Below are 54,422 nucleotides of genomic sequence, written 5' to 3' on the forward strand. Positions count from 1 at the left end.
GTCTTTACGTAGGGTAATAATATGTTATTTTTTTTACTTCTTTAAAGTAATCTAAGCCATGAATCACTTGTGTTATTTTTTCTTTACATGGCACCCTCTCGATTGTAGAAAAAGCACTACAAGGAGCTATAGCAAAATCACATTACAAAAGATATAATTATGAAAATCTTTCACACTTCATCCCGGAAATAAAAGCCACTTTCTTTCCTCTAAAATATGCAAAAGATGTTGATACCGTCCAACCTTTTTTTTTCTCATATCTTAACGAATATAGTTGTTCGATAAGTGAAATCCTTTACATTTCAATAGTTGGTCTGGCCACAATAACTCTTTATCTTCCGAGTATAGCTTGCAAAAGGGATTGGTCCTAATCCATAAACCCAAATAGGGATCACTAGAATGGGAAATCGATTTAAAATGTCAAAGTCAAATACAAATTACTATACAAGGAAAATGAAGATCGGCTAAAGAAGTAGTTATCTCTGGAAAATGCTCCCTAGCCAAAGACCTTTTCATTTGCTTCGCTAAACCAATTATCATTCACCTTCGGGTAAAGTTTTTTGGATTTGAATCAAGTAAGGTGTCCCGTTTCTATAAAATATAAGTGGTATCTACATGGACATTGGGTTGCTAACCGAGTTTTTTTATGTATTGCACACATCCCAATGTATTTAATTTCCAATTAAAACGTGCAATGTAGACATCGTTTGTTGCTATAGAAACATGGCATTGATCACTACTCAAGTTTTTTACCCTCATATTCAACCTTAAGTTTCTACCTCCCTCAACTTTCAAACCTTAAGAACATGATAAGATTTTTGGAGAGATTGAAGGATTTTTGGGTTGAAAATTTAAATACATTAAGGGTATGTTTGATTGCATGGAAAGTCACTTTCCATGGAAAATTAGTAGTGGAAAATAGGTAGGGTTGGAAAATCAAATTTCATTGTTTGATTTCACTTGGATAAAATCATGGAAAAAATATGAGAAAAAAGAAGAAAAGGAGAAGGAGGAAGAAGATGAGAGGAGGGGGAGAGGAAGAAGAAGATGACGAGGAAGAGGAAAAGGGGAGGATGTGGCGACGGTGACGGCGAAGGTGACGGTAGCGGCGGCGACGACGACGGTAGTGACGGCGACAACGGAGGTAAGTGAGGAAGATGGGGGGAAAACGTGGTGGTGGCAGAGGAGGTGAGGGATGGAGAATAAGAAGAAGAAGATAGAGAAAGAAGGTGGTCGGAGACGGAGCCGACGGCGACGGTGACGATGACGGCGACGACGATGAAGACGACGACGAGGTTATTGTAATGGTGGTGGTGGTGGTGATAGTGGTGATGGTAGGGAAGAATTGAGAATGAAAAATATGGGTGGATTTCATTTTCCCACCCATATAGGTGGGAAAGTGAAATCCATGATTTAGTGAACTTTTTGAATGGGGGTGGAAAATGATTTTCATTTCCATGTGCAATCAAACACTTGAAAAATGTCATTTTCCATGGAAATTGATTTTCCATCCTATTTTCCATGTGCAATCAAACATACCCTAAGATTCTCTTCCTTTCAATCTTCAAACCTCAAGAATAAAATAACATTTGTGATGTGACAATTGGTTTGACACATTGCAAAACTACTTTGAAATTGTGGGTTGATCATCAATTTACTTATAAAAAAAAGTATGATAAAAGAACATCCTCTATTTTTTTTTTTTTTTTTTTAATTTCTATAGTAAAGGGAAAATACAATAGTGAAACTCTATAGGAATAACCTAGATAAGGAATTTCCAATTTCGCTGAATGTGACCAGAAAAACTTGAAGAGTACAGAGAAGATTTTTGTAGTGCAGCTCCAGAGAAATTTTATCTGTTTTACAATTATTATTAAAATAAATAAATAAACCTAGTAAGCAATGACGCGATGCGGCGTCGACCTAACGCTTTCCATTTAAGTACGACCCTCTAGGTAGATCTTATAGCTTAGTGTCCTCCAATGGAAGAAACTGTTTCAGTACGTCCCTACGTCGGTAAGCCCTGAGAGTGAGAGACCTAGCTAGGGATGTTATTACTACACAGTGTACTCCCTATCGTTTTCAAAGATGTTAATTTACTTTACTTAGTAGTGCAGCATAACTTAGTGAAATGACCAGAATGCCCTCACATGTCTTAGTCAAATCTCAACAGTGAGAAAAACCATCCACTAGGGCTGTGGTTGATGATGATGATGGGGACGAATTGGTTCCTACAACATGCAAAGAATGAACACTGCATCGTTGACTTTCGTATCTTAATTAAAGAATATATATAAGTGGAATAAAGCCAAAATTATCCTCCTCTTCACCATTCTCAAAGTAAAAAAATTAGGAAAAGAAAATCATCATGAGCCTTTAAGTTATAAATGAAGAATGTAAACCATTTGAACCATACTTGGAATTTCACTAATTAAGTGTGCCTAATAAACCCTCAGCTTGGATGTAATAATGAAATTTTAAAAATTAAATATTTAGTCCGCATGAGAAAATAAAAGTTAAAAGTGAAGAAGGTGCCAACTTAGTTAAGTCGGTAAACCTCACGAACTAAGTTTAAATCTTGTTGAACTAAGTTTAAATCTTGTTGAACCCACTTTCACGTTGACTATTAATCTGCATGTTGGCCCAACAAAATAATAATAATAATAATAATAATAATAATAATAATCTTTAATATAATTATTCGTTAATTATCATCGACATGATACTAGTTGGTACAGGGTTGGAGCCACAATTTTGTTTAAGTGGGGGCAAGCAAGACACCTAAATTTTTTAAAATTTATTGTGGAGGTAATATCTACGAATTTAATTTTCATTGTTGTTGTCCATTACAAGAAGTTATAAAAATTATCATGGAAACTAGTGCCTCCAATGTAAATCCGCCCCTGAGTTGTTACTATTGTTATTACACATAATTGATCATTACATCGATTAGATGTCCATAATGCATTTTTGAATGAAGAAATTTATTTAAAATATCCCTCAATATGAAAATGGAACACACATGAGTATGTAAGCTTCAAAAGGCATTTTATGTTTAGAAACCAACCTCCAAAGTATGCTCTATCTTTCTCTTTCTATGCACTTTGATGCCCTCCAACATGCATATTGGATATCTTGAAACTTCTTTTGATGCATTTTTGTTTATATCACTCCTCAGTACACATAGTTAATCTAATTTTCACTAGAAATGATTAAGAGTTCTTAAAATGTATAAAATGTGATCAACGCCATATTGATATCTAAAATTAGGAAGAAGTTTATTTAAAAGTTCCCCTATATGAAAATTGAACGTGCAAACTTCAAAAGACCATTTATGTTTTGAAACCAATCCCCCAAAGTATGCTTCTCTATATATTTTGATACCTTTCAACATAATGGATACTCTCAATGTTGAGAAAAAAGAGGATCAATCGAATAAATAAACAAATTAAACAAACATAAATCACGCACAGAACATAGAGAATTTTACGTGGTTTCCTCAAGATTGAGGTATGTCTATAAATCACACCGATTCCACTATGAAGAGAAAACTCGCAATTACAGATTATACCCTTTACTAAAAATGAGAAATATAAATACCCTAAGAAACCTAACTAGTGTTGTGGTTTGTGACCTCCTCCTTGTTGACCAGTACTATCAGACTCCACAAACCACAACACTCAAACCTCTTTTGATACCTCTTTGGCTTTTCCCATATATGATATAAAAATTTATACCATTCCCTTATGGATGTAGTTGATCTAATTTTCTCTAGAAATGATTAGGTGTTCTTAAAAAAAATGACATTTATTTTTAAATTTAGTTATGTTCTTAAGCCCATTTAATGAGTTTCTACACACTTTGAGACATTAGGTCCTCTACCTCTCAATATAGCACTATATGCTCTCTTCCATTGTTGGACACATTTTTCTGGCCAAATCAAATATTGAAAATTAATATTTTCTATTTTTTTGATGACGGGATTGTCCAAGCTTACGTCTGACTAGGGGAGTCGAAAGAACCAGGGCTAGAGCCAAGACATATGGCCCCTCCCCGGGCACGTGCAATGCCTTGCACATCACACACACAAGGTAAGTGAGGGTGCGCCCTCGTAAATGGCCTCGAGGAAAATTTTCTTGTACTTAGCATCGGACTCACAACCTACAGACTCTCGCCATTTATTGAACCGAAATTGCCATTGAGCCACTCCCTTGGAGTTTAGTCGAATTTACTAAACTCACACTCATCCGGATATCTTCGTGTAGTTAGTATTAGGGGTGCAACTTAATTCGGTTCAAATCGAACCAATTCATGAATTTTGGATTGGGTTGGTTCGGTTTTAATTAAATACGGTTCGATTTCGGATTAAAAAAATAAAAACCGATGGGTTCAGTTCAGAATTTATAAATAACCGAACCGAACCAAGATATTTTATTTTAAAATAAAATGTAATTTTTTTTTCAAAACCCTTTCTCATCCACTCTATCTCTCTCTCTTCTTGCCTGTTGAGTTGTGGCTGCGACCTGCAACCTATAGTTTCTCTCTCTCTCTCTCTATGCAGTTGATCTGCGCCTGTGCCTGCAACCTCCAACTGCGACTGCGCCTGAACCTGTAACCTCCGATTGTGACTAAGCCTGGATCCTCTGACCTATGCCTGCAGTTGCGACCTCCGATTGTGCCTGCACCTGCAACGTCCGACTACGACTGCGCCTGAGCTTGCAACCTTCAACTGCGCTTGTGACTACAATCTTCGACCTACGCTTGCGGCTGCAACCTGCGATCGGTTCGTTCATCTCCCCCCCTCTCTCTCTCTACTCGTGTCATGTGGCCCTCAAATGGTTAATCCATAAATTGGACGGTTGGATTTCGATTGAAATAGGAAAAATTTTGCTCTTCGATCAAATGAGAAAATCTCTCAGCAACCCATGAAACTGAACCGAACCGAACCAAATTAAGGTCGATTTGGATTGGTTTAGTTCTAAACTAATTCGGTTCGGTTCTGATTCCCATATAATAGAACCGATCTTGGTCGATTCGGTTCGGATTTTACTCTAAATCGAACCAAGTTGCACCCTTAGTTAGTATGGTAGATTTCTTTTCAATAAAAATAAAATTTAATAAAATGATAACGAAAAAATAGATTTCCTAGTAAAGTATTTCTTGGTCTTAGATTGTGTCTATGAAAATATCAGAAAGAGACTTGGTTATCAATCTTAAGGAGATACGAGAGAATAATATTTAAAACATTTCAACTTAAATGAAAAAAAAAAAAAAAATCTTTCGGGGTTGAGTCGGAAAATATTACCCACCAAGATGGAAAAAAAAAAAACATTTTCCCAAATAATATTCTCTTATCATAAAATGCATTATCATATTCCTTCAAGTCGTGTTTTTCTATCTATTTTAACAAATTTTCTTGGGAGATGCAAAATGATCAGATTGTAAGGATAGCTTGTAATGTAATTAAAGCTTGTTGAATCTTAATATATCTCCATTCTCAACTACATTTCTTTGCAATGAATAGGAATTTGGTGTTAACATGATGATGATCGGGTTTGGCTTGAGTTTGGTTGTGAGTCCTAACATAAACCCTAAAGGGACCGATTTTACCTTAGACCAACCTTAAACCTCTATCGTTGGGTTTAAGTCAGATACGTTCGTCCAAGCCCGGTCCTAAAGGCTAAGGTCAGGAAAAATTATTTATTGGGCATTATAAAAATATTAAATTTGTAAAACTTTCAAAATTGTTTGTAATTGTTTGATTCTATTTTTTTTCCAAATAGATATCCACATTCCATCCTAGCTTTATTAGTCAGAAATATATGTAAATTTATTATTTCATGATCGACTTTAATTTGTTTTCTTATGAAAGTATACAATACTTAACTATACAATATAGAAGTGGATCTAATTAGGATTGGATTTATCTGTTTGAATTTATTGAATTAAATTTTTTTGAAGACGCGACGACACTAACTTTACTTAAGATCAAGACCTAAACTTTTTAGCTTAACCCACGCTTTGGCACGTTCTTCCCCGCTTTGACACATTTTTTTTTTTCTTTGAAGAGTCGTTCTAAACTGACTTTCTAGGATATTGTGCTGATGCGACAGTGTACAGATAATCATTCGAAAAAGAAAAATATCTATGGTGATATACACGCACCACGTCAACGCAGTGGCGCAGAAAGTCACTTTAGATTTTCCTTTTGTTTAATATGTATCAAACAATTTAAAATTTTTAAGGATACATGACTGTACATAACACTTAAAAGTAGCCAATTTGCTAACAGCAAATCCCTACCTTCTTGGCAATCATTTAGATCCAGTGAGATGCCAACGACATTCTGCACCTCTAACTAAACTTAGATACCTTACAAGTTACAATAATATCAGCTCAGCTTGCTTTTAAGATTATATGTAACTCTAAGAAGATGACACATCACTCACACCTTAAATTGTTGGGTGCGGCATGGTGGAGCTTTATGTTTGATAAATGATTGTTGGGTGCTACTGTAATAATGATAACGACGTCTTATCAAACTTAACTCCGCATCAGTACTATAGGATTTAGATTGTATCAGGTCAAAACTGACCCGTTAAGATCTAAATCAAATTATAAAGAACATATTTAATTTTATGTATTTTCTCATATGTTATTCCATCTGGACATGGTTAATGCAACATCGATTGGAAAATGTTGGACTGAATTTGTTGGTCGGTGCAAAATTAGTAATGTTGGGTTCAGTGATATAAAATCACCATTCTTTTATTTCTTAAGGTTAATGGATCTTGTCGAAGGGTATTTTAGGTAACTTTATTTCATTAGTTTATGAGAAATAAAAAAAATTCTTAAATAGTAATTGTTGTCCATAAAAGGGATTTATCTAAAAGGGAGTTTTCTCTTTCTTAGAGAGTAGGGAAACATTAAGTTTCTATGTATATATTTTTTCTTCTCTTATAAAATCTAGATAGTCAAGATTCTTGATGGTGATATTCACATGGTTGTTGCGGGTTTGCGATAAAAGGAGTGAGATCAATTTCTTATTTGGATTTTTACTAGCGTTGGGTGTAGAGATTTAATGGGTTTCATCGGAGAATTGAAGGTAAGTATAAACCTCCATACTTATAATTTCTTCTTTGAGTAGTGTATTTCTACTTATAGTCCCATTGTGGGTAAATCATATATATCTTTGTGTTGTGGTTGTGTTCATTTCTATACTTTTTTTATTTTTCTTATATTTGTTTTGCAACACATTTCTTGGGGTTTGGTTGTTGGAATTGATTACTTTGGTATTAGAAAAGATTAATTTTAATAATCAGGTTTCTATGTGTGGCTTAGGAACTTGGTGTTCCAAATTCGACATGATATTCAATATTTTTGGATGGGATATATGAGAACATTCTTTTTCCAAATTTTCATCATAATTCCCCAGTTTTCTTTTGTGAGTCATGCTGGAGTGACCTCAAGATTGTACCTTAATCACACTTTCATGATGTGAAAGTGTGTAAGAACCATAAATGTTTTTCATTGAGGTATGAGTGAAAAAGCATCCATCAGTGTTGCCACAGTCCATGGCGTTCGCCTTGAGAGGGAGGGGGAGATAAAAAGAAGTGCAGAGAAAGCAAGAAGCACTAAAAACTATTGCCAACAATTGCCACTACCACCACTACCTAACGCCACCAATTAACAGGAGAGAGAGAGAGAGAGAGAGACATCCCCCTTCCCCATCTCTCATTTTCTCTCTCCAAGTTCTTAAAAAACCTAACCGAATAATACAAAAAGAAGTAAGAAAAGTTGGTGTGAAAATTGAAGTTCTCTAAAATATAGATTTGAATCTTACATCCAAATAAAATATGTAATATAAGTATATAATTTATATATATTTTCTCACATTGTATGGGATGGGGTTCTTATTAGACTGGGTTGTGGTTGGTACAAAGGAAAATGCTGAAGTAACATTGAAATTGACATTGTTTCAGACATTGCTGATGTGGATGTGTCATATAACCATAGATGTTTTTATCTAGATACGGGCGAGAAGCATTTATGGGTTCTATGCACATCAATGTCCCAAACGATGTCAATTTCAATGTTTTACTCCAGCACGGCTCAATAGAAAACCTATTCGATGAGTTATAAAATTGATCCTTATGGAAACTAAAATCCTTCATCCATTCTTATAGGGTTTTGACTTGGAATGACATTGGATAACATGTCTAATTCATGTAACAGTCCTATACCAAATTATAATAATAAATATAAACTTGGTGTAGAGGCCTGATTTTTGGCCCAAGAGACTCTTGTTAGCTATTTGGAATACGGTAAAAATTCAATTCGTGAAAAATTCGAGCTCTATTCGATTTTGAATTGCAAAAATTCGATAAATGAAAAATATGTGGCATATGCTTCATACGTGTATCATCTGTTTCATTTCAAAAATTCAAAAATAAAAAATTCGGCCATATGATAGTGATGGTGGTGATGAAATTGGTGAAGTCAATGGTGACAATGAGGACACTAAAGTTATTGTTCCATTGATTTTTAAAAGAAGATTGAAGTCAAGGGAAAAATATCAATTTGAAAAATTAAGGTGTAAACAAATAAATGTAGAGGGCCATGTCATTATTTTTTAAAACATAAAAGGGACATTTGTCTCGTTAAAAGGTGAATTCCTCCAAAATTTTGAAGCACGGCTGCTTCAAAGTTGACTTGTGTTATACGTCACAACTTGCAAAGTTTACACTTTGCAACATAAAATAAGTTATAGTAGCATTTTTTTCCACCGAGTTTTATCAAAATTCATAAAAAACGTGTTTTATTCTTTTCAAACTTGAAATTTGTGAATTATTCAAAATAGTTTAATAATCCAAAGAATAATACTTTCATTGAAAAAACTAAAAAAATCGTGAAAATTTGAAGAATTAAATGGGAGATTGCTAACAAGGGCCCGACTACTATGTGATACGGAGTCAACATTTATCAAGTTAATCCATTATTAGTATGACGCTTCTTGACCATCAAACATTCAACTCCATAAAAGCATAATTGGTCTTATTATAAAAAAAATTATTTTTAATTTAATTTGTATCTATCTGTCACATAATACCCTAGAAGTGCACATCCACTTTAACTATCACGTTCCAATTCTATAGACAACATCTATTCTCATCTTCCCCATCTTCTTGTACGATGGGCCATCCATTTTTATTAGACGTTAATTCCTCTCCTTAAGTGTCATGACTACATTCGTATTCTAGGTATCTGGTCTTGTTTCTATTTATTCTAAACTTGTTAGATTTTGACTCATCTTTTCATAGATAATGAAGAAATTGAAGATGATTGATTTTGGGAAGAAAAACCTTAACCAATTTTGAGAAGAAAGCAAATTATTTCTTTTTTTTTTCCACATATTTAAGATCAAGTCATCAATGATAGTGGAAAATTGGAATTCAAATGCGGCAAACATGCATGTTTTCGCATAAATCCTGTTAAGCCTTCCCCATAAAGTTTTCAAGCTTAAAAACCAATCAAGCCAATTATCTACTTGCACAAGCTGCTTCGAAAATTGGTTGATTTTTTTAAGATTCAACCACCTTTTAAAATAATAATAATAATAATAATTTAAGGATATAATCTGAAAAAAAAAAATCAATATTTTTAATGAGTCATGATAATGACTCGCTAGGTGGCATACTCAATTGACTCCCTGATGTGAACAAGTTCGAGAACCATGGATCTGTACGCCTCAGGATACACGACTCCATGGGGATACACTTTTTATAGGGAAGTACAATTGTATATCCCAAGGCATACAGATCTATAGTTCCTGAACTTGTCACGTCAAGGAGTCGATAGAGTATGCCACCTGGCAAGTCATATTATCATGACTCTTTTATTATCAAACTTTTTTGCATGAAATTAGCAATGATACAAATTGAGTTAAATCTCAAGTTACAAGTCAATTCCATTTTATTTTCTTTTGACCATGTCAAGTTTCCTAGCTTGAAAACATTAGCACAAAACACTCCATTTGATTTTTTTAGCTTCTAACCTCATAAACTCGTTTTTTTTTTCTCTCTTAGTTTTGATTTTTGGTCCATTGGGCTCTGAATCTATCAAGGTCCAAAGAGAAAGTAAAAAGAATGTAAGACCTAGTGAACAAAAGCTAACTAAACAAATAGTTACCTATGACGACCATGATATGATTTTGATCGAATATGCCCACTTATCTAATTACCTCCCACAATAATTAGGCAAATTAGTAATGCCTCTTAAGTTAAAAAAAATAGTCACCTCGCTTGACCACTTACTCCTACCAAATTAAACCTAACAAAGAAATGGTGAGCACTTATACAATGATACCATTTATTTAACCAAACAAAAACAAAAACAAAAATAAATAAATAAATATGTTGTCTTGGGTGCATATTAGGGGTGGCAATCTTAACACGATCCACAAACACAACGAAATTAGTGGGTTTGGGTCATAATAGTGTCAACCCGTCTAAAACAATTATTAAATAGGTTGGATTTGGGTTAGCGGCATCAACCCACTTAACCCGTTTTAACATTCTTAGTTATTTTGTCATTAACATGTAATTTTAAATATATCAACAATTATTTAAGAATTTTTTAAGTTACTCATTTTTTACAAGAATTTCCTAAATTTTTTCATAATACATTTTATTTTTTTAATTCTATAAAATATAGAAAGTGTTTTAAGATATTTTTCAAATAATTAATAGTTAAGCTTTTAGTTTGAAAGAGAAAAAAGTACTTTCCTTACTAAATTATTTATTTATATTTATATTTTTCAAATATATTTTTCTTTCTTTCTTCCTCTTGTTTTTTATTTTTAACGAAACCAAGACATCTTTCTTAGATTTAAAAACTAAGGTAAACATGATGACAATGATGATGTTGTTGTTGGCTTTGAGGATCATGTAACAAGTTGGTTTTCTATCTCTACAAACAAATCAAAACCAGACTTTTTACAAACACCAAAAACTCAATCCCAACGCCATTAATGGCGGAAGAGAGAGAGAGAGAGAGCGAGGGAGAAAGAGACATACTTGTTCGGTCGATCTTCTCCTCTCACACACACGGTTGGATCGTCTCCTCGCAACTAGATCTTCTCCTTTTGTAGATTTTGATCGATTAGGGTTTGGGTCAAGAGATTGAAAACGAGGATATGAGATGTAATAAAATAAATTGTTGAAGGGCATACTTGTCACGCATAAAATCATCAGTGTTGTGTGCAAATAGCGTTCAACATTAAGCTTCATTTTAACGCTAAAAATTTCGACCAAATTTTCAGCCATTTTTGTTGAATTTTTTGAAAAAACAAATGCACTTAATTGCAATAAAGTGCTAAAACTGAATTTGTTCAGCATTAAGCGCTGAAAAAAGTGTTAAACAAACAACTCTTAAGTAATGCTAGTATGTCACTACATGAAAATTGAAAAATTTGACAGAAAAATTTGATAGGCAAAGACCCATGAATTTTAGAAACTAAATTTTGGCGGTGTAGGACCGTCGAAATTCTTGATGTTTCCAAATTTGATGGCTTAGAGTTGTCGAATTTCTCCCATCTTTCATTAATTTGACAGTTTTGGCTTGTCGAAAAATAAAATTTGACAATGAAAAATTCGACGCCAATTTAACCCCTTGGTCCGTCGAATTTTATGAAATTTGACAACCAGGGACTGTCAAATTTGGGCTTTTTTCACATTGTGTGTGTATGTGATAATGAAACACACTTTACTTGGCCAAAAAATAATAATAATGAAAAACAATTTTCTTGCTAAGTTAGTAAGAACATTTTTCTAACCATATCACCTTATGGCATCCAAAAATATGATCTGATGCCAAAAGGACAAAATAATATGAAGTTTGAAAAAAAATCAAAAGAAAGTTATTTTTACCATTAAACTTAGTTCATGGTTGTGTGATTTTATTTTTAGTAATAATATTTTATTTTTTATGGTGAAAATGTAACTTATTATTTCTAATAAATATTAGAATTTTATTAAACATGTTATATATGGGTTGGGTTAGGTATACTTATTTATAAATGGGTTGGGTTTGGATTTGGTAAATTTTCTTAATACCCTTACCTCAACACAACTCGACCTGGCCCTTTACCACCCTTAGTGACTACATATATAGGGGACGGTTCAGCAGCCCTAAAGTTTGCCAAGTTTGGTGCCAAACATTTTTCAAAATATGGGTTAGAAGCTTTGGAATGAGCTGATTTTTTTTGAGGATGATCTCTATGATGAGGTGATCATCCTCACCAAAAATCAGTCTATTCCAAAACTTCTAACTCCATCAAAAGTGATTTACAAAAATTGGACGGTCCACGATTTTTCAACTTGTTAACTAGGGTTTAAAGTTTCAAAATGAGCTGATTTTTTGTGAGGATGATCTCTTCATCGTAGAGATCATCCTCACAAAAAATCAGCCTATTCCAAAACTTCTAACCCCATCGAAAGTGATTTACAAAAAATGTTTGGCACAAAACTTGGCAAACTTTAGGGCTGCCGAACCGCTCCCATATATATATATATGGGTGGCGGTTGGAGGCCCTAAAGAGAGCCAAACATTTTTTTAATGTATGGGTTAAGAGTTTTGGAATGGGGTGATTTTTTGTGAGGATGATCTTTAGATAAGGAGATCACCAATTTTTATTTTTTTTCAAAATATGGGTTAGAAGTTTTGGACTAGGCTGATTTTTGTGAGGATGATCTCTATGGTGAAGAGATCATTGTCACCAAAAATTAGCTCATTTCAAAACTTCTAACCCTAGTTTACAAGTTGAAGAATCGTGGACCGTCTACTTTTTGTAAACCACTTTTGATAGGGTTAAAATGTTCGAAATGGGCTGATTTTTGGTGAGGATGATCTCTTTGATGCATTGAAGAAATGTTTGGCTCTCTTTAGGACGTCTAACGGTGTTTTGTTCCTAACCAAAGTTAGGTGGCACCCCATTTTATGCCATGTGGAAATTTGGTGACCCACTGACCATATGGATATGTGGTCCATCCCTTAGTGAATCTACATACAAAAGATCAGTTTGATTGGTGATGTGCATCCATTGATTATAGCATTCTCTTAAGAATGATTTATAATCATTGGATTTAGACTATTTTCCTAAAAAGTTTAAATCTAGTGGATACAAGTTATCAAACACTACGATTTTTGGTAGATAGGTTCACCAAGGGATGGAGCACATATCCATATGGCCAATGGGTCCAAAAAAAAGACCACATGACATAAAATGGGGTGCCACTTGACCTTGGTCAACAATGGCACACCGTTCTGGATCCTTTCTCATATATATATATGGGTCATCTTCAACACTCTACGTTTTGTCATACGTGTTTTGTCCTACATGAGTTATGAGTTTTGGAATGGGCTGATTTTTGGCGAGGATGATCCCCTGACAAAAACTCGGCTCAATCCAAAATCTCTAATCCATGTAAGACAAAACACGTAAGGTAAAACGTAAGGTGCCAAAGATTTTCCTATATATATGGTTCTTTCTATTTTTTGAAATCAATGTATCTGGACGTCTTAGAGTACTTGACTATTCCTCAGGGCACAAGTAGGCATATAACTCTTTCACCTTTACACGCTTTGACCCCCTTTCAAGAATTGTGTTGAATTATTATGTTCCATGCAAGCATAATTTGTACAACCTAATTTCCAAGGTCAAAGCACATCAGGTTGTTATATGCAAGTGAATCTACTTTTGTGATTTTTTTTAAAATGATCACCTGTTTTTTTCCCATCTATAAAGAAATACTTCAATTTGAATATTTTTTAAATACAAAAATCTAATAAAAAATTAAAATAATTATATATGAGGATGAATGATTGAGGAAGCAATGGAAGATTGGCTATTGCTAGATTGTTTCCTAAGCATGGTTAAACGTGAGAGGTGAAGGCTTGAAAGTGTAAAGTTTTTCCAAAGGAGGAGGCAATTTTCATTTTTCCAGTTATCGAGGGAGTTAAAGTCAAGAAACCATTTTATTGTATAAAATTTTACATTTTAAAACCTAAAGAGAAGGGAGAAAGTAAAAGCTAATGGAACACTATAAACGGTTCTCCGCATGGATGCTTGCAAAGTATAGGAAGTGTTTCTTTCTTTCTTTGACGAATCTCAAACTTATACGGAAACCCCACTCTAATTATTCTCTTAGATTCTCTCCCTTCCCTCACGTTTGTGTGGACGATAGTAGTACTATTTGGTCCACTTGGAAACCTACTTTTTACTGTTTGTGTCACTTTTGTCCGTCCTAATGGAATCTTTAATGTGGATGGTGTTTGGCTGCAACGGTAGTTTTGTCCTTGCCAACCTAATACCAAGATTGGCTTACCCTTCAAAAAAAGTAAAAATGAAAAACCAAGATTGGCTTTATCCATTGCTAGGCATGAAGATTATCCCCAATTGTGTGCTTATATTTAGAAATCACAAATTTTCAAAAATTAAAAATTAAAAATACTATTGCAAAATGATTATAAAATCCTTGTCGTCTTACCATTAGAAGATAAAATATGATTATTTGTTTGAGGACATTTATGAAAAGATTTGTGATAATCTGATGCTCCTTTTTTGTACGCTCCCTTCATTGAACTGTAGACCATTGCTTTGGGATACACATGGATAGATATTTATGGTTTTGTACGATTTTGTGAAAGGATCGTACACAAAAGAGGTGTCAGATTATGATGACTCTTATGAAAAATATGAGTTAAAGGGTGTTAGCATTCAATACTTGCATTGGACATCTGTATTGTCCACAACCCTATTTGTTTCACAAATATATCAGAGTTTTGTGGCATTTCAGAATATTTCAATAAATATTATGAAATTGCACATTCAAAAACGACAAATTTTCATTGGTAAATCACATTCTTCAGTAGCATTAATATAACTAGGGTTTTGAGTAGATAACAAAGCATTAGAGAATTGATATATTATCACGAGTTTAATATTGATACACCATATCATTTTCTCTTGACGATTACAGGTGGCACTAGGTTGGGTTGTATTGTGTTGAGGTAAGGGTATTATCAAAATTTACCCAACCCAAAGTCAACCCATTTAAGAATTGTGTCAAAAACTTAAGCCCAAACCTAACACATTTATTAAATAGGTAACCTAATTTGACTCGTGTAACCTGTTCAGTAAAATTCTAATCTTTAGGGTATGTAGGGATTTTAAATTTCTTTATGAGGGTAAAATTGTCTAAAAACTTAGGATTTTAGATAGGGTTTCCCAAAGATTCAAGCTAGCATGACTTAGTAAGATTTCAAATCTTCTAAGGGTTGTTGGGCCCACATGGATTATCATATTAACAATCCAACACCCCTTCAAGATTTCATGGAAAAAGTTGGATTAAAAAAGAAGTGTTTTTTGAGCTTGATCCACGGTGTTGAAAATGGACGGTTACCAAACTCCCCCAAAATTAAAATTAAGATTCAATGATGAAAAATAACTATTTTATGAAAAGAAAATTTCAAAAGTCTTTGTCCTCTATATCCCTATGGTATTGAATCATTTTTTTGGATGACACAAAGTAATGCAGTCATGAAACTTTCCTTAGTAAGAAAAGTATTTTTCTTTCCCAAATTAAAAGCTTAACTCTTAATTATTGAAAAATATCTTAAAACAACCTTTATATTATTTATATATTGAAAAAGTGATCAATTTTTGATGAATCTACGATTCTGACTCACTATTCATTTTAATTACCAAAAAGTGAATGATAACGAATTCAAAGGTTTTTAAAGTGACATTCTAATATAAAAAATTATTATGAAAAAGTTCTATAAAATTCTAATAAATTTTTTTAGTAATTTTAAAAATCCTAAATAATTGTTGATATTTGAGATACCTCATATGTTTCATTATTTAAAACGACATGTTAATGACATAATAATCAAATGTATCAAAATGGGTTAAGCAGGTTGACCTCCCTAACTAGGGGTGGAGCAAGGATTTTCTTGTAGTGGGGGCAAATAATGGTTAGTTGTATAGTTGAAAAACTTGAAGATGAATGGTTTTAGGGAGAAATTCAGAGTCTTTTGATTAGAAGTTAAAGAAAAAGATATTTATGTCATTTCCAATTAGTATAGGAGAAGGCCCAGTCAAGAGGCAATGTCATCCACAAAAAATTGAAAGGAAGAGGAGGGAGGGGGGGGGGGGGGTTGCAAATTGGGAATGTAATTTGTTGAAAATATAGGAATATTTCAAAGTTCTGTGGGGGCAAGTGCTCCGTTGATACTATTATGACTCAAATAAAATTAGGCTTGATCCAAACCCACTAATTTTGTATCGTGTTGGCAGTCATCTCAAGATTGCCACCCTAATAAAGATTATGATATCATAGAGATTATTATATTTGATAGATTCCTTTTCTAGAGGTGTATATCTTCCCATTATTATCTTTCTATTGATTTGTTATCATTTATTTAAACCCTTATTACAGTGATTGTGATCCATTCAAAATTCCAACAGAATCATTCTTTGACGTAATGATGCATTGCTTGTAGGGTCGAAAAAACTTTAGAAAATTATCAATCTTGATGTCCATGATAACATGTGAATGAATATTTTACAAATATTATAATCATCATCAAAGCCTTATCCCAAAATTTTGGGGTTGACTGAATTGTTCTTGTTTCTCCATTCTATTATTTTTTAAACCCTATCTTACTTAAATTCAAATGTGTTTACATCCCACTCTTACTTCAATGTGCATTTTCTTTTTCTTCTTTCTTGGGCCTTTTATAACCTTAAATTAGTGTGCTTTTAATTGGAGTAGCAATCCACAATCATTGCACATGAACAAACCATCTAAATAAAAAACCCCTTACTTTATTACTTATTCGGTCGGTTACATTTTTATAAATGAATTCATTTCTAAATATTTCCCCATCTTTCCACTTATCCATTTGGGCACTCTCATCTATACTAATCTAGCAACATATTATTTCTTGAGCATCAATATTTGAATCTAATCTTACTATTGGCTATCATCTTATAATTTGTTTTTCTAATTTTAATAAGATTGTATCGGTCACAATCAAGGCCAGTTCCACCTTAAGACAACTTAAGTAATTGCCAAAGACCCCGATTGAGAGAAGCCCAGCCAAGTAAATCCCATGGGTTAAGTCCCAAAAAGGATCCTCGTTAAATAAATGTTAAATTTTTTTATTAATATATTAAATATAAAAAAGACCTCATTTAGAGTTTTCTCCTTCAACCCCAACTTGCATCAAACCTGTGCTACTCACAATACATTGTGCAAGCAAACTCTACTTTAATCTCGTCTTCAACTTCTCGAGGTTTGAAGGTGGATAAGATTTTTAGGATTTTACCATACTCAAATGAAATTGATGGTACGCATCAAATATACGGCTGAGATGAGAGGGAAAATACAAGTTCCCTAGGAATCTATTTGATTTAGGCATTCCAAGGAATTTCCTCTCATCCCAGCCGTTTGTTTCAGGGGAGCCTCAAACATCATTTGAGGCTAGTATTTTCCAAAATTTTACTCTAGACATTGAAGACGGGTTTGGGGAAAAATTCAAGGATTTTTAAAAAGAGACCGAGGATCGATGAGAAGTCTCTCATGGAAAATCAAAGTCAACGACGGTTGCCATCGGTTTAAAAACCTAGATGGCTATCTCTAATTTTCACCATAACCAAGGGGTACTTCAAAATTACCTAAAAATAATGAAGCAAAGTAATATCATTCTCGAGCTTACTTCCTTCCCTTCACTTTATTTTTTTATTTTATTTTTCTATGTATCACTAGATGAATTGATTCATAAATAAAATTTTGTAAGTATTTAGTATTGTGGAAATTTATTGAAAAAACAGTATTTAATTATATTTTTCTCAACAAAATATAAAATAGTTATTTATTGCTGAAAAATTAAATTCTTCAAATATAAAATATTTCTCTTTTTCTGTAATATAAAATGATAATATTTTTCTATTGTTATTAATGTAGCAGAATAAAACTGGGAATTCAATTATAAAAGATTTGAAACTAAAAATTCAAAAATGGTAATTTTTTAAAATGTTAAATTATTTATTAAAAAGTTTCATGCATGTGAGGTTTACGCCTTATGTCTCGAGACTTACACCTAGATGCATGACATAAACTGTGTCAATAGTTTTATTTAGTACTAGTAGTGAGTCTATTAATACAACTAACCTCAAAAAATGAGAAATAAATGAGGAAAACATTGATAAAGATGGCACATCTTATTTGTAGAACTGTAAATATTTATAATGTCAAGTGCTCTTGACAACAAGAGAAGCTGTGAACTAAAAATTACAAAAACCATTCAGTAAATCAATGTGACATACCATACTGTCTTCTCACCTTGTATAATGGGGTATAAACTGTGCTGCTAAGTCATCGGCACGGCCATTCTCCCCTTCAAGAAGGCGTACCACCTGTTTTCACCAAGTTAATAAATGGATAACCCAAAAGATTGGGAATATAGAAGTGAGATAATAAGATGGAGATATTAAATTGCTATACCAATTAATGAAATTATATAATATACTAATTAGGAATATAAACAGATGAAAAAGATACAGGTTTTGAAGAAAAAGGAAAAAAAAATTGGGAAGAAGGGAACAACTGTGAAGAATCCAACAACATCCAACCTTTGATTTCTTCCTCGATCACTCTTGCATTCTCATAACATCCCCTTCAAAGATTACTTTTGTAGAAACCCCAATCAAAGTGGTTCTTCGAAGAACAAGAAATGGAAGGCATTGAAATCATTAAAAAAGTAGAGCGATTCTTTGCACCTCAGGCACCGTATATAATTTAAGTAAAAAGTTGGTGTGGCAATATCATCATCATCAAAAGCCTTATCCCAAGATTAGGAGATTGGCTAAACGAATCTTGTTCCTTCATTCTACTCTGTCTGGAGCCACATCTTTATTGATAGTGTGTTCATATCTGCTTTCACTATTTCAATCCATTTTTGTGGCAAAATTACTTTCCAAAAAAACATAAAAAATCATCATGCTAGTGTAGAAAACAAAGTTTTATTGAAAATTCATGGATGATCATTATATAAAACCAATACTTCCTAATGTCGAAGATAATAATTGGAATATACTAAATATATATTCATCACAATGTTCCATTTATGACGGTACAATGTATCTTATGCACCTTTATATGTTGCATCTCATTCTCTAATACCCTCCCACAATTGCACAGTCATTGGAAAAAGGGAATGTATAATTGGTTTCATCAAATACTGATTTTGATCTCATTAAGTGAATTTTTTATGGATCGCTAAAAATCTGATTGTATTTGTTGATAGTTACCGTCTATTTTTGAAGTCCATTAAAGTCACATCCCGCTCTTTTTGAATCTGTCAGAGCTGATGACTTACTAAATCAGGTTTTTCATGATTTCTCCCAAGAGCATATAAAGTAGGATCATGCGACTTAAATAAAAGAACTCACATTAGAGAGATCTTATATTTATTTATTTTTAAACACAAGATTGAAGGCATGAAAATGTGGACTAGGGAAATGCTACGTTTCTCTATTTGTCTTAGGTTTTCTATTATGTTGATGTCTCAAATAAGGAGAGGATATTATTCTTCCATCATAGGAGATTGAATAAGAGATTTGTGCGAAGTAGAATTAGTAATTGTTTTAGGAGTAGAATCAGAAGTTGCTTAGAGTAAATTTATTAATAATAAAAAAAGAAGAATATTTGTTTAATTCGTGTTTTAACACAAGATGAAGCCCTTTCCCTCTCCAAACATGGGATAGATAAGGCTTGGACCTTATCAAGTGGTACCAGAGCAGTCCTTCTTGGGCATACCAAGGATGACTAAGAAGTCTCCTCCAATGGAGAAACATGTGGATCTGTTGGAAGAAGTTGTAAAGAAGGTGATACTAGGCTTGATCTAATCCAACAAGCGTTGGAGCATTTAACATTGCGGCTTCCACTCATTACCAGATACGAAAATCTAGTGTTGATAACTTAAGTGGGAAAAATGATGGAAGGATTCAACTGCATTTCGCTCAGATCGACTTCCCACATTTTGATGGGAATGACTTGTAAAGTTTGGCAAGAAGACAACAAGAAAAGTTATCCCGACTCTGGCATAAAAATCAATCAATGCCTAACCAAATTCTTCCTACAATCGAAGGATCCAATGTAGGTGTCTCGGGATTGGTAAAGCATTGGCCAAACGCACATCGTATCAAAACTAGAAATCCACCTGGCTTGTGTTATTATCGTGATGAACACGACCTACAGTCACTGCCATTTATGTAAGGAGATGCAAATATACCTACAACAAGGATGGGAAAAAGTGGATGATCCTATTTGTTTAATTCATGTGTTAATACAAGAGGAAAACCCTTCCCTTTTTAAGCGTGGGATGGATAAGGCTTGGACCTCATTAGGAAATTTGTAGAGATATAAAGGAATGTAAGATTTTTGTTGAAAGAGAAGTAAAACAGTGGTGAAGAAAAAAAAAATTAGGTCCGGCGGCGGTAACTCCACCAAAGCCAAGATCGCACTATCAGTAGAGCTTGGGCTCTAATACCATGAAGAAGAATAGATTTTATTGAAACTCTTGGATGATCATTATATGAACCTTGATAGAGTATTTATAGAGATTACATCAACCAAGGTAGAAAATGGAAGCCTAATATAAAGTTCCAAACAAACTTAAATCACTTGATTTATTTAAATTTAGATATCCTAATTACTAATACTTCTTATTGTAGAAAATACTAATGGATATTACTAAATATATAGTTCTCCATCACAAACTTCCACTTGTAACAAGATACTGATAATGATACAGTGTATCTCATGCACCTTTATACATTGCATCTCATCTTCTAATAACTAGAGCACTAAAGGCGGAAAAATATATAAACAAAGTTCTGTCCGTTCATATGTTACGTACATTGATCATTGCCACTAATTGATTCAAGAATCTAGTTGTTCACCTTGTACAAGGTGGCCCAACACTTACGCCATAGCTTGTTGCATTGACATGTGATTTCAGTCAATACAAATTGACTCTCATTTGTCCAGCCTACTTATTAGATTTTCAGCCATTCGAGCTCCCTGTGATTGGAAAACTGAGTCAGGTATCAAGTGTAAACCAATGTTACCATCCAAATCCTACGAGTGTCAAAAGTCTACCTTAGCCATACCAAGGCATGATGTTTCAAATTTTGGTACTATTTCATCAAACATTATATATACATATCTGCATCACTGTAAAGGCATTCCTGTCGTTCTGTTATGTTTATTAATATTTCTATCAATCTCGGACGAAGAAAACCCAAGGTTACAACCCAAAATCCAATGAAATCCAGGTAAAACACCCAAACTAACAGTCCAACAACAAGAAGAGAGGAACAACCTTATTAATTGGTTTGTATGGTTTCCAAAGCTAAATAACGTTGATGATTGTTTACTTGGTATTATAAACCTAATACAGTTCATTTTCAAGCTCTCTTAGACCATAGAAGAGAGAAGGTGGGGGGGAAGGACGGAACAATGTTCTTATTTGATACTCTATGATATAGATTATCTCTGATATAGAAAGAAAGAAATAACATGACAATGTTGCCAAACATACACCATTAAATTTCAAAAAACAAAATAAAATATTATATCAAACTCACTATTAAATAAAGAAATCAAACAATATGCCACAAAATTAAAAATAAAAATAAAAATAAATCCAAAGGAAACAAGTCTGGATTACCTCTGCCATTGATGGGCGCATTTCCGGATTTCTTCTCACACATAAATATGCTGTTCTAGCCATAAGGTACAATTCATACATGTCATATTCTCCAATCCGAGGATCAATGAGTTCATGTAAGGCAAGCTTCTCAATAAGTGGTTCCGCCTAAAATTGTCACAAAACATAGAATCTTGATCCACTTTGGGATAAAAGCTCACAAGTAGGATATGATTTTATTTTTGATAAAAATATAGAATAATTCCTCAGTAATTTCTTTAGCAAAGTGGAGCTTAGGGCTTAAAATGGGTTGAGTTCAGGCCGGATCTGAGTATATCCATATCCAGATCCGGATTTTATATCTGTATTCAAATCCGACTTATAGATCCTATTAGTTAAATCCATATCCGAACCATTTTGCTTTCACTAAATATGGATCCGACCCGACCAAATTACTTGATTTGGATCGTTCGGGTCAGATAATTCTGAACTGTTCAACATTTTTTTTCTATATTTCTTTTCTAATTGCTATACTATTCAATTTAACCATTATACTTTTTTTTTATATAAGAATTAATGTTATATTAATGTAGTAGACAAAAGATATTTTGAAAAACATAATATTTTCAAAGCAATATATTATTCGCACATAGGGACAGATCTGTATCTGACTCGTCAAGGGAAATCAACCCATATCCAACCCATATTTTAATTCGGATCTACTCCAAGGGTCCAAGCCCACTAAATTCGGATTGCGACCAGTTTTTTGCTCTAGTGAAACTGGTTGAAGTTTAAAACTAATATATGCCAGAGAGCCATAGGATAACTAACCCATTTTCGCAGAAATTGCTGTTGCCCTTCATTTTTTTCCTCGACCACTTTGCGTCCTGATATCAATTGTAACAGAACAATTCCAAAAGCATAAACATCTGTTCTCACAGAGACAATGCCACTCTCTGCATACTCTGGCGCAAGGTATCTGAACAAAAATAAGGCTAATAATTACTTAGATGAAAGCAACTAGAATGTATGATCTAGTCCTGAAAATTGTAAAATGTAACACAAAAAGCAGTTCAATTCTTAGAAAAAAGGCCTGACCCCAATGTTCCAAGCACTCTTGTCTGTATGGATTCATCACCTATCTTCCATTTGGCTAGACCAAAATCACCTATCTGCATTAAACAGTTCCATAAATTATGAAATGTAATCCCAAATTATGTTACATATGTTAATGGATTTGTTAGAATCATCAAGAAACAAAGAAATGAATGTGGGGCTACAAATATCAAACCATTTCTGTATGTAAATAATCGCACTGTACATTAAAAACTCTTTTCAAGCATAACATGGACGTTTCATTCTTTCAGCATATCAACGTTAACAATGACAAACAGAAATAATAATTTGGTGTAAATTGTAGAAAAAAGCAAGATTTCTAAACCAGATCTACCGACTCTACGTACATAATCTCAAGAGATAGACACTGAAACCAAAATTTAATATCTTGCTCTTGGCAAGCTGGCATGCTCGACATCCATAGAGGAGTGTGTGGAAGAATAAAGGATAGATAGTTTGATGTGGGCTTTATTTTTTTGGTTTATTGTCTATTTCCTTCATTTGGGTGAATGGTGAGTATAGTATTACAGTGCTTTTGTCACAAACTAAATTTCTTTTCATTTTGTACACTTTGTAACTTAAGTCAGTGAGGCATACTCGTCCAAAGTGACAAGTTCATTAATAATTATAAGAATAAGTAGGGAAAAGGGAAAGAGAGTAACTTAGGGATCTATCTTTTCTCTTTCCTCTTTATTCCATCTCTTCTCTTTCTTCTTTTTTTACTTTTCCAGGAATGATCTAACTTATATTCTTCTTAAGATGAGTTTAAAAAAACAATTGATAAATTTGGGGGTCCAACTCAAAACCAATTGGCAATGAGTGGAGAGGCCTAGGATCTTATAAGGAGAGAGACAAGGCAATTTGTGTCCGATGTGGGACTAAACTCAACACCCCTGCAAATACGGGCCGTACTACGCCAAAGCACGTGGAGATATGAACTGGGTGACGTGGAGAAGAGAAAGTCCCGCTCTGATACCATGATTTATTTGGGGGTCCAACTCAAAACCAATTGGTAATGAGTGGAGAGGCCCAAGATCTATTAGGAGAGAGACAAGGCAATTTGTGTTCGATGTGGGACTAAACTCAACACACCCCCGCATGTGCAGGCCGTACTGGGCCAAAGCACATGGAGATATGAATTGGGTGACGTGGAGAAGAGAAAGGCCCACTTTGATACCATGATAAATTTGGGGGTCCAACTCAAAACCAATTGACAAGGCAATTTGTTGTCCTATGTGGGAGTAAACTCAACAACAACAACCATCATAGTGTTGATATATGATCAATTAAGAACTTCTAAATGATCCATGAGTCACCATAGATTTTTGGGAAACCAATGAACTCAACTATAAATGAGATCTATCCTGGCCTATGTTGATGGAGCTAAATGTTACTCAAATTTTTTGTTACTAATATATGGAAAATGCGAAGGGAATATGTAATATAAGTTACCATGGGAATGAAATCATGTGTGAGTAATATGTTGCTCGGGCGAAAGTCCCTATGAATTATTGGACTACCACGGCACTCTTCGTGTAGAAAACGTAATCCTTTACCCATTCCAATGGCAATGGCACGCCTTTTGTGCCACTCTAGAAGAGTGGCAGATTTATCTAGAAAAAAAAATTAAAGTCAAAAAGTAAACAATCTTTACTACAGGTGGTAAAGGTAACAATTAATTAATATGGTCCCAGATAGAAAAGAAATGGAATTCAAACTTAATTTGAATCTTAATAATAACTTACTAAATAAATGCCAATCAAGAGACTTATTGCAGATATACTCATACACCAATATGTTATGGTTGGCCTCATTACAGTAACCCAATAACATCACAATGTTTTTGTGACGTGCGAAGCTTAAGACATATACTTCCGAATGAAACTCAGTGTATCCTTGTGCACTTGCTGCCTTTCGAACTTTTGCTGCAATAACTTGTTCATCTTTAAGACGGCCTTTATAAACATGACCATATCCGCCTTCGCCCAACAAGTTTTCCTTTGAGAATTCAGAAGTTGCAGCTCGAATTTCTGAAAGTCTGAATCTCATGGACTCGTTGATGTACAATAAAGTCTTCATCCCACAACCAGCACAAAGAATTGGTGTCTCTGAACACTTTTGTTGGTTTGAGAAGATCTGTGGACCGGTGGGATACTTATTTTCTATTTTGGAATAATTCTCTGTAAGATAGAAATATACATTTTAATGATAATAGGAACACTAGTCCAAAAACGATGAATAATAAATTCCCCCCCACCAAACCCAAAAAAAAAAAAAAAAAAAAAAACAATTAAGGAATAGCAGTACAGAGGATATATCAAAACCCAGTAAGTTCAACGAGAATCATGGTCTAAAATCCTGTCCGAGACCGCGATCATCTCAATATCATCCATAAAAGAGATAGACAGGGCATCTCATATCTGCAAAATCTCGTGAGATAAACGAGGTGTCTCGGATGATATTTTGAAATCTCGGCTGAGTCAGTAAAACTCCTCCAAGTCAACCAGGATTTTGTATATTTTAATCAATTTTTTTAAAATTTAAATATTTATCATCTAAATAAAATATGATTTAATGATTAAAAATCTTCTAATCTACCTTATTTACAATAATAATAATCTAATTATTTTTATATAAATATAAATGAATAAATAATTGTAAAATGAATTAAATAGTTTATCTTGTCCGGGATGAGTGGACTAATCCAAGACAACTCAGTCTAGTCCATTTAACAAGACGAGACGTCAAAACGAGTTTTGAAACCATGATGACAAGAGAACTCATGATTGTAACTTATAAATGTAATATCTCCTTTCTTTGTCAACTTTTTTCACAATAATGAAGCAAATTATCAGCACTCTATTACCATCATTGTTATCACCATAATCAAGCACAATAATTTTATTAAATTTGACAGCTAAACATCCACATAATTACACTTACCACTCAGTTAAGTGAATAAATATTAATCCCTATTCTACTAGTATTTAACTAAAATAATGGATAAAGAGTCTATAACTAATCCCAACACTACAGTTTACTACCCAAAAATTACACATTCTAACATTGATCATCATGTAAGGCTCTGTAATTTTGAAAATGAAAATTGTAATTTGTCTATCACGTAAACATGCAAATTGTCTACCACATAAATATAACAAAAGAAAACATAATGCAGCCCACTCACCTGATCCCATTTGCTTATAAGAAAACCCAGAAACATCCGATGCCGATAAATAGTACCCTTGCAACTTGAATGTGGATGGAGATTCCAAATTCGAATTAAAGATGTTGGAACTTTCTTGGGATCCAGAAGCAAAGTTGCTTCTGTAAGAAATAGTAGACTGCTCATTGTTTGCAATAGCTTCCCCAATCAATTGAGGCTGAACGGGCTTGCAAAGAGAGTAAAACAGCTTTTGTTCAGAGGTATCTGAGTCAGGTGTGGTTTCATTCTTCAACAATTCCAGAGATAAGCTATCTAGAATTAATGCAACCTTGGCAGGTATCTGTTTGAAGTAAGACTTCACTTCTCTTCTTAAATGCCTGTCAAGATTGTTTAATTGATATTCAAGCCAATAAGAGCTGGAAAAAACAAAAAAAGGCAAATTGAGAACATCTATAAATGATGATCCTAATATCCAAATATTCGAGGATATAAAAAGGAATTGTTGATATTTATAAAAATGAATTATTGGACACTCCAATCATGATTGTTGCTCCATTGAAATATGATCAAATTCTAAATTTTCCAAAGTCATCCTACCTTTATCCTCCAAAGTACAGTTTCTCATAAAACTCCTCAATCCTTTTTCTGATGCTTTCCCTCCTTCAAAAGCTCCCTGTCTATCCTAATTTTTGAAATCTGGTTTTTTCCTCCTATGAAAGCTAGCCACTCTGTGAAGGAATTTAGTGTTATTATCCCATTCATTCAACCACTTCCAACTTATCTCCTCCATGACCAATACCTTCTGATATTCCACTCTGAGATTTGACCTATTCATCCTCTCCTCTATAGATAGGTTCCTCATCTCTTTCTTTTTTATCTATTAAGTCGATCTCACTAAGAGTGGACCTCTTCTTTTCCTCAACCCTCCAAAGGTCTCTTTGTTCCATATCTCAAGCCTTTCCTTGAGATTTTTTAGTCTATTCTTGAATCATATATCTTGGTCTTCTACAACATGAGAAGTTGTTCCACCATTCACCAGTTTGGTCCTTGAAATCCTAATGTAAGATCCACATGTTTCCATATCAAAATGGCATTGATCTCCTCGCCAAAAACCCATCCTCAAGAAGAATCAGCAAACCAACGGAAGCCTTGTTTGCTAGGCCTTCATAGGCAATCGAGTTTTTTGTTACCATATTGCTTGTTTTGCATCAAAACAAATAGTTTAATCATACTTCCGAATCTTTTTTGTTGAGGTTCTTGAGGTGAAACCCAAAGATGTCAACATAATCAAGCGGTTATGTTCTAAAATATAAGCAACACACTCATTACAAACTGAGATCCTGACATAACTCTACCACAAAAAAAAAAGCTTGAAACATATAAGGAAGATCCAATATGCAGTACAGGAAGATCCAGCAATAGACAAGAACTGCCGAATATATTGAGGATATATAAAGAAAATCATCTTCATGCACCTAATCACGTGAAGTTTTGTTGAACAAAATCTTAATCAGATAGGCTAAGCATTTTTTTCAGGAGAATAAGCTAAACATTAATTTGAGTGCATCAAACCAAAAAAAAAGTACCTATCAAATATGATCCAAGTTGCATTACATGCTCTAGCCTCTTGTAAAATGACTTTCTTGATTGGCATTCCAGCAGTAATTTTGACATGGATGCGGACCTAAAGCACAACAAAAGAACCAGAGCTAAAAAAAAGTTAAATAAACAAGGAATAGTACAAGTAGGGCTGGCAATGATCCGAAATATACCCGATATCCAAACCGATCCAATCGAAAAAACATGAAAAATCGGATTCGGATCTACCCCAATCCGATCCGAACATATTTTAATAATTATTTTATTATTCTTAATTTAATATAATTATATGTAGATAAAACATTTTTTTTTTTTTGGTTTCCCTCTGTTTTTGTAGTTGGAAAGAAGATTTTTTAAAATTTTATATGTTTAAAATTTTTTGAACATTGATCATTTGAAAATAAGGCATGTGTTCGGATCGGATCGGTTTCGGATTGAGGATGAAATGAAACGGATCAGATTCAGGTCAAGTTGGGTACATGTTGAAAAAATTTCGGATCGGTATTGGAGTGGTTTGATCCGGTACCAAAACGATCCGTTGCCAGCCCTAAGTACAAGTATACTAGTATTAAGCAACAGGTTGATGATAAGGAAAATGAGGGCCTTTTACAGCTTTTTTCACTTAAATAATTTTATTTAAAAAAAAAAAAAAAAGTATAGGTAAAATAGTTATTTAGCTTCAACGAATTCCAAGTCATGAGAAAAAGAGATATGAGAGATTATGCACCAGGTACGCTTTACATGAGATATAAATGTCTAGCATAAAACATAAAGCTAAATGACAAAACATGCCCATATGTCACTGTAGAGCTAGCATCAACACTCTTCCAGTTGGTTCATAGATGTGAATCGTGTCCAACTTGGATATTAACTCATGCAGACTTGTCTTGCTCACGAACTTAGTGATCAAAAAGTTGTTCTTGTGAACGAACTTGAGGAGTACAAAATATATAGACATCGCCTTTTCTCTTGTAAAATTACAATCCACCTCAATGTGCTTGGTTTTCTTGTGATTAACTGGATTTGAGAGAATATAGCAGCATGGTTGTCCCGTACAACTTCATATAACTTCACATAGACTCCTAATTTGGCTATGGCCCTTCACAAGCGCTACGGACCATGACCTCACATGCAGCTTTTGCACTCAATTAAGCAACAATACTATGCTTCCTACTCTTCCAAAATACTAAATTCCTCCAACAAAAGAAAGCAATTACAGTAAAGGGTGGCACCACCTTAAGGGTCATGATATACATCAGTTTCAGTCCATATATGTCTAACGCAGACAAAATTCTTTAGTGTTGTGTCACTGTTACACAGCTCTTTTGGATATAAAACAAACAAACTTCATCAAGAATAATGAATACCACCACATGGGCGTATATTTCTTCATTGAACAACATTTTGGCCCATAAAACATATACACAATTATTGATTCATGTCTTATGAGGATAAAAAATAGATTCACTTGTGTAATTAAATTATTATAGGACAAGAATTTTTCTTTTTTGATGATTATAGAACAAGGAATCCATCCACTATATTTACTTGTAGTAATTGGCTTGAATAAGTTCTTGGATTCAGTCAAGTGTTATATGATAGAGATGCATTAAAGGAAAAATAAATAAAAATAAGGAAAATAAGGTTAGATACAAAGGTGTGGATGTTGATATCAGCAGCATGGAAGATTGATACAAATAATTCCATAAAAAGGATATATCTATGCTTGATAAACTCTGACAAAATCAAGACCTTAAATGTCTCTTAGTTGAGTAATATAATGTATTTTTCTTTAACTGGTATGAGAATCACAAAATATGACTTCCAAAAAAATAATGAACATTTAAGAGTTGATGCAACCGTGAAAAACAGAACAAAAACAAGTAGAAATTTGTTTAAAGCATTTTTGACATATTACCCCTTTATCTTTGCATTTTTCAGCACTTTCTAGGAGCATGTTTGCGTACATATCAACCTTCTTTGAGACTTCTTCTTCTATTGCCCGAGCATTTGATCCAAAAAGAGAATCAGCGCATGCTTTTGTTTGGTAACCCACTGATTTAATAAGCAAATAAATTGTTAAAATTAGAGTATTGCTTACAGTTATCCTAAAGAATATGATACTTATCTGTCTCTAAAATGTCAGCCTCCTCATCCACTTGTTTCATTTGAATCATTTCGCAACACATTTCATTCTTTGGATTTGAAAACAAAAAATTCTTGAAATCAAGAACTAATGAAATGTTTTAAAGGTAAGAGTCCTACTATTCTACTTTTGGCCAATAATTTTAAACATCAGAACCTTTTTTCTTTGGAAAATAATATTGGGATCAGGTGGACCATTTCCCCCGACCGTTAGGAACAAAATGATTTACAATCTATAGAATACTTCACAACTAGCATGTTCATGAACTAAGCTAGCTAGGTCCAAATTCCAAAGGAAAATCACGAGGCCAAAATTTCCAAGGTCGAGGACCATCACACAAAGAAGCTAATAGGTTGTCTGTTACGTATATATATATTTTTTATCGGTACGTTGTTCGCTATATTCATCTAACTAAAAACATGTATAGCAAAACAAGATTGGCTTATAGATTGGAAACACCAGAAACTTTACTCATTGTGTCATGGATGGATTAAATTCACTCTTCTCGAAGGAGCATCACCATATAAGAACCTAACCAATACACCTAGGCAATAATGGTATGGAAAGTTTAGCCCTTATCTCTTGGCATCTTAATGCACCACAGTGCTCCACGGCCGCCACTTTGTGGCGGCTTTCACTCCAGTACCCTTCTTTTGAGAGGCCAGGTAACCCTTTCCTAGGAGACGTGGTTTTGGTTCTTCTACCCTTTGATAAGAAACTAACCAATACACCAAAAGCACCTAGTCGATAATGGTGTGGAATGTTAAGCACTTATTTCTTGGGGTCTAACTGTTGAGTGTATCTTTTTCTCCACTCTCGGGTGTGTCATACCCCAGTTATGCCATATGACCCTCTTATATTCATAGTTCTTCCCCTTTCCAACATATCGGTTTTTTGGAGTACTTGATTGGTTAACATTGTATCAAAGCGCTAGGTTCGTATAGGTCAAGGGTTCGATTCTTTCCACCCTTATGGGTGAGGGGGAGTGTAGAGTGTACATTTTCCTCCAATTTACTGTGTCATAACCCAGTGAAGCCCCGTGACCCCCTCTTATATTCATAGTTATCCCCCTCTCCAACTGTTAGTTGTTTTTGGGCGTCCATGTGGACCCAACCCATGTTGTTCACATATTAGGACTACTCTTGGAGTTAAGAGTCTTAATAAGGTTGAGTCCCTCTTTTAATAGGAGACTGCAATCCCTTTTCTTCTAATTATGTCTATAAATAGATGATATGTGGGGACGTGAAACATAACAAGAACAACAAAATACAACAGAATATCAGATTCTCTATAACAGAATTTCTTTTCTCTAAGTAGCAGTTTTTCTGGGTTTCTATCAAAGAGGACCCTAGGGTTTAAGGCGTGGAAACAACGACAGCTCTAGAAGGTCGACGTGACGGGTATTTGGACTTCCGATCTCCGATGATCTACTCAACGTGACACGACTCAAGGTTCGGATCTCCGCTTTGAGAAGAAGGTATGCTCCCTAAAACCTATCACCAACAAATCGGTCTTTTGAAGTAATTGGTTGGTTAACACTAACATCACCCAATTAGAACATTATAGATAAATAACCCCCCTATCAATACAACCAAAACACCTAGGCAACAATGGTGTGGAATGTTAATTAAGCCCTTATGTCTTGGGGTCTAACATCATCCAATTAGACCATTACAAATAAATCACCTCCACCACCACCACAACAACAACAAAACCAATGGGAATAATATATGCAAAATCCATATTAGATTACTACATTCTGTCCTAAATCAATTAACACAAACAAGAACCATATTAACATTTCTATGAGTAAATGGATTAAATACTAACTCGGGTGTAGAACAGTGTACAAAACACCGAGCACAAGAAGTGTGTCGCCGCCGAGAAGGATGTCGCCTCTCGTCCCAATTTCTTTAACCGTCAACCAAAGCTCATGTTCATTGTGATCCTTAGTCGCATCATAAGCAAGGACAACATGACGAGAATGAGATGATGGTTTGGTCTCCATAGAAAATTTCGAAAAATCGATAAATGAGTATCGAAATTTGAACAAAAGGGGAGTTTGAGTAGCAATTTATAAAGAAAAATTATTGAGTAGAGAGTTACATGAAATGAGAATAATAAATTGTTATAGATTGAAAACAGGGATTGCTACTAACCAATCATCTAGAGTTCTTGAGCTCTCTCTCTCTCTTCTCTCTTCTCTCTCTACATAGAGAATCTAAGAATATTCTAGGAATATTTCGTTTTATTTGTTCGCATATTCGAGGAGGGATGAGAGAGGAGAGTGTTGGAAGAACGGGAAGTTGCCGGCCAAAACAGTGAGACAGAGAGCAAAATGGTTGGTATGTCTAGACAAAACCGTCATTTGGTTTGGTCCTAGGATCTCCCAAGAGACGCGGCGAACAGAAAGGTAGTTAGTTACTGTATAAGATAATTACGTATTACATTTCGACACGTGTCAATTAGTTTCACTTCCATCACTCGGATGATTTCTACTTTTTGGAGAATAATATTTCGAGATACCCTCCCCATATTTTCAAACTAATGACATGCCCCTTGAACTCGGTCTTCTATGATATACTTATAGCAAATGAACTCAATGCCCACATCCTCAACCCCTACATAAAAATGAGAGATTTTTTTACATAATCCCAAAGACTAATGTTGGATTGACCTAAGTGGAGGGACATCTTGACATGGTGGCATGCATATGCCAATAGATATGTTTTCTCCGAAATACAACTAAAATGCATCTACGGACATGCGGCAGCCATCATGTCAAAGTGTCCCCTACTGAAGTCACTCTAACACGACTCAATCCCAAATGATCAAATGCACAAAATTTAATGAGGGTAGTCTTGTAAATTAGGGATGCCTTCAATATATATGAGTCAGTTTGATTAGCCGTTTTAAGATTCTGTGAAATCCTAAATTAACTTTTCTATGAGAAAAAAAAAGAAGTAAAAAATCGTTATTTTTAGATTCAAAATAAGTCATCTTCAACCTCTTCATAAAATGAGTAACCTCATCTTCAACTTTTAAAATTTTTAAGGAAAGATAGGATGTGTGTGTGTGTGTGTGTGTGAGTGAGAGAGAGATGGAGATGGGGATTGGGATTTGCGGGGTGGGTGAGGTTTGGGTGAGTTATGTTTCTTTCTAAATCAAAAGCCCAAAATCATGATTTAGCAAAGGGACACATGTCACGGCAATCTAAATGCATATTTTATTTCAACTGTTTGGATTTCGTGTTTTAAATGTTTGGGATCGTGTGTTTTTCTATGATAGAAAACCATAACTTAAAATATGAATAAATAAATTTATTTAAATGAGTTGATCTATGCAACACAAGATGACTAATATGATAGAAAAACATTACTTAAAATATGGATAAATAAGTAAATTTAAATGACTCAATCCATACACCACAAGATGACTAACATAGAGTCAATTCGGTCTTGCAATGTTGACTGGACATGTTCGAAATATTGAGTAAGGGTAGGGGTAGGTTGGTAGGTGTATGGGGTGTCAACTAGGGCTGCAACTTGGGCAGATTGGGCTGGGTTGGGGATCAACCCGCGCCGAACCCACACTTGACACATACCAACACAGACATGCTCTCAACCCAACCTCGAGCACGAAATGCTCAACCCAAGGCGGGTTGGTTGTCTTTAATACTAAATAATCTAGTATTAATAATGGTTTATATAAACATAAGTAAATGTAAACAAAAAGATGATGATGATTGACTAAAGTTATGGAATTTGAATGGGAAAAAAAAACAAACATATTTAAAATTATTTTCAAATTCTAACAATATTAAGTTTGGGGTCTGGCAAATCGAGCAACTCGATGTCTATGCCCGAACCCAACTTGATTTGATTCAATCAATTTTTTTTCCCAAACCCTAGTTAATTGTACCCAAACCTGACCCAATGTCAGGTTGAAACCATCGAGTTTGGTTTGGCGCACCCAAGTTGCAGCCCTAGTGTCAACTGGGATTATTAGGGTTAGAGCATTAGATATGGACTGTACTTGGGCCTTAAATGCTAGTATATTTTATATGTGGGTAGTTAATTGTATGATTTTTTTAGAAAGGAAAATTAGAACATATTAGAATCACAAGAACAGGTGTTCCACCTTTATTATAAAAAAATAAGTTTACTTTCATCTTTAACCATGTTTTGATGAAAAATAATATCAAGTGGCTCCAAATGATTTTGAAAAATGAATGAATTTAATCATTTTATAAAACTCCAAAATCAATTTGAATCTGACTTGGGTTTGTTAAGATCAGGTTTGGATTTATTAGATTTAGATTCGAGGGACTGGTCTAGGATACAGCCTAGCTCTTCAAAGTCGTGTGAGAGAATAACCAACCCTTACTCATGTAGACACCCCATTTTTGTCATCCACCTGATTTGTCGACTCATCAAGGTGATCACCCAAGAATTCTGAAATGAGTTTAAACTATTGTAAATACTTTGAGATGAGCTGTAAATAATGTACACTTCGAGATAAGTATAAATTATCATATGCTTTGAAATGAGCTAAAACTACATGTAATCCAAGAAGTTAACAAGAGGAGAGAGAAAATAAAGGAAAAAAAGAATAATTGAGAGAGTCTTTGCTAGATGACTACCATTCCCTGTTAAAATTAACACATGAACTTATCATGGGACATAGAGACCAAAAACCTAGGCCGCACGTTTAAAAAAATCCAACATAGATAAAATTATGAAAATGCCCCTAAGACCTCGTCCAACTAAAAAACACTCCAAACAACCTTGATTCGTAGTTCGTGACCTAGAAACCTTTCAATTGGGATAAAAATAGCCAAACCGTACATAACAATGCACTTAACCTTCGAAAACCTTGAGATTTGTTGCAAATTATCAAAACTCGACAAAAAAGATGATTAGGAGAGAAACTGCATCAAAGGATCTCCTTTTTCGATGGAACTTGACAAACTGTTAAATTTTAAGAGTTAGAAACAAAAAACATAGGGTCACATATCCCAAAACTCCAATTTTGAAAAAATTACGAAAATACCTCCGAAATAACTCAAATCCCCCTTTCACTCCCAAAACAAAGCAAAGAAACTCTAAAACTATATGAAAATATTACATTTGCTTTCAAAATGAGATTTTAAGTCCAACAAGACTAAAATCATTGTATTGAGAGAAGTTTGTGAAACCCCCAAAATTAATGAAATTACAAAAATACCTTTCGACACATTTCAACTTGACCTCAAAATAATCACTTTTTAACAAAAATAACCTCAATAATAGATTCAAAACGTCGAAAAATCCTAGGAACAACTAGAAGCACACCTCCAACCACATTTTTTCTCCAAAATACCTTCAAAACTCATCAAATTATGAGAACGCCCTTTCCAATCCAAACACATAACCCGACTCAACACGGCCCAACTCACCTCACCTCACCTCACCTCATGTGACCTCAACTCACTACCTAACTCAATCTCAAGACCTCATCACTTGTTGCCAACTTCCTCCATTAACACATCACAAAATTTACCAACTAACCCTACACTTCTAAAAATTCCTCAAATAACCCATCCCCACAAACTTTATCCTTAACCTCAATAATCCATGCCATTCCCCAGTCAACCCTCAACCTCAGCCACGCTCACCCACGGCTCTCAGTCTCCCCAAATTTTAGAATTCCACCAATCTTACACATAACAAAATCCCACCAAATATCAAACACTACAACATTTTTGATCTACAACGACGATTTATAATAGCGGATATTTTTATCCACTTCTATAGATACATTTTTTGTAGCAGATAATTGTATTCGTCGCTATAGGGACCTGCGCATATGCAGAAAATCCACACTAAATAGTTTCATGTTTATTCATGTGCATATAGCAGCGGAAAAATATATCCGCCACTAAAAAAATAATTTTTTTTATATATAAAATACTCGGTTCTCTTTATCAATTTTTTTTAACTGAATATAACAGCGGATTATATTTTCCGCAGCTATAGAATGCAATTTTTCTATGTATAAAATTTAATTTAGTGAGTTCTCTCTATAAATTTTTTTTTAATTGAATATAGCAGCGGATTATATTTTCCACCGCTATAGAGTTTAATTTTGAGTAATTTTTTTAATTGAATATAGCAGCGGATTATCTTTTCCGCCGCTATAAAGTATAATTTTGAGCTTATAATTTTTTTTTAATTAAATATAACAGCGGATTATATTTTCTGCCGCTATAGAGTACAATTTTTCTATATAAAAAACTTGATTTAGTGAGTTCTTTCTATAAATTTTTTTTAATTGAATATAGCAGCATATTATATTTTCCGCAGCTATAGAATATAAATTTTTTTTTTTTTTTTTTAATTGAATATATCTATGGATTATATTTTCCGCCGCTATAGAGTATAATTTTTCTATATATAAAACTTGATTTAGTGAGTTCTCTCTATAATTTTTTTTTAATTGAATATAGCAACGGATTATATTATCCGAAGCTATAGAGTATAATTTATATATATATAAAACTCAATTTAGTGACTTACTGATAAAATGTATTTCACAAAACCTGGGATTCTCTGGGGGCAGGCCCATTGTTGCATGTGTCACATACAAATGCCTTTTCACTGGAGGTCATTTGTTTGATTATGTCGTAGTGGTAATATTATTTATCTTTACATGATGCTTATTGTGGGCTGCGTGTTTTCATATTTGTATAATAGTACTAATGTACATTTATGATTTTATCTTTTATGATATTCATTTGGCTTATGTATGATATGCGAGTAAGTACTTTCAAAACTCTTGGTGGCTCTCGAAAACAATAAATTTATTGTATGTTTATTTTCAATGTATGCACGCAGGTTGGAAGACATAGGTTAAAAGTAATATATATATATATTAAAAAAATTTTACCTATTATAACAGATATTAATCTCGGCCGCTATATGTCTTATATTTTATTTTTTTTTAAAGGATCTATTGTAGTGGATATGAATATCTGCCGTCATATGTCTTATACTTTTTTTTTTTTTAAGATCTATTGCAGCGGATATTCATATTCGCCACTATATGTCTTATATTTCATTTTTTTTTTTAAACAGACCTATTACAGCGGATATTAAGATCCGCCACTATAGGTAGTATATTCTAATAATTAAAAAATCGACATATTGCAGCAGCTAGTAAGATTCGCTGCTATATGTATTATATTCTATTAATTAAAAAAAGTGACCTATTGCAGCGAATATTGAGATCCGCCGCTAAAAGTACTACCTGCAACAGCGAAATAGATTATCCGCTGCTATATTTAGCGACCGAGGCAACCACGACGGATCTTTGGTTCCGCTACTCATCGCCGCAATAGTTTTTACCAACGGAAAAATTACCCTATAATGACGGAAAAATCCGTCGTTGTAGATAAAAAATGTTGTAGTAAAACTAACCACCCACCATTCTCTCATCCTATACACCAACGTCCCACATAACTTCTCTAACATACTCCTATTACTTCCTTTCATCACACATGACGTAGGATTGCAACTTAGGCAGATTGGGCCAGGTTGGGGATCAACCCGTGGCCTTGCCCAACCTAACCTCGGGAATGAAATGCTCAACCCGAACCTTACTCAATTTTGGTTGTTTGGGTTAGTATATTCCTCATTAATATTAGGTAATTTAGTATTGGTAAGATGTGTAAAAGAACTTAAAATTTACAATTATTTTTCCAAAAAATATGTTTCAAAAGTTTATATACATAAATATAAGCAAATTTAAAGAGAGAAGAAAAATAACAAGATTAACTAAAATAATCATTTTTTTATATTAATAATCATAATTTTCAATAAAACAAAAATATTTAAAGTTGTAATATTATCATTGTATGACAACATAGACTTACTCTTAAAACAAAGCATTAATAAAAAAGATTGATTATTTATCGAATGAAAATAATCACACATTAGTTTTCATACATATTGAAATATGAATTATGAGTGAAAGAAACTAAGATAAGAAATATTTTTAAATTACAATCATATTAAGTTCGGGATTAGACAAATCGGGTTGGCCGATACTTATGCCCGCACTCAACCTAATTTGAGTCAGGCATTTTTTGTTGTTGCCCGATCCCGAGGCCAAACCCAAGCTAACTATGCCCAGACATGACCCAAGGTCAAGTTCAACCCAACGAGTTCGGGTTTTGCTCGCCCAAGTTGCAACCTTAACACGACCCTTGTTGAGGGAGAAAAACTTGCAACCATTCACTTTTTCTTTTTCTTTTATTTATTTATTATATATTTTTTTATTGATGTGTTGTGTGTGAAATCCACTATCTCCTCTCTCTTTTAGGAGATAGTTCTTGCTCACAGCCAAATATCCGTTTAATATATAATGTAGATGATGTAAGCAATATAGAGAAAATTTCTCTCTCCAACGCGCATATCCTTTGCCTACAAAGTTCAATTTTAAGATTTTAAAATTTAAAAAGGGTCATGGGACCCAAATGGATTATCATATTGGCAATCGAATACCACACCCTTCTAGATTTCATTAAAACCTTATTGTAAAAAAATAAATTTTTTCGAGCTTTGATTAAAGGTGTTGAAAATGGATGGCTATTGAGAACTAAATTTAAAATTAAAATTCAACAGTAAAATATAATTTTTTTAAAGGTTCATAGAATTTTTTCCTTTACAACATTGTGGTATTGGATCATGTTTTTGAATTCCACAAGGTGATCTGATCAGGAAATTACATTTTTTCACTATGGGCAAGAGAGAAATTTTCTCTCTTATTGTTTCCGTCATCTAACCCATATGTCAAATAAATATTGGGCTGTGAGGAAAAAAATCACTCCTTTTTTAGGCCTCCTGACTTACATGATAGAATGTTCCACTTTTGTGACTGTTGGGTGAGGTTAATCTAACTAACAGGATAAGGATTCTAAGACTACTAAAGGTCAAGGGCTGAGCTAGTGAGGAGACATTCGGGGCAATTGCCCCCACTCAACTTTTTAGGACATTTTGGATACCCTTGAATTTATGCTTAAATTTGATATACCTCTACATTTTGAATTATTGACATGCCCCATTTGACCCTGTTACCCCCAATCCCTCATCTTCTTCCAATTTTTGCCCTTTCGCCCTCCAATTAACTATAAGTTTGCCCCCACTAAAAGAAAATCCTCGCTCCGCCCTTGCTAAAGGTAGTTGAGCTCACTGTGTGGCTTCCAAAAGCATGATCCCGTGCTATTAAAAAGGTTTTTTTTTTAGTTTTTATATTTTATTTCATTTTTCTTTGCTTCTAAGTTTACATATATGGGGAATGCTAACATCCAAAACCTTATGGGGGATATTAGCACCCTCCAACACTTTAATTTTTCAGTAATATCCTTATTTATTTTGTCTTTTATTAAAAATAAACAGGGGTATATTAGTCTTTTACATAAGAAATGTTTATTTGCATTGATTGTCAACTCATTTATTGCAACATGACATATAAATAAGTATTTATTATATAAAAAGACTAATATACCCTTATCTTTTTTACTAATGGTAAAATAGACAGAGATATTATTGAAAATAAAGTGTTGGAGAATATTAAGGTCTACATGAGGTCTTGGATGTTAATATTACCTTATATACGTGTGTGTGTGTGTGTGTGGGGGGGGGGAATGTTCAACACCCAACAATTTGCCCAACATGTTTTGTCCTACATGGGTTAAAAGTTTTGGAATGGGCTGATTTTTGTGAGGATGATCTTTATGGTGAGGAGATCATCCTCACCAAAAATCAGCCCATTCATGTTTACAAGTTGAAAAATTGTGGATCGTTCATTTTTTGTAAATCATTTGTGATGGGGTTAGAAGTTTTGGAATGGGCTGATTTTTGGTAAAGATGAACTCCTCACCATAGAGATCATCCTCACAAAAAATTAGCCTATTCCAAAACTTCTAACCCATGTAGGACAAAACATGTTGGGCAAATTGTTGGATAAATGGTTAGGTGCCGAACGGGACCCATATATCCTCACAAAAAATCAGCCCATTCCAAAACTTCTAATCCTATCACAAATTATTTACAAAAAATGGACGTTCTACGATTTTTCAACTTGTAAATATGGGGTTATAAATTTTGGAATGAGCTGATTTTTGGTGAGGATGATCTTCTAATCGTAGAGATCATTCTCACTAAAAAACAATTCCAAAACTTCTAACCCATGTAGGACAAAACATGTCGGGCAAATTATATATATATATATGGAAATGTTTAGCACCCAATCATTTACCCAATAATTTGCCCAACATGTTTTGTCTTACATAGGTTAGAAGTTTTGGAATTGGCTGATTTTTGGTGAGTGGGACCCATATATATATATATATATATATATATATATATTCGTTCTTGGAGGGGACTGTATTGACAACTCAGCTAATGCTTTTCACACCATAATTAAAAATAAATGAATGGTTGAGACTAATTAGACGTTGGGGGTGCCAATAGAAGCTTTTATTTAAGTCCTCCATATATATATATATATATATATATATATTTCTTCTTGTAGGGGATTGTATTGACAACTCAGCTAATGCTTTTCACACCCTAATTAAAAATAAATGAATGGTTGAGACTAATTAGACGTTGGGGGTGCCAATAGAAGCTTTTTTTTTTCTAAGTCCTCCCTTGAAATGTTGGAGTGCCAACGTGGTAACTCATTTGATCTCATCTCGATTAGTCTTGGTAAAGGAAGTGTTTTCTTTTCTTGGGCCTACCACCTTTTATCCAAGGTGAGTTCAAATCGAAGGCCAAAATAATTTGCAGGTCGAGTCAACTCACTGTTTTGAGGACATGGACATTACATGAAAAATCATTTTGTTGTGATTAGAGTGTCAAGACTCACTGGATTTTAGGGTGCTATCGGCATCACATAAAAATAATCAATTTGTTTTGTAATTAAAGCATGAGTCAACTCACAGGTTTTGGAGGTTTTACATTACATGAAACTTGTAGTATTTCAAAAGTTAAAGCATGAGTTAACTCACTGAATTATTAAAAAAACATCCACATTGAGTTGACTCACTGTTTTGTGAGTGATCTATGGCACAAAATTAAGTTATTCCATGAAAATTGCTCTACTAGTTTACTCATTGATCATGGGAAATGTTACATAACATAAAATTGATTTATTTGAAAAGATGTGCACATTGAGTCAACTTGGTATTTGGGTTATTTACATGCCTAATAATCATTCTCGTGCATAGAAATTTCGTGAGTCAACTAGTTATTGTGATAATTTTGCATGAAAATCAAATGTCCATTGTGTGAAATCTCAAATGTGATTTGATAGATATTTTGCTTAAGATTGATTATGTTTAATCTTAGTGACTTAATCTTTTGTGTCATATTGAAAATATTCGAAATTGTATTAATTGTAAATTCAAGCTTGTCATGCATAAGATTTTTGGATGATCATGTGTTGTGTGTGCATAGTCTTAACCATGGATCAAATTGTGTCTCAATCATATGATGACAATCAAAATCATTATTTCAAGGATAGCATATTAACTTTAGTCCACTTAGGTTGACCTTAGTCTAGTGGATGGATCGTATTAGAGACTAACTTTTGAGTCAGACGAAATCAATGCCTAACACCTTGTGAATTTCGTAGCCTGGCCAATGTACTAAGAATCTCAAACATAGATTGATCCAAATCCAATTCAAAATCAAATTTGGCTTTAGACTTAAATTAGGTGGCGACCCCAGACCTGATCCTGAGAGATCTTTTGATGAGTTTCGTGGTGCCTTCACCCTAACCCAAGGCCACTTCAAAATTTTGAAGGAACCCTCCTTTCAACAAGGCATACAAGTTCATTTCAAGTCCTTACACTTGGGACACCATGTGTCATCTAATGGACAGGGTTTCTTCAAAATTTTGACCTACTCATTGACAACCCTAATTAGGGCATTAGGCAAGGGGATAGCATATAAAAAAAAGGGTAAATTACACATTGACACCTTATAATCTGGTATAATTTCATTTTGACCTCCTAATATTTTGATAATAACACTTATCCCCTTTAGTCGAGTTTCGTGGCACCTTCACCCGACCCAAAGCCACTTCAAAATTTTAAAGGAACCGTCCTTTCAACATGACACACAAGCTCATTTCAAATCCCAACATTTTCATTAACATTTGGAACACCATGTGTTATCTAATGGACTCTTCTTCTAAATTTTGCAGCAGCCTTACTGCAAAGTTTTTTCCCCATCCATTGACAACTCTAATTAGGGCATTAGGCTAGGGATAGCATATTAAAAAAAAAAAAAAAGAAGGTAAATTACACTTTGAACTCATTTTTTCATTGCATATTTTTATTTATAAAAAAGAATAATATTTATATTAAAAAAGGGAAAAAAAAAAAAAAAAAAAAAAGAAGAAGAAGAAGAAGGGTAAAATGGTTTTTGTAACAGGAATTTAACTCGTAATTTGAAGGCAAAGGGTAAGCGAAATTATCAAAATATTAGGGGGTCAAAATGGAATTATGCCAAACTACAGGGGATCAAAATGTACTTTTCCAATAAAAAAGAGACAAGAAATGCATATAAAATACCTGGCCACATATGAATTGTGCCTGACCATATCCCCTCTCATTGTAAATTTGGTGGGAGGATAGGACAGAGGACTGACATGCCACCAGCACACCATTTAACAGAGAATGGAAAACCAACGCAGCAATGGCATCTTCATTATTATTGAACAATTTAACAGTCTCTTTAAACTCACTGAGAGTAATACCCTTTCCCTCATCAAAGCCAAAAGCAAACATAACGAAACCTTTCTTCTCTCTCTTCAGAGCAACTTTTGTAGCTTCAATGTCTTACGATAAGGAGCTCGCAGTAGCCAAGAAAGCCGCCTCTCTTGCTGCTCGATTCTGCCAGGCAACATTTACGCCATCTCAATTTTTTTTTTCCTGCTTGATTTCATTTTTTTTTTTAAAGATGAGTGTTTTTTGTTTTGTTTTGTTCTGCATTTACAAATTCTTAGGACTTAGAATTCGTTGTCTTAGCAAAACCCAGATCTTAAAATGGCTTTTTGGACAAAACCCATGTCTTGGATTTGCCCATTTCAGTTTTTTTTTCCCCTTTTAGTGAGTTATATGTAGAAGGGGATCCCCAGCGAAAGGTGGGGTTCATCTGTGTTTTTGTATTTGTCTGTGAGTGTGTTAAATTTAATTTCAATTTGAGTTTATTTGATCTGAAGAAACGTATAAATGGGGTTGAAATTATACTGGGTTTGAAAGATTGTGTTGGATTATGATTTTAATTAATATAACACATCTAACACACTTCCAGGTTGACCTATTATAGGTTTTCATTTTCTTCATTTTTTTTTTATATGGAGAAGGGGGTTTCTTTGTTTCCAACTATTGGTGTCCTTCCTGATTACTGAAGGGAACACACATGCTCCTAGAAACTAAATTTAACAAACTTCCTGTTGAAATTTAAGGGTTAAAGAGAAGATGAAAAATAAAAATAGGAATTTGGAGTTTCTCTGACGCGTTTTGATCACCGCTGTTTTATGGACAATGATCATCCCCACTTATTTGAAAATGAAAAGATGGGTTTTAACAAATCTGTCTTCAGGATACGATAGAACTTAATTTTGCCAAAAATAAATGACTCTCAAAGTTTGCACTATCTTTGAAGAGAACCAGTCACACAAGTCCTCTATTACGCAAAAGCCTCTTACAAATTTAGATTAAATTAAAAGAAAGGGTATATTTAAATAGGGAAAGAGATTGATAGACTAGAATTAGAGAGATAGACGTTGTTAAATATGTGTTTGGTCATTTGATACCACGAAGTTGATTCTACTTGTTTTCGCTTATTCTTTGTACATGTGTCTATTTTCTGTGTGATTAATAGAATATTATATATTTGTGTATATCTGTTTCTTCAGAAGGTGCAAAAGGCACTTTTGCAATCAGATGTCCATTCAAAATCAGATAAAAGTCCAGTAACAGTGGCAGATTATGGTATGTTACCAAAAACTCAAGGACTTATATAACATGTATGATGCTATTATCCTTATTTCATTGTTTTTTTAATGCTATATGCCCTTGTTTTATTATTTTTTCCTACTTCTGATTATTCATGATTGTAATTGGTTGAGAGAAGAAGTATCTCAATATATAATCAAGTGGTTTAACAAATATACTAAAATTCATATAACTGCATTTAAAATTATATCACTTGACTGTGCTTGGTTTATGCCGCAATCTGCACTTTAGAGTTACTATTTTTGTGTACACTTCAGATTTTCTTTGTTTAGCTTATATTTTGGATGTTCATGCCATAGAAAGATGCAATTTGGTGAACTCCCGATTATTTGTCAAACATAAGCAATTACTAAGGAGCACTTTTGGTAGCATTCCTATTTACGTTCTCTCCCTATTTCACATTCCAAGAAGTGTTGAATCTGTGAATTGGATAATTTATTTATTTTCTGACCGATAATCTTAGTTGGATAAATTGTTTCATTATTTCTTGTGGAATGAAAGAAGAGGGGGGATCTAAATTGTACCACGTTGGTTGGAAATCCATTTGCTCTCCCAAAAAGAGTGGAGGTTTAGGTTTTAGAATATTAGAATGATGAACTTGGTTCTTTTACGTAAATGGTTGTGGAGGCTTGAGGTAGAACAAAATGGCCCGTGTAAGAAAGTCATCCAATCAAAATATATATGACTCCTATGGGGTGGGATTAATAGGTTATCTTATGGATGTGAGGTTTGGATTAGGCATCCTCGTGGTTCTTCCTAATTTTTGCGAAAGGATAGCATTCAAAGTTGGGTGAGGAGATAAAATATGATACTGGACGGATCATTGGCGGGGTAGTTCTTCTCTTAAACTTCAATTCCAAAATCCTTAGTCTTTCATCAAAGAAGAATAGGGGATCTCTTTTGGGATTTTGGTTTAGGGGAAACTTTAGTGACTGGAAGCTTGAAATAATTACTAGTTTTACTAGTCAGATTCTGTTTTTCCAGTCTGCCCTTTGGAAGATGTACGTCGATTTGGATGGGGAATCATAATGGTGTCTTCCCAGTTAAATCTTTATATAATTTCCTTGTTTTTGGCACACCATCAGACTTACCACTTTGGCTATTTGAGGTCATACGGATCTTTTTAAGGTAACTTTTTTTATTTTTATAATTTGATTGGCTTTCTTATATTGGACACTGATCAACCTCATTTCTTGTGGTATCATTTTTGTTCTTGTGTAAGGTTGGGGGAGAGTCAATTAATCATCTTATTCACTATTCTTTTGCGTGGGAAATTTTGTCCCATTTATTCTCCTCTTCAAATTCCATTGTGCTTTTCCTGTGACGATAATATCTCTTTCGAAAGTTAGCAATATCAAGCATTTAGACCAAGGGAAGGATATTATGGAGTTTGACCATCTTTGTTTGTTATTGGGGGCAGCTGGAAAGAAAGGAATAGTAGGGTTTTTCTTGGGAGAAGCCCCATTTATAGAAGGCCATTACAAACGTCCTACTGCTTATTTTTTATAGGTGCAAACCTTTTGATGATTTCAAGGGATTTCATTTTGAGGATTTCCTGTTCAAGTGGAATTTGGTTTGTAACAAGAATTTATAACTCCAAGTGATCTTTTCGAGTTTGGTGCTCTCCTATTTTACTTTCATTTTAATTGTCTAAGGTAGTTTTCTCGAACTCCTTTTCTTTTTTCATGAAATAAAATCGTCTATCTATTAAAAAAATGTAATTAATATTAGAGATACGCCCACTACATGATTAAAGGGTGGGAAACTAGTTGTCTCCCAAGCATGGTTTTTAAACTCGTCTGAGACTGAGACGTATCGTCCGAGTTAACTCGGTACCGGAGCCTAACGAGACCAACTCACAATGTGTCATGAGACAACCGCGTATCGTGAGATATGCGAGTCATCTCGGACAATATTTTTGCAAAACTCGGACGATACGAACGAGATATACGAGACAATACAGATATTACGTTAACTCCCAAGATAAACGAGTTGTATCGGACGAGATTTTCAAAATCTCGTCCGAGTTAACCGAGACAACTGAATTTAGATTTTCAAAACTAAATGTAAAGTTTATATGTAGGTGCAAATGGATACGGATGGAAAATTATAATTGGTTCGGTTTTGGATCAAATCTATTTTTTGATAAATATCTAAAGGACCAGTATCCTTAATCCTTTTGCCCTTGATGGGTTGGGTTTGATCCGATCCATTGGCAATCTTAGCGGAATGACTTCCGATTCAATAAGAAATCTGAACCAAAAATCATATTGGATTGGTTTATGGGTAAATCATATCCAAATCCAATAATAGATGTGGATTGTGGATCAGTTTTATTGAAATCCGGTAGGAGAATCCAATTGGACCACCCTTTTTCTGATTTTAAAAACAATAATAATGCTGAAGTGACCCCAAGCTTGGACCTCACGTAAACACATCTAGTCATAAAAGTGTCATAGATTAAAAAAAAAAAAGCATCTATGGCTCCTATCCGCTTTCATGTCAAGATTTGTGATATGAGGTCCAATCTTGAAGTCACTCTAGCACGACTCCAAAAACAATGCAAACACAACATAAGAAAAGATGAAGCATTTTTCAAATTTAACATTCAAAACTTGAGAAGGGATAACTATGGGTGTGTTAATATGAAAAAGATAAGTTATTTTTTCCCTTTTTTTAATTATATATTTTTTTGGGGGTTCATTTTTTAATAGGAATCAATTCTGAATTTTTTCAGATTTTTTAAATGGTTAAAAACCATTGTTCTAATGTTGAACGAGACGACTCGACGAGACGAGACGTATCGTCCGAGTCAAATCGGTATCGGAGGTGAACGAGACGAGACCAAATACCGAGTTTAACAACCATGCTCCCAAGCCAAAATGCATGCATTTTAATTTTCTTACCTTATGATAACATTCTTTTGGATGATCTCAAACATTGCACATTGTAAAGCAATATATATATATATATAAAAAAACTACTCATCTTAGGCGGACCAACCTAAGCTTCTATAAAAAAAAAAACTTTAAATTGTTACAATTTACAACCATTTCATTTCCCCATATAACATCTCCTAAGTTGAACTTTGTAATGGTGTTGTAGGTCTCTGACATACAGTCTCTATTCTACGATATAGTAAGGGAGGAACTCTTCTTCCCTTTTCCCATTTTATCACGATTGTTCCTTCATTAAGTCTCATTGCATATTATTGCTGTTCAGGTATTATAGCTCAAGTGGGTAGGGTTGGTTCCTTGTGAATAACTATCGTTAGTTTTTATGATGTCCATGATTGAACTTTCTAATGCTCTCTCTCTCTCTCTCCAGTCTCTGCATTCTTCTCATCTCCATTCAAACATGTTTGTTCCTTCGATGTGTCTCATTGCATGGTTGTCCTTCTTTTAGTTTGTAGCTTAACTTTCTAATGAGTAGGGGTTGGTTCGTGTCAATCTTTTGTATTTGTTTTTGCAGGTTCACAGGCACTAGTTAGCTTTGTGCTAGAGAGAGAACTTCTTTCTGAATCCTTTTCATTGGTAGCTGAGGAGGTAAATGAATGTGCAGAATTATGTCAGCAATTCAGTGGTTAAATTTACATTTAAGGGCCAAATCAGCTGCAATAGTTGCTTTTGCTTTCCCCACTTATCTGTTTTAGCTAATTTTATTATTTGACTACTTATCTAGGATTCTGAAGATCTACGAAAGGAGGATTCACAAGAAACACTAGAGCGAATAACAGAACTTATTAACGATACTCTCACCAGTGATGGAACATACAATGTTGCTGCTTTATCAGCAGAAGATGTGCTTACTACCATTGACAGTGGCAAATCTGAAGGAGGCCCTCATGGAAGGCATTGGGTTTTAGATCCTATAGATGGCACTAAAGGGTGAGTTTGAAATTCAGACCTTATTATTCAGATTTATTTATTTGTTTTTTCTGTGAATATCTATCTTGCTTCTTTTGTGAGGTATTTCCATATGATTCACAGTGACGGTGCAACTCACACGTGATCCCTGACTGTAGGTTTGTAAGAGGGGATCAATATGCAATAGCATTAGCGTTGCTAGATGAAGGGAAAGTTGTGTTGGGTGTCCTCGCATGTCCTAATCTTCCTCTAGCACCAATAGGCAGCGATGACCAAGAATCTTCACAAAACAAAGTTGGTTGTCTTTTCTCTGCTCAAGTTGGTGATGGAACTTATATGCAGTCCCTGGAAGGGTCCTCACCAATAAAGGTCAATACATGTACACTTGTCTCAACTCTCACGTAGTAGTTTGGGTAACTTCGACATAACTCCAGGTTTTGGAGTATATTTGAGATACCCCTTGATTTTCAAATTGATGGCATAACCCCCTTGACCACACCCTCCTGTGAGAGATTAACAGAAAATGACCAAAACCCCCTAAAAATTCATCATCGTCGCCAAACCCTCGACTTTTCACCAAAATCTCTTAAATTTTTTCCCAAACCCTAAACCAATCATTCTTCAGCCCTTGGTTTATTTGGCCAAGTTCTCTAGTGTAAACACTATATTATTCTCTTCTCGTTGATTTATTTGTAGTCAATCCTTGCTCAAACACTGGAGATGTTGAAGGATTTACATCTTATTCAACCTCTTGGGTATCTCAAATGCACACACCAAAACCCAGGAAGGTATTTCAAATATACACCAGTACCCGGAGGGGTGTGTCAAAATTATCCTTACTAATTTTTGTTGAATAGGTGTTTGATACTTATATTTTGACATGTTTTAACCTTCTAATTGCTCTTCAGGTGCATGTCAGTACCACTGAAAACCCTGCAGAAGCATCATTTTTCGAATCATTTGAAGCGGCACATTCCTTGCATGATTTATCTAGTTCTATAGCAAAGGTATCATACCTTCCTTTTCACTTTGTGTAAAGTTTTATATGAGTAGCTCCTAATGTGACTTCCAAAACAGAAACTTGGTGTCAAGGCTCCACCGGTTCGAATAGATAGCCAGGCAAAATATGGGGCACTGTCCAGAGGAGATGGGGCTATATATTTACGTTTTCCTCATAAGGGCTACCGTGAGAAGATATGGGATCATGCGGCTGGATGTATTGTGGTCACTGGTATGGAGTTGGAAACCCGTTTTCTATTTTACTTTTGCTTTATTTATTTGAGTGTTTGTTACCCTTAAGACTTGTGCAAGGGAAGAGGTGCTTTAATACAAGACACTTGGAAAAATGTTTAATAAAACCTGAGAATATCCATTTTATTTACATGATATCAAATCACCGCAAATTACATATTTACGTCATTATTTCAATATTGGGTTTTCTTTTCTATTGGTGCAAGCTCTTCCAAGGAATTTAGTGACGTGTTTTTCGAAGATTTTCTGTGTAGATGGGAGTGGGTTTGTAACCTTTCTGTAGCTTCTTGGACTTTGGACATTGTATATCTGGTTGGTCATATCAACCACCATTTTTAATGAAAATTTTGTGAACTTCCTGTTAAAAAGAAAAAAAATGGTCTTTCTTTTGTGTTAAGAGTACTTCTAAATGCTGCAAACTTCTATCCTCTTTGTTTTAGTATTTGTTTTGGCTTTTGGACTCCGTATCATTTCCTTTCATTTGAAAGCAACACATGAATTTATATGTGTCCTAGTAGCCTACTCAAATAAAGAAATGTTGTTAAACTTATAATTAAACTATTGAATCCTGAATTAAAAATGGCTGTCAAGATTGCATTGTTCCTCTTGGAAAAGGGTCATGTTCTTCAGCTTTCATGATTTTTTGTTTGTTGGTGGACTGCAGAAGCTGGTGGTGTGGTTACGGATGCTGCAGGGAACCCTTTGGATTTCTCGAAGGGTAAATTACTGGATCTTGACACGGGCATAATTGTCACAAATCAGAAGTTGATGCCGTTACTCTTGAAAGCTGTTCGAGATTGTCTGAGTGAAGCATCTCAAGCTGCTCCATCCTTGTAGCTTTTACTTCCGCCATTTTCTGGTAAAAATAGATTCTTTGACCCACTTGTAAGAACTTCTCTTTGGTATACACCACCACTTGTTGAAGATATTTCTGCTAATAAACTGGCCCCATTTTATTGCTTCATTTTGAAGTAACATATACGGGTGATAGCCATGCTTAGTTACTAACAAGTGCTTAAATACCCACCATGGTATTAAAAATCAACATATTTCGTATATTTCGATCGAAATATGTTGGTTTCGACAGCCACCGACAGGAAATTCTAGTTTCATTCACCTTATTAGTCATGTTAAGCTATTAATTATTCACACATAATATATGCTGATAGGGGATGTTCTTGTTAATTTCATTCACACAAAGTACACCACCTCTCACTTACGTTCGGTTTATAAGATAGAATGGACTTATTTTGGTTATTGAAGAGTTTACTTCAAATTTATATATGAATATATTATTACACGACGATAGGGATCCAAAGATCCAAAGAGACTCCTTAATAAATAAAAATTATTATCAATGCAAGTAATATACTCTTAATGTTTCAATTGTCCCAACATGACCATCTCATTAAGTTTGAATGTTACCCCCCTCACTTTGCTGTCCCTGGGGGATGTGAAGCCCTTTTTCCCTATTCCTTAACAAAAAATGACAGATGTGATGGAGATCCCACAACAAGACATGCAACATCTTTTGTGTTTTACGTTTTGGATGCCTCGATGAGCTCAAACTATTAGGAAGAAGCATTGGTTTTGATAGAAATGGAGCTGTGTGTTTAGATTTTTGGCCCATGACCTGTACTCCCCAGGGTCATGAGATCTAGCCTTCCCAACCGCGACTTTACCCGATAAGCCTATTGTGGTGGCAGAGTGTATTTGCAGGGATTAGTCTTACGTAGAAAAGATCAATGGTTATGTGTCCTTGCCACGTACTTAGATTAGTATTTTGCTGCATTGATTTATCAGTAGTCTATTATCTTTCATCACATAATCCACAAAACCAAACAGAAAGCATATTCTTTTTTCTCTCCATGTAATGCCAAATACTAGCCTCAAATTTGTCATTTCTATGCTAAACAAATATTTAGACCTTAATTTACTAAATATATTAAGTTATTAACGCTTGAACCTAATCAAAATTAGGATTTTTCTATGGTGAAGCTAAAATAAAGTAAGAAAAATGAAAAGGGCCACCCACCAAATAAGCTAAACTACTCTATGTAGATGCATATTTGATAAGGATAGAGTTGGCAGTTGGGCGCCCCGCACCACAGCCATTTTTTTTTTTTTTTTTCATTTTATAGTCTTATATTGGTTAAAAGTTTCAGAATGAACGGATTTTTGATGAGGATGATCTCTATGGTGAGAAGATTATCCTCATCTTTCAACATAAGTTGAAGAATTGTAAAATGTCCAATTTTTTTTTTTAAAATTATATAAATCACTTTTGATGAGGATAGAAATTTCGTAATGGGCTGATTTTTGGTGAGGAGGATTTTCTCATCATAGATATCATCCTCACAAAAAATCAGCCCATTCCGAAACTTTTAACTCATATTAGACAAAACATTTGTCTATGGTGTGACATGCCCTTTGTAATAATTGGGGTGCCTTTAACATGACCCATTTGATAACTCTAATCTAATCTTGAATTTTCTAAGAGGGGTAAACCTAATATAACCAATTTCACAGGGGTTTTATCTAAATTTTGTACAAGTTTTTTAGTGGATTTTAGTAGAGTCCAAATCAAGATGTGTGGAAAGGTAATCTTTTTTTATGGTTAGATGAACATAATCAAACCCTACAGAAAAAAAAAAATTGTTATAAAAAGAAAAAATAATTAAGAAATAAAACCATCTTAAATTAATCAAGAATTTAAAACTTGAGCTGGAACCACCCATTACTTTGTCTTCTCATGAATTAAATTTGATGGCCAAACAGAGAGATGATAGATGTTTACATCTGTATTAACTCCAGCAGTATTGTTCACAACATAGGCCCATGCATCACTAGAATTGTGTTCAGTCTGCACCTACTGAGTCGGTTTGAATTGATTAAACCTCAATTGATAATAGTTAGGGGTTATCTAATGACCATTATCATAATTTCATTATCGAATTATAAGTAATGGAGGCTTTAGGATGTTTGGAAACAGATATAATCAAATATTTGATAACAATGGTCTAAAAGTTCAATTATGATAGTAAAAAATTAAATAAAAATTCAATTTACATAATTATAAACGAAAATTGTTGAGTGAGTTCTGTCCATCAATCAGTAATATTGATATTCTTACCGAGCACCAGTATAAAATTTCTTAAAGATACTCTGATGCTTAAGTTAATATTCTCTTATTAGCTAAAAATTCTCTGATCACAGGTATTCCTTGTTATCTTCTCTTCAATCTTCATCGTTTGTTATGCTTTTGAGTGATCACAATAGTTATTCCCTTTAGGGTCTTTCAATACCCCATGTAGCTAGTTTCCTTTTTTGTTAACGGGTGTATCTGAACTTACGTTTGACTAGTGGGACTAAGTGAGCTAAGGCACATGGGTCCCTCCCCTGGGCACGTACAATGCCCACACATCACACACATCAGGTAAGTGAGGGTACACCCTCATGGGTGGCCTTGAGGAGCCATTGCTCATATTGGGTATCGAACACACAATCTACCGACTCTCATCGCTTATTGGATTCAAAATTTCCATTGAGTCAACCCCTCGTGATTACCCTTGTAGCTACTCTTATTCTTATGTTGACGCTTTGCCCAACCCTTGGACAAGATTAGATCATCATTAACATTTGAGATTTATCTATATTTCATGTATATATTATTTTTCAAATCGAAATAGGTTTGAATTGAAATATTGATACCTGATAAATTATTGTATCATAATTTTCTTAATGTGAATGTTTATCATAACAAGAACCTGATACCATATCTGGTTGGACCAAAGTCAAATACGATTCTCTCATCGAATTTTGGATCCAAATGTTGATATCCAAAATGGATTTGATTAGATAGGAGCAATGAATCCAATCTGATATGATCCAATAAGTCGACAGTTAATGGATTGGATCAGACCCAAAATTTGATTCATTCTGATCTGATAATTTCGGGTGATTTAGATTCCAATAAGGTCCTGATCTGATATCTTACTAGATTGGAGCTGGATTGACCATGTACGAATCCAATAAAATATTAAAAATTATATTATATATTTATTAAAATATATAAAATTTATTTAGATTTGAATAATGCTAAAGTGACGTCAGGTTGAACCTCATATCGCACTTCTTGATGTGAAAGTTTATGGGAACACTAGATGTTTTTTTATCGAGATACAAGTGAAAAAGCATCTATGGTTCCTATCCACTTACACATCAAGAAGTGCCATATGAGGTTCCAGCTTGAGGTCACTGTAGCACGACTCTTTAGATTTTGTACATTAAATTGGATTTGGTTCGATCCAGACCCGACCTGATTGTTATTGGATCGGTTTGATTCTTAATATTGATTGAGAATCAATAAAAGCCCGGTCCATTAAGAGCCCATTCCGATCCTTAACAGATTGGTACCAAATCGACCCCAATCCGATCTGGACCTTATCAATTGACTGCCCCACAATAAGTCATCAAATCAAATCCCATTTTAAGCCTCGAATTAGGTCCGGATCCAATCCATGTGTACAGTACAGCTCAATTAATGATGAAGATTCAAAAGTGAGTTTCTCGGGAGATGATAAACTGAAGAAAATGAGGAGAAATTTAGAATAATAAGAAAATGGGTTCACGGGCTGAGCTCTGTTGCTGAGAGATGTATGTGGTGGTGGGCCCACTGGGTCTAGCTGGACTACTGGCGTCTGACAATGGATCACGGGAGCTACATATCACAAGGAGACAAATTTTGCTTTAAGATAGCCACGGGGCTTCTTCACCTTCTCCCACAAAAACATATAATGCCACGTCATATCCTCAAAGATAAGTTACCCCTATTTGAAGGTTTATTTAATAACCAGAAATATTCCTGAACATTCGAGGGTTTTCTAATTGAGGTTGAAGACGAGGACATTTGAGTCCTTTTTTCTATTAATCTGTTAAGAAGACTGAGGTCAAGGGAGGTATGTCATTAGTTTCGAAAGACAGGGATATATCTTTAATATTCATCAAAATAAGAGGGGCTTGTCTAAATCACCCTTTAATCTCAGCCACAAGTTAAGAGGCCATGGGACCACAGAGATTCTTTCCCATTTCCCAAAGTTCGATTGTTTCCAAGACTCTGCATAGTAACTATACCCAATTAACCATGTACCCGAAATCGATTAGTAGATTTTGGGTCCATAATTTGGATCCAATAAGAATCCGATAAGAATCTGGTCTCATTTGATATCTAACGGGTATTCGAAGAGTACTAAACTAACAAATTTATTTTATTTATAATAAAATTAGTAATTTAATTAAGTATTATGAAAGAGAAATCTTTAAATAAATGTACTTAGAACTAAAATATAAAGAGAATGTGAAGTCTTTAATTTTTTAATAGAGTCGTGCTGAGGTGCACAGGATTTACTATGATTCCCACAATTCTAACGT

At 34.2% G+C, this 54,422-nt stretch overlaps 2 protein-coding genes across 5 annotated transcripts; one reads left to right on the plus strand and one right to left on the minus strand.

Annotated features, from left to right (window-relative positions):
• Nucleotides 1-18,245: 18,245 nt before the first annotated feature.
• Nucleotides 18,246-32,156, minus strand: LOC147406650 (cold-responsive protein kinase 1-like). Of its 4 annotated transcripts, XM_086434782.1 has the most exons (11): nt 31,964-32,156; nt 31,635-31,752; nt 29,577-29,713; nt 27,646-27,743; nt 26,081-26,475; nt 24,639-25,073; nt 24,346-24,506; nt 22,876-22,949; nt 22,609-22,756; nt 21,799-21,945; nt 18,246-18,481 (listed from the first exon to the last, which is right to left on the minus strand). In XM_086434782.1, coding segments are annotated over exons 2-11 (1,674 nt in total). In that variant the 5' UTR covers nt 31,636-31,752; nt 31,964-32,156; the 3' UTR covers nt 18,246-18,403. The 4 variants fall into 4 exon arrangements, with proteins under 4 accessions (XP_086290908.1, XP_086290907.1, XP_086290905.1 ...); XM_086434781.1 differs by lacking the exon at nt 31,964-32,156 and having other exon boundaries at nt 26,081-26,436; nt 31,635-31,957; XM_086434779.1 differs by lacking the exon at nt 31,964-32,156 and having other exon boundaries at nt 31,635-31,957.
• Nucleotides 32,157-42,472: 10,316 nt separating this feature from the next.
• LOC147406651 (3'(2'),5'-bisphosphate nucleotidase 1-like) lies at nt 42,473-49,956 on the plus strand. The gene is made up of 8 exons (XM_086434783.1): nt 42,473-42,754; nt 43,776-43,851; nt 47,347-47,420; nt 47,557-47,762; nt 47,900-48,110; nt 48,650-48,748; nt 48,819-48,972; nt 49,657-49,956. The coding sequence occupies exons 1-8, from the start codon at nt 42,551-42,553 to the stop codon at nt 49,827-49,829; spliced, it is 1,197 nt and encodes a 398-aa protein (XP_086290909.1). The 5' UTR covers nt 42,473-42,550; the 3' UTR covers nt 49,830-49,956.
• Nucleotides 49,957-54,422: the final 4,466 nt, after the last annotated feature.

The sequence above is a fragment of the Akebia trifoliata genome, chromosome 3 (genome assembly GCF_017979445.1).
Source record: "Akebia trifoliata isolate Shusen 1 chromosome 3, ASM1797944v1, whole genome shotgun sequence".
NCBI classification, from domain to species: Eukaryota; Viridiplantae; Streptophyta; class Magnoliopsida; order Ranunculales; family Lardizabalaceae; genus Akebia; species Akebia trifoliata.

Coding starts and splice junctions, on each gene's coding strand:
- LOC147406650 (XM_086434779.1), bottom strand. CDS start 31,812: ATGGAGACCAAACCATCATCTCATTCTCGTCATGTTGTCCTTGCTTAT. Junction 26,476..27,645: donor ACTTGGATCATATTTGATAG/GTACTTTTTTTT, acceptor TGTTTTTTCCAG/CTCTTATTGGCTTGAATATC. Junction 24,507..24,638: donor TCTTGATTGGCATTTATTTA/GTAAGTTATTAT, acceptor TTTTTTTTCTAG/ATAAATCTGCCACTCTTCTA.
- LOC147406651 (XM_086434783.1), top strand. CDS start 42,551: ATGGCATCTTCATTATTATTGAACAATTTAACAGTCTCTTTAAACTCA. Junction 42,755..43,775: donor TTGCTGCTCGATTCTGCCAG/GCAACATTTACG, acceptor CTGTTTCTTCAG/AAGGTGCAAAAGGCACTTTT. Junction 47,763..47,899: donor CCTATAGATGGCACTAAAGG/GTGAGTTTGAAA, acceptor CCCTGACTGTAG/GTTTGTAAGAGGGGATCAAT.